General features: G+C 38.3%; 2 long non-coding RNA genes across 2 annotated transcripts; both read left to right on the plus strand.

The window, feature by feature from the left end:
• The first annotated feature begins 8318 nt into the window (after positions 1–8318).
• Positions 8319–25166, plus strand: LOC120724134. Its single transcript, XR_005693858.1, has 3 exons — positions 8319–8515; positions 16809–16813; positions 25154–25166. It is a non-coding gene; the product is annotated as an uncharacterized LOC120724134 (long non-coding RNA).
• A 6146-nt stretch (positions 25167–31312) lies between these two features.
• Positions 31313–49071, plus strand: LOC120724135. The gene is made up of 3 exons (XR_005693859.1): positions 31313–31429; positions 36857–36864; positions 49060–49071. It is a non-coding gene; the product is annotated as an uncharacterized LOC120724135 (long non-coding RNA).
• Positions 49072–72089: the final 23018 nt, after the last annotated feature.

Raw genomic sequence — 72089 nt, forward strand, 5'->3', positions numbered from 1 at the left:
AACACATAATTATCTTTTCTACAGCACAAATAAGGGGTGGAATTAATTAGGCGGCAGTCAAGTTTCCAAAATACTTCTGTGCATCATTTAGCCCTAAACTAATGAACGAGAGGATTGCATAAAGAGAAAGCCATCATTAATTGGCAGATTATTTTTTTGTAATAAGTGTGTGTATTAATTCTTTCTTATTAGAGAATGACTAGAAAAAAAATGTTACGGCTCAGTATGTCATGATCCTGGGTTTTGTACCCAGCGTTTTCTGTTTGAGGCTTTTCTATTTGACTTTGTTTTAGTTTTCAGTTTAAATATTCCCGTTGCTTAGGTTAGGTTTTCATTCTGATTTTGTATTCATTGTTTTCTTTGTTCTATGTTACCCATACCTAGTCTGTGTTTCTGTTATATCTTCCGTGTTTAGTCAGTTTTGTTTTTGTTTACTTTGGTTTTTCAACTTAATGTGGTTTAGCAGCAGTCTCAGTGTTAGTTTCCAGTTTTATTTTGACAGTCTCTCGTCCTGTGTGTGTTGTGTTCAGTTTTGCTTCCTTCTTGCTTGTTAATTGATTCTGTTCACCCTGTGCCTTATGTTCCCCAGCTGTGTCTTTTCCCCTGATTCTTTGTCTTGTCATTGCTGTACCCATTTTGTAAGCATGGGTGCCCAGTTTGCTCATGTAATCAGTAAGTTCTAGTTTTCTATAAAAGTAATAGTTTTCAGTAATTCAGCAATAGCCAATTTAGTAGCTTTTATGCTCTCTTTTTTATTTATTATACTTGCTTTTGTGAAAAAGGCTGCTGTTAAAGAGTTTTGCTGTTTTTATTGTAAAAAATGCACACTGACAACAAAGAATCAATGAATCAATCAAATTAATTTTCAGAGACTCAAGAAAATTTAGTAAATCGTCATATACAAGTTTGTAAACCATTAATATAGGTTTGAATGATAAAGAACCTTGAAACTGGCTGCTTTATGCTAAATTCTCTCACAGGCTTGGTTTAAAAAGTGTGAAAATATAGTCAGAACAAATGATCCCAATACTAGTTAATGTCTGGCAAAAGTCATATATACCATGAACACATCTGGCCCCACGTGTTTGAGAAGCACAGGACTCGTGGATGACTATATGGTCAAGAGAAGTCCCTTTGTAACTGCACAGGAAGTCAAGAACTCTCTTGAGTATGCGGTTCATGAGACATATCCAAAAAAAGAAACTGAGTTGGGGAAGAACAGTAATGAAAAACCACTCAAAATCCATCAAAAATGATGACAAGTGGACAGTGTGGAGAAATACAGAACAGCTTATGACCCAAAGGAAACCTTCTCATCTGCCAACAATGGTGGAGCTGCTGTTATGACCTGGACTCTCAGTAGAATAGTCACCCTGGCATTCAGTGAGCGCTGCAGTGCTGAAAGCAGAAACAGGAGAATGCACAGGAGGAGCCACTGTGTTCAGATTTCACAAAATGCATCACAACTCACTGGGCAAGATTTCATCATTTAGTAAGATAACAGCTACCAACGAGCTTTACTGCAACAAAATGTAATATAACCATTAGTGGCTTGAGTCAATGACCTGATCTTAGTCCAGTCCCAGTTAACCTGCATTATACCAGATAAAAGCAACAGCGAAGGTCTGAGAGAGCAAAACAGCAGACATAACTAATTAAACCTATGAGTTGTTTTTATATTTACATTGTAAAATTAATCAAATTAAAACTAAATCTAGACTATTCCATACAAAAAGGAGGATAGATGCATTAGCAGATTGTAATTGACTTTTTGAAATGAAATCACCAAATGACAAATCATTTAATACATAGAATAAAATACGTCCATTCCTTGAATTAGTGAAGTCTCACCAAAACCACCACAAAACAATACATAGATGGACCAGTGAACATTGACACATTTGTGGAAAATCATTTTTGTCATTCTTAAAATGTAGAGAACATCCTATCTAAAGAGAATCCATGTTCATGAACTAATACGATGAAAATCTAAAAAGATGAAATGATATTAATATGGATCAAACAACATGAATAGTTTATAAACCCCTTGGGAAAATTTGCTCATCATCTCTGCCTCACCCAGCATCTCAGAGGGAGGCAAAGGAGAGCAGCGCTGGGAAATATGTATCCTTTCATCCTCTGCTTTCCACTTTATCAAAAGTAATCAGTTATGCATCCACCAAATAAGATAATCTATCCCTGTCAGTGTGTAGGTAGCAATATTTACTTGTGATTGCAAATATCATGTTGAGGCTCATTTCCTTTTCTATCTATATCTACAGGGTGTTCCTTTCTTTTGTAGAAAATATCTGCTTTCGCCATTTTCCTCCCACATGAGCCAAACGTCAAACACACACAAGAATTCAAATAATATTAGGATACATGCCAGCACATATCACAGATACCACACAAGTGCGGGGTCATACACTCATGTATACACACACGCAGACAAAGACTGACAAAAGAACATTCAAGTCTGTTAACCCCCCACCATGTTTGAGAAACCATAACCATAATCATTCTTTCTTTCTGTGTATACTTTCTTTGAGATTGTATTTCTTTTCCAGAATCTCTCCATTAATCTGCCGAAACCTGATTTTCATGACAAACAATAAGACACGCAGACTCACTCCATCACTAGTGCCAGAGAGCCAGATGGAGGAGGAGAGGGGAGGAAGAGAAAGGCACAGGGTGGGGGATGTGACAAAAAGGATGGAAACCATTAGAATTTGAACGGTTACCAGAATCTGCAATTATGTTTGGTATTGTGTATCCTGCTTTCCAGTCTTTAGGCATGAAATATATAGGTGTTAAACATGCCACTCAGTGTTCAGTGAATGACAGTCATGAAAAAGGGTGATATTGATGGTGCAATTAAAAAAGAGTGCAGAAGGTAAGGTGCTAATAATTCCTTCATCCAGGCCTATTCAGATTTTTTATTTTTAAAAACAAGCCTGGTGATACATTTAACTATTATGCAGCCAACTCCCATTACATCTGCATGAAGAGAATCTAAACCACTTCAGTAAACTGCAACAGTCAGAAATAAAACCTGATCACAGATCATCCACTGCATAATGAAGATGGCAGCTTGTACTTGGGAAGGAAAATAGCTAGTTACAATTTCTTTGCAGGTCCATAGCTTTACACTTACAAATGGCCAAATGAAAACATTAAAGATGAATATTGATAATAATGTGAAAGGAACTGTTGTCACTATTTTTGCTTATCCATAGATAGAACAATAGGAATCATGAGGCACAGTTACCAGAATGTCCTCGCATGCAATATCAACTCTCTCTGTCTTTTTATGTCTGTATCTGTAAATGACACACTGCGCTTCAAGTGGCCAGATGTGAAGTGTTAAAAACAGCTGGGGGCTTCCAATCATTATTAGTGTATCAGATGTTGCGTGAATGTGTAGTGTAATGTGTTTATACAGTCTATTTTGTAAACTCCCACTTTGTTGTAGTGATTATTACGCAATACAAGACAAGATAATGCATTCAGTCAAATTATTATCCAGTTTGGCTTTGTGTGTTATTTGGTGTTATATGTACAGTGCTGTGCAAAAGTCTTGAGTCACTCCTAATTTCTTCATATTTTGCTTGCAAGGAGCCATGTTTGGCCTTGGAAACTAGTTCTTAAGGCTTTTTGGAGGTTTTTCAAAGCTGATCTTTGGACATTGGCTGCTTTTTTCCCTATTTTCAGTCCAAGCCTTGTACCTAACCATTTTTAGAGGAAGTCGTTTTTTTTTTTTCTTTTTAATAATCTGCTTGGCACCAATCTAAGACTCATTCAAGCATAAAAAGGCCGCTCACTCAAAGGGTGAATAGTGTTATGTCTACTTAGCAAAGAATCAATATATAATTCTGTCTTTAGGCATTTTATTACTGGCAGGTTGTCGCAAACACATCATTTGTTTCCATCTCTTTAGTTAAATCTAGGAAGGCCATAAAACATGTTTGCACCAACAACATGATTCTCAAAGAGCTATTAGCCTAAAACTTGGCATATCTGAACATCTTTGAAATATTTTAAATTCTGTCAGCAATAACGCCACTTTTGAGTTTTATGTTTGGTTTTCTAAGTCCTGTATTTGAGTCCAACCCTGCCTGCTAGACAGCTGTCCTTGACACTTTTTGTATTACACAGTGTTTCCATTGAAGTTTGCATGTTTCAATAAATTGCTGCACTTACTTCTTCTATGTCTATTGTCCTAGCAAAATATAAAAGGACCAAGGGTGTGAATAAGTAAACTGTTACCAAATCACATTTTGGAATGGAAAGGGACTTTAGTCTGGGCTCTTTCTCTTTCAGACATAACAAAGTTTATTATTTATCTCTTTTCACTTTCAGAAAAATTTGCAGCATGATATCAGTGTTGAAGAGAGTGTGCAAAAAGCTAAGTTTTCTAAAGCTATCTTTTCTCCTCCCTCTTCTGATTATATTTGCCAGTTGACTAAAAAAACAAAAAAACAAAAGGAAAATAAAATGCAAATCCCACAACTGAACCATGACTGAAACCCAAGCCACTGTTAAATAAAGGTGGGTAAGGCTAGCAACTTCACTCACAGTACCGACCATTGTTGCATAACAGAACAATGAGCAATGCCCCCCGAGTCTCCTGACTGGGGGGAGGTGAGGGACTCAATGGGAAAACTACAATGGTAACATTATAACAGTAACAGCTACAGGAAGTACACTGACCCAAACCACACTAACCAGGGGACTGCTGGATGTTAAGCACCACTGCGGAAAGATAAGATACATCAATCCAAGATCACCTGTAAAAGAAGCGAGAAACAGTTGGCACGCATGGTGGAAACATGCAGTAAAATGCTCGAAGATTCTTGTCAGGAAGCACCCCTCAGTATCGGAGACCCCTAGCAATTGCTCCACCCCTCAGCTATGCGGTACCCACAGCACTACCCCAGACACCCAACCTACAAGAAAGAGAGGGACAGACACACACACACACACACAATTATAGTGGAACCATACCACTTGGGTGTTAGTGTTAGAGGCCATGTTGGCAGGACCAGTTGAGCAGAAAATAGACAGCATGGCAGAAACTGTCAACTGCCCAACAGGAGAGTAAAACAGATCTTGCAGCTAAGAATGGAAATCAGGACCCTCGACAAGAAGTGCAAACAGGGTGGCACCAACGAGAAGGAGGGGATAAAAAACCTGACGACTGAACTATGGGGACAACTGTGCAGACTGAGGGCTCAGAGGTCTCAAAGGCTAAAAAAGGAGGAGGCTCAGTGAACTCAGTTGATCAACGACTCATACAGGTTTACCAAGATCGATGGCTCAGGCCTACCAGGCAAATTCAACGTGCAGGATTGTGATGCTGTTTAGAGGCTCCAATGACAAAAAGATGAGAGATGCAGGAGTCACCACATGAGCTGGAAGCAAATGGGCTGAAGACGCATCAGTGAAGCAAGCAGAAAGCATGCTCAAGTTGCGAGACATTATTGGCAATCCTTGCATGGAGCGTCAGGGATATGGATCCACCCACTTTTGACAATTGGAAAAAGCTTATCCAAGACAGAGGAGAGAAATGGTCCAAGCTGAAATCCAGGAGTTTGAGGAGGAAGGTAGAGTGTTCAGAGCCACGGAACTGGGTTCACAAAGAACTTGGACAAAATGGGACCTGCGGGAGCAAACGATTACTTTGCCTTACTTTGGAGATCGGAGCCTTTCTGCATCTCATTCTTGCTCTGCCCAGATTATGACACACTTCCATCACAAACAAACTTGTATAGGTGGGGAATGAGTGAGGATATACAGGTTATGTGGGGAGACAGGGACAATGGCGCACATTCTAGCAGGATGCAAGACTACTCTCAGCCAGGGAAATTACAGGTGCCAAGATAAGGTCCTTAGGGTACTGACCGACATTTTGAAGCAGAAGAGGCAGAGAAGACATCAAGTTTGAGGAAGACCAATGCTATGCATCTAGCTTTGGAGTAGGAGGGAGCAGAGTAGCTGGGGATGAGGAGAAGATGGGCAGTGACTGGCCATCATTGCCAACCCGCCAACATGAGGGTGTTGTGATTCAGCGCTGAAAATGCCCAATGATAGTTGGACACCACCTGATGACATCTTCTCCTGGTTAAAAGCTTCAATCGCCTACAAAGTGACTTGAGGTGGATGCATTTTAGGGTGCATTTTATAAAATAAAATATAGGTTAGTTTATAGTAATGGACTTCAGCACTGTTCAACATGCTACATGTATCTGTCCCACTGTTTTCCTTCAGCCACAGTCTATTTAATGGAATAAGAACTATATTTTAGCATTGCTCTGTAATCTCACCAAGTGATAATTTGGCAAATGTTACAGCAAATTACACACACAAATATGTGAGAATGGAAAGTAATACCAAAATGTCTCCCTTTTTTAGTAATAACATTATCAGGACAGAAAATTTGCAAACCACACCCAGCTTTACTTTAAAAGACAGAAAGATTCCTTTTATTTTCTGATAAATGTGGTCTAAGAAATTTTGTGGGAAAAAAATCCAATTACAGAATCCTTCCTAGAGAAATAATGAAAATTCAAATGGGTTATGTAAATTTTGACTGTTAAGTAGCAGGGGACAAGTGTGGCAAGCAAGAGATTGTGCACTCACCCACACATACATTAGCCATTTTGCTTTTCCAACACTTTCCATATTTTCATTTGAATCCATCATTTCCTCCGTGTCAGTTCTTTGATAGTGCTGCTAATGTTGCTTAATGAAATATGTTGACAAAGGAACTACGCTCTGTCCTGCATTCAGCGTCGCTGTCTTGAGTCGGAGGAGCAGAGAGAAAAAACCCAGGAGATAGATGATCCTCCCCAGTCACTGTTAGCACACAGAGAATGCAGGAGAATCCCCTGCCTCCCCCACCATCAGGTTAAATGGCTTCAATACACTCCTCACTGACTTAATGTCGCATAAAAATAGGAGTGGAAAAAAAGAGAAGGAAGAGAAAGAATGTGGGGGAAGATTAAGGAAAAGAATTGCACTGTGGATAAGCGGTAGATGAAGAGTGGAAAAAAGCAGAGGATGAGGAGCAGGGAAGAGTAAGAAAGGTGGGCTAAAGGAAAACAAAGACAGTTGGAGGGATAAGAGAGATATAGGAGCTAATGAGTGGCAGAATCAGAATGAAATATGAGGGGAGGATGTGAGTGATAGCAACCACAAAAAGGGGAGAACGAGGCATGGAGTTTAGGGGAAAGTGCCAGGGAAAGACTTGGGGGTAAATGGTTTGGAAAAAGAGCCATGACTTGAAATAAAAAAGAACTATTGGGGGGGAAAAAGGCATGAGAAGAGGAGAAGAATGATGGGTAACGAGGAGAAGGAATTCATTGGAGTGGGTGTGTGAACACTCTTGAGATTAAAGCATTTTCTTATTAACAGGATCTGGGTATGAAGGGTCAAGCTTGCAGGTCTACATAATCAAACTGACAAAATAAATCTAAATCTGTCTGTGTCTTCTTCATGAAGAACAGCTCGCTAGTGAGCCCACTAGTGATTTTATCTAGGACCAGGGGGACTCGTTTGGCCAGTCATTGATGTGGACTGTCATCACTGATTCCACTGGAAGACTTTCTGACCTTGCCTTGATATTTATTCTCCTTTTTCTTTCCTAATCCCTCTATGGAGGAAGTTTAATATCACCATGATTCAGTCCTGCGCCTTGCTTTTTTTTAAACCACAATGGTCCTTAATACTTCCATGGTTTGCCTTTCCTTTCACTTTACAGAATGAATGAGGTCATGTGTTTGGATCTGTGTATTGTTGAGAAATCAGTTTTACCCCGGTTCTTTTATTCCTCGAGCATCCAGAGATGGCACCGGACTCAGTAGTCATTTTCACAAAATCTTTATTCATCTTTACTCATCTTCATTTACTCATCTTTTACTCATCTTCATTTAAGCATGCACTTCTAGAAGGGAAGACGAGGCCGGTGTCCCTCTGCAAAAATCTTCACCCCTTTGTCTGTGAAACACCGTTTTATAGACGGGACCCCATCATAAAACCCCCTACGGTGTGCTGCAAACTCTGTCTGTGTCTATGTGCACGAGCACATGAATGCCTACATGTGCACGTTCCCTCGTGTCTATGTGAGTGCTCGTGTGTGACTGTGTGCGCATACCTGTGTGTATGTGTGTGCACATGAGTGAGTGTGCGTGTGGATGTGTGTGCGTGACAGTTAAAACACTGTGGGTATAGGTAACTCCCTAGAGGTCATAAAACCCCTCTCCCTTCCAGACCACAGGTATCCAGTTACAATGTTGAGACCCCCACCCATACATCCTCTGGGGAATTTCCACTCAGCATTAACTCTTCTCTGTTTTACTTTCACAGCTCAAGTGGGGGAGGGGTCTCCTACAATCTACTCCTAAGTTCACGACACAATCAGCCTTTATTATATTGAGGGCAGTGTCAGTGTCTCTACAACAGTTCTACATTCTATGATAACACATTTCTAAACTCTAAATCAGCTAAATATTCTACAGTATAAAGGATTTATTTTTAATAGCCAAACTGATATTCATTTCTCACCTTAACACAATGGCAGTAGCAGACAGTAATGGCACGAACTGGTGACAACATACAACTTATTTTTTTAATTTCTTTTTTTAAAAAGAGAGAAATGAAAAGCAGTTACTTGGAGAGGCTGGCTAGAGCAGGTTGTGCCTAAATACCAGAAATTTGTTGTTCTTTCTATTACCACTGATTCTCAGTACCAACTCTGATGCCTTCCAACCTTTTTAAACTTCTGTAATGCTTCTCTAATGTTTTTTATGCTCTTTAGTCAAAGTGAGATTTTTAATGTTAAAATATAATTAGAGTTTTAAATGAATTTTTAAATTTGCTCTTTTACAAAAAAGCAGAAAAAATAGTGAAGCACATTATTACCTTTTCATTAAGATGCCAGATTACAGTTATTTACTTGCATTACTGAACAGAAAAAATAATTTCAGTGGCTAATGAATTTTGATTAATGTTTAATTTGTCAGAGAAGTCCAGTGTGTCAGTTTTAAACAAGCTCTTGGTAGATTTTTAAAATATCTTTTTTCTTTTTCTTTTTTAATGACATTTTGGTCTAATACCTTTGTTAAGCACCCCAACCCGTCATAGCAGCCGCCCTCTCCTGAGCCTGGTTCTTCCCGAGGTTTCTTCCATTAAAAGGGAGTTTTTCTTTGACACTGTTACCAAGCACTTGCTCAAAGGGAGTCATGTGATTGTTGGGGTTTTCTCTGTTGTATTATTATAGAGCCAACCTTACAATGTAAAGCACATTGAGGCGACTGTTCTTGCAATTTGGTTCTATATAAATATCACTGCATTGAATTGAAGTGAATTCAGCACTGTATAATTTTATTGTAAGCCCTCTCAAACTAGTTAAATGATACAGGATAATATATGCTCAATAAGATAATCTTAGCCACTGCATCATGTGACTCTTCTTATTTTTTAACACTTTTCCTCCAATCTTTGTTAAAATATTAAAAGTTTCAGTGGAGGAAATGAAATACATGATAACTAAGTGGTTGATAAAAGATCAGAGCATTAAAAGCAAAATAATTAAAGGTAATGGAGTGATAGAGAATCAGGATAAAAATTAAAAGGATTAGTAAAAGTCAACACAGAAAGTATGATTCTACTGTGTATTGTGTTTCAAATGTAGAAGTGCAAGTAAAAATGAAGAAAAAAAAGACAAAATAAGGACGCAAGTTGAGTACAGAATTTGTTCATACCTCTTCCAATATCCATTTTTTTTTTTTTAATCTTTGTTGTAATTAAATCATATGATTCAAAAAACCAAAACCCAACAAACCCTTTATAGTTTTGGTTGGTGACAGGTGCAGAAACCTGGAAAGGATGCAATTTCAAAACAGAACTCTAAAAATGTCCAAGGGTTAGACCTTGGACGTTACATTAAAAGGAAGTGATAAACCTCAGCTACTGCCTTTGCAAACCAGTACACATGCTCTAACAGAATTACCAAAGCCGATATGTGTCGCAGCATAACCCAATATTTATGTGACTGTTCTGTGCTGACTGCTAAATTTAAATAAATTAAGAAAATTGCCACCTACAAAGATTTAAAGTAAATAAATCCTTAAAGTCTAAATCTTTTAATATCTGAGTCCTTGCCTATTTGTGGCCTTTCACTTCTGATTCTGCTAAAGATTATACAACCGAGAGAAGCAATATTGTATGCTGCGAGGTAAAGGTGCTGGAAGAAAGAACAACACTGCATTAGGAGTCAGGAGGGGTAGCTTTTGCATAAATGACATTAACATGCTTTTAATGTTGCGTTTACTCATGGTTTCCTTAAGTTTCCCTTCAGGTTTTAAACACAAAAACTCTTTGTGTTACTTTAGAAGTATATCATTTTACCTTGCACAAATGACAGTTGATGAACACAATGTGTTTACATGTAACACAAAGAGATCCTGAATGTGAAAGTAAGACCAGTTCCATCTGTAACACCAACTGTAAACGACACCTGGCCAGTTTTTTTCTAACAAAACTTCAGTACTGCATACAGTGCTACTACATTTATACTATATTTATACTGGTAATTACACAAATAGTGGGTTTCACTCCACTGTGCTGGGAGAGTACATGTGCATCTTCGTGTACTTTAAACAGTGGGGACCAAAACTGAGCACATTACAGTTGAAGCTAATAAATATTTAACAGTAGGTACTTTTATTGAAATGACTGCAACATAGACGTGAGGAATGCCGGAACCAATGGCGCCAATACGCAGCTGGAGCCATAAAAATGAGAAAATGGCACAGGATTGCATTGAAAGAATATTTACTACTGTGTTTGCATTAAGCCAGATGCAATTACAGGCTTTTACACATTACATTTTGTTTCACAGAACCATGATCTATGTGCAAACAGGGCATATTGCTATCAAGTGGACATATTATGGGTGTCGAGGTGTGTAAGTAATCACATTTCTGGGCAGGTACAAATCAAGCTAAACAGAAGAATAAATCACAGTTAATCTGGATACCAAACAATGTGGTTCTTAGCCAAACAACCCGAGATTCATCACGTTTCCTGTCTTCTTCCCCTCTCTTTGACTTATTCTGTCTTGTTTCACTTTTCTGACTTCAATCTCTCTCCTCGTTCAAAGTCATTAGCCTTTAAAATCTTGAGTCGGCTATGAACTGCATAGTGCCAGTCAAATTAAGATGTGTTTTCACATTTTTCAATACAGCTCTGCCTTTACACCCTTTTTATACTCCTTCTTTACTATATCTGTCTCTTTTTAATTGACTTCCTCTCTTCTCAGCTTCTGCCCTGTTTTTTTTTGTCAAAAATGCTTCACTGAAATCTGAAAATCAGCATCTGTACTAGTCTGCTCAAAAAGTTGACTTCAGTCAGAATAGCAGACTATAAACTTTGAGGGAGGCAGCAAAAAACAAGGGGAACAGTAAAAGGGATTAACAAAAAAAAGAAAGACAGACTGAAAGCAGAAGCAGTAAAAGTTTGGAGTTGCACAACTGACCAAGTTTCTTGAGTGAAAGTTCTTCTTCATCAGTAATCTTGTAGACCGTCTTTAGTAGTTAATCACCTTGCAAAGCTGAGCTCCAAATGCTGGAGAGGCCTTGTGAAGTCATTCTTTCCAGTCAGCATGTGATACATTGTAGCTCATTTCTTTCTGTTTGGAATACCAGAACAACTGGATGTGTATGGCCCACTTTTCCAAGGAGCATCAGTACTGATCATAAGCTATACGCTGCAACACAGGAAATCACCAAAAGCACCACTCTATTTAAGGGCAGAAATACAGTTTTGAACAAAAACAGATTAAACATTTGATCTTCCATTCACCCCCCCCCCCCCCAAAAAAAACCCCCACACACTCTTGAATAAATATAAAATTATATATATTCATATTTATATATTCATCAACTCTGCTTTTTACACTCTCTGCTTTCCTTGATCACCTGAAAGAAAGCATGGACAGCTAAGTTGACAGGGTGGGCTTTACCTCTGCTGTCATTCAACAGCAATTACTTATTCGGTTTGTGATGTTAATAGTGGGATGGGGCTGTCCAATAATAAATAAACTGGTAATTGAATCCATACATTTGCATTGATTAGCCTGGTAGCACTAATGGAAATTTCAGAATATAGAGATAAATGAATGTGTTGCCATCCAGTTTGTGGAAGAGTGATTCCTGTGGTTGGTTACTTGTTGTTCCTAGAGTATTTGAAAGAGGAATGGGAGGCAGAGCATTCCGTTTTAAGGCCTGTCAGCAGACAGATGTTGTCTCCACTTTTAAAATTAGGTTTAAAACTTTCTATTTTGCTAAAGAATATAGTTAAGGCTGGATCAGGTGACCCTGAATTCTCCCTTAATTATGCTGCAATAGGTGTAGGCTGTTGGGGATTCCCATGATGCACTGAGTATTTCTTCTTCACTCACCTTTTTCACTCACTATGTGTTAATAGACCTCTCTGGATTGAATCTTTACTTATTATTAATCTCTGCCTCTCTTCCACAGCATGTCTTTTGTTTTGTCTTTTCCCCTTCAACCCAACTGGTGGTGGCAGATGGCCGCCCCTCCCTGAGCCTGGTTCTGTCCAAGGTTTCTTCCTGTTATAAGGGAGTTTTTCCTTCCCATTGTCGAGAAAGTGCTTGATCATAGGGGGTCATATAATTGTTGGGGTATTGTAGGATCTACCTTACAATATAAAGCACCTTGATGTGACTGTTGTTGTGATTTGGCACAATAGATAAAATGGAATTGAATTGAATTGATTTTAACTGAGTTCCCTTTATGAAGCCACATTTAGTTGATTTAATTGATTGGTGGACTGCAGTGATGTATCACAACGATCATCCTTGTTTGAGTTTGTTTTTAAACCAACAAGCAGAGTTTTAAAAAGAATTAAATAGTTGAACTAGTCTGCACCCATGCTGGGACTAAAATGTAAATGAGCTGCTGATTTTGCACCATTGGCTGCCAAAGTTAGTAAAACTAGATAGATAGATAGATAGATAGATAGATAGATAGATAGATAGATAGATAGATAGATAGATAGATCTTCTTTCCCTTGACACGTTGCCCTTACATTTTTTTTAAATCTTTCAATTTCTGGCCAATCTGCTCATTAAAGCTTCTGTTCAATCCACCACTCTTTTTTTCTTTCTGACTTTCTGAGAGCAAATGTCAGACATAGAACATTCAAAGCTGTCAGTAGGGATGAGTGTGTGTGTGTGTGTGTGTGTGTGTGTGTGTGTGTGTGTGTGTGTGTGTATGTGCACATGCATCAGATATATTTTATGTCAATCTGTCAGCCTCTCACTTTATCAAGTAAAAATTTAATAAATAAAGAACATTTTTCCCAGCCAAGATGTCGGTACATTGAAGAAAAAAACATGTATTTACATAGTTAGAAATTGATGTTAATTCACTGTCTTGGTGGCACTAAGATAGAGGATTGTTGGTAAAAAGAGGTGTTGCATCTTTCTACCAAAAGAAGTGCAGTTATATTTTTTTAAATAATAACTGGGATGGTTTTTGTTTTGTTTGCAGTATTTAACTTAATTTGACACCTTATAAATGACATTCAAGAATCGAATTCATTGTCTTTGAAATTCATAACTATTCAGTTCTCCTTCAGCTCCTGGCATATTTCTATGAACACATAAGATCCCAAAACACAGACAGCCATAGCTCACGACTGAAAATCTCATGTTATGATCTCCCACTCTTATAGACAGTGCTAGTGGGCGTACTTCAGTGTCATCTAATAGGCTTAATTTGCTGTTAACACCTCATTATGTAGAGGATTTGCCATGCTGCTTAAAAGACATACATAAGGAATTAAAGTCTGCATAAGTAAGCATGTGTGATAAGATCACTTTTTACCAAGAAATTACATTACTCGTATTTAAGTGCATGTTTCACTCACTGTTTATTTTCACTTGCTATTCAGTTAAGTTTAGGCAAAGTCAATAATTGGTCAGGTGGCGAGGTTTGTGTGTCCCAGGGACCACAGAGGCTATGTTGTTGGGAACTTTTTGTCTCCTGGTAGGGTCTCCCATGGTAAATTTGTCCTGGTTGAGTGACCAGACAATGAGCAATTCAAAAATCCCCATGAGCAGAAGATCCAGGGAATAGTTCACCCTGCCTGAGATGGGGTTACTGGGGACATGTCCTGAAGCCAGGCCTGAGCAGGGTGCCCAAAGGTGGGCATCTGGTGGCCGGACCTGAGTCCACGGGCAGGTACAGCCCGAAAAAGGGACATGGGCCCACCCCTCCTGTAGGCCCACCACACTCAGGCGCCATGGGGGTTGTGTGCAATGTGTGCTGGGATCTCAGGCGACTGAGACTAGTGATTGGGACATGGAATGTCACCTGTCTGGTGGAGAAGGAGCCTTGGTGTGTGCGGTACTGGCTAGATATAGTCTGACTCACCTCACTACACGGCTTGGGCTCTGGAACCAGTCTCCTGGCGAGGGGCTGGAGTTGCCCTTCTTATTGTCCCCTCGGCTTGCTGCCTGTACGTTGGGGTTTTTACCAGTGGATAAGAGGGTTTGTTCCCTGCACCTTGGGGTCGGGAAATTGGTGGCTGTTCTAAAGTGGCTGTTGGTGTGGCGGTAAAAGATTATCTGTCTCTGCCTGTTAGCCTGTTTAAAAAAGCTAGAGGTTAAAAAATATATGACAGGGTCTATCGCATAAGACAGCTAAAAGCTGCATGTATTGAATACATGAAATTCATTGAATTGCACGGGAATAGATTGGTACTAGGTGAACGTTAAATGTCAAAACCAAGCTGCGTGTAAGAAGTAAGAGGGCAAACACTTGAACTAGAATTGTTGTTGGATCATTGGAGCAAGATGTAATATATATGTCATTGCATTTTCTTTATTTCTAACCTTGGAACAAAGAAGCTTTGAATAAAATTTTAAGGTATAAATCTGACTTAAATCCAAAGGCATAAAAGTTTATATTAAAACCTCTATTTAACCAGTGGTTGAAAACCTGTAGCAAAACAGATGTTTCTTGAGGTGGAAATTATGTCCAAACTACAAAATTCTGAATTTTTAAAAAGAATTCAAGCAGCTAGAGGGACTTTTTAAATTAATAGTTCCAGGGAGACATGGAAATTATGACACATTTATTCAATTTTTAATTTTTTTTGTTATCTGCTATATTAATTTAACAGACTGCATGTTAATAGAAAAATGTTCATTCGTGCATGCATGCTTTATTTTTCCACAGATATGGCCCCAAAATCACACCAGCTTGACTCATATCTAATGTCTATCATTTAATATACAAACTGATCCAATGCTAACCTGGATTTTTTCTTTCCTTCTAGGGCATCGAGCAGATTTGAATCATTGTCAGAGTGAAATGTGAAACTATCTAAACACTTTGACTCATTTTGGTAACCTGATTCTCTCTTTCACATTGGTTGTGGTTTAAAATTAGTAACAACACTCACTCACTCACTCACTCACTCATATACTTGTGTTAAGGATGTTGTACTTTTTTTTTTTATCAGCCTTTCTCTTGAGCATATCAAGACAATCAATACTGTTTAGCTAGATCCCCAAGCCCTACCCATTAGCCACAAGTATGGTAGTTATTACAAATGATAGTGCTCCAAGTGCTAGCTTGCATGTCATCTGCTAAAAAATCAATGATAGAATTGTAGCTGTTGCTGCACTTTCCACTCTCAGAAAAAAAGGAAGAAAAAACAAAACAAATTTTCAACAGCTTCTTTCTTTAAAGAAGCTCACCAGCATGTAGTGAGCTAATAAGGTAATAAGGTAATGTAAAGGTAAGCTTTTTGAACAGATAAAACTCAGGTGTGGGTACTTTCTTTTTAATTTGCTTGCCTAATGTAATACACAAACAGGCATGTCTAATTATCATCCCTGCTGATAAAAAAAAACCCAAAACATGGTCATTAATACTAAGAGTGACTTGATTCTGTTTGATCTGGAAATCTGGACCACACACACACACACACACTTATCTACATAGCCAAAAATCCATACAGTGATCAATTAATTAATCTCTGACTGACAGCCTTGATTGGAACCTTAATGTAATCAATAAGAGCTGGAGAAATATGGGATGCACACATACTCGTGCACACTGGAGGACAGATAAAGGATAATATATCATGTAACCACTCCAGGTTTTATCTTTTAAAATTATAACACTTGCAAATGTTTGGCAGTCGTTAGCTTAGGACAAAGTAGTTTTCTAAGCATGATGTTGTACAACAGTACTTTACTAGGATATTTATTGATTGTATTTTGGCAGAGATATGTTCGCATGTAAGTACTTACCTTAGCCTGTAAAATTGAGAGCCATTAGGTTAGTAGTAACGTTTGAACAGAGTGTGTGTTTGACCTCATAGTATTTCAGGTCTTTTCAGCTAATCCCTTCTGAAAACAGTGCACCACAAAGTGTTTTATAGATCACCACAGCCCCAAGCTTTAAAGAGAAGCAGCAGTGATTCTACTTTAAAAGGAAAGTAAAATACATGAGAGGATGACATATGCTAAGCTTTCCCTGTTCACTTCTTTCTTTCTTTACTTTACTGTCACTTTCAGCTTATCCTCTCTAATTGCATACCTTTGTATAATACGGTGGTCTGCAGATAGTGTGTCATAGATAAGGGAAATTTAGCAAGAAAACGAACCAGCTTCAGATAGGCTGCTATAGAAGAGCTGACTAACTCACTCCAGGCTGATCGAATTATCCACAAAACCAGACTTCACAGGTGATCCAGAGGCACTGTCCTAGATACAGTAAATAGAACACAGAGATGAAAATACAGACAGTAATGTCAGGTCATAGCAGTTTAACTGAAGAACATGTTGTAGTGCCCTATCTATGATAAAAGAAGAAAAAGAAAAGTTAAGGTAAAAAAACCCAACATGGTTTTAGTTTTCAAATTATTGTCTAAAGGTAAAAAAAAATGTCCATTGTTATCTGACTGTCTCCAATCAGCTGTACCTCTGACATACATATTAATAATAATATTATTAATAATATTATAATATTAAAAATAATAATATTAAACCTGTGTTATCACACATATGACTTTTTGCTTTGCTTGCATTATTTTCTATTGACATGCAATTTATTTTCTTTTTACTCTAAAAATAAGCATTGGCAAGAAAAAAGCCATTCCTCACACCAATTTCTGTCCACCACATTATCCAGAGATAATTTCACACTTGCAAATTCTTATTTGTTGTGGGTTACAACCCCAATTTGATCAAGGGAGGGTAGGGAGAATATCAGGGGTTAAGCAGGTCAGTCTTCTTTGTTATGACTTCAAACCTATGCGCATGTGTTTAGGACTAATGACTAAAATGTGGCTTTACACTGCCAAGAATACAATAGGGATTTAAACTAAATAGCATACAAAAAGGATTATTCTGAGTGTAAATAGGTAGCAAGACTAGCCAAAGGATCCAGAAGTGCAGCTCTTCAGCTTTTATCTATCATGAGTAGATGGCAATTGACTGCAGGTGCCCTGCTTCAGCCAAGAGCATGAGGGAACGAAGGGCTACAGCTGAGGCCCACAAAGCCCATGCAGCGTTACTAGCAGCAGGTAGAAATTTAATCAAACAAACTCTGACACAATGCCCTGAGGCAAATGCTAGACAAAGTTGGTGAAGGTGGTATTTAATTTATTTATTTTTTGGCTTCCATGTCTCGTGTGGATTCAGAAATTTAAAGTTATAAATGTGCATCCAATTTAAATTTCTGAACAGTGTGATAGGATTCCCAAGCAATGATTCTCCAAAAGGCCACAAGGAATGAATCATGGTAAATCAATGCTTGCAGCCCTTTTGACACTCTTTGGATTTCTGTGTTGAAAACTTTTCTACAAGGATCCAGTTTGGGTCACAGAAGCACATTCTTCACTAGCGTTTTGCAAAGGCTCTTTGTTTTGCTTGCAGCTCAGTGAAAAATCAATAATATCTACAGCACACTTAGACAAACTCATATATATAAGATGAGCACTCCTTGATGTTTTTGTAAGTATTTTATCTACCATCCCAACCTATGATTGTGCGCCTGGTGGTATATTATTGTCCCCAGAGTTTGTGGTTTCATGTGATGCCCATGCAGGACACCAGATCTCTACCAGCTTCAGGTTAATAACTTTTTCTCAACCATCTGGAAAGCCTCAGGAGGAACAGTTTTCCCTCTTTTCTCTTGTCATAACAGAAGTCATTGTATCAGGGTGACAGCCATGCTGTCGTTTTGACAAGCGTCACAGGCAACAATGTAATGAGACGTGAAGGGAGAGCAGAAATGTTTGGCACAAATGTTTGGAACTCAAACAATATCAATCACAGTCAGCTTCTCATGTCTGCCCGTGTTTCTCTTTGTGCGGGGATTTGTGTGTCTGTTACACAGCTGCTACATCTCCCAGGGATAAATCCCAGGATGGCTAATCAGATGCAATGCTGAGGAGGAAAGAGGAATGCACAGCGGAAATGATTTCTCTATCCCTTGCTGGTCAAGGAGTGTTTGGGTAAATTCATACAGTGTGCACAGGGATTGCTCTGCAACAATTTCCTCAGATGAGGTGACAAGAAACAATTGTTTATAACAAAACTATTTATTAGATTCTTCAAATTTATTTATAAAGTAGCAAACCTAGTCTGTTAAGCACATTTATAGGCACCACTGTGGTTTTTAAAGTTGACACTAGTTTTAAAAGGTTATATCAGATGTTATGTTCTTTGGTTTGTGGCCAAGCAGATATAAACGATTAATAAAATGAAAGCCAGGCACAACCTCGCAGAAAACAAAATCTCAGCTCACATTCTGATCTACAGTTGCACTACTCCTATAGGCATCCCCACACAGTGTGATATGTATATTCTCTTTTTTTTGTTACTTCTTGAAAAGTGGAGAAAAACACATTTATTTCCAAATACATTAAAATAATATTCATTTTCCTGTTGCCTGGATACATACTCAACATAAAAGTCCATGTAACTATTGTTGCATTAATTAACAACACTACATTTATATAACCTGCAAAAGTGATGGCAAATTCACTGAAATTCTAAAATTCTATTCTAAAATGGTTATTTTACCGCAGGTTTGTTAATCTATGCAATACAACCTCAATGTTAATAGTTTGTGCGTGTGTGTGTGTGTGTGTTGGGGTGGGGGGTAGCTTCAGTTAATCAATCTTACAATCATATTCCAACACGACAGACATACAATTGTCATTTAACCTTCATGATGTTTTTGATCCCATAAATCTCAGTTTATGTGTCTGTCATATTCAAAATCACATATACTAACATGTAACTAAAAGTGGGAAATCATCTTGAAACAAGATGATTTTTTGCTAAATCATAAATAATCTTAGCTTTGTATACCAGCTTTGTCTGTCTTATAAAGATGTGTATCCAAACGAATAGTGATCATTTTATTTATTTATAGTTTATAATTTACACACTGTTATATTTCCACAGTGTTGGGAAGGTTACTTTTAAAATGTATTCCATTACAGAATACAGAATACATGCCCCAAAATGTATTCTGTAACGTATTCCGTTACGTTACTCAATGACAGTAACGTATTCTGAATACTTTGGATTACTTAATATATTATCATGCTTTTTACAACAACGTGAATGTACTATTGCTGTGTGATTTATTACTATTACTGAAGGTCCGCGACTCCGAACTGTAGTAAAGGGACCTCTGCTCGTAGCCGAAAAATAGCTTTACTTTGTTGTGTGGGTCAACTTTTCTTGCGAGAGACAGAGAGAGGCGTTGAAAGGCTGCTCCAACGGAACTTATTGTTTTCGGAGGAAAACACGAACACGGTGTACAGTCGAGTCTTAATAGCTTACTTACAACTGGGCTCGTCAGGCACTCTTCTTGGCTGAAGTGGTTATTATTATATTTACATGCTTCCAGCTCCCGTTTTTCCTCGATGACAACTCGTACCTTTCCACTCCCCTTTCTCTCCCTCCTCGCGCTCACAGACCCATAACGTGTATGGCAGTCCATTCTCCCTGCAGCACGGACTACACTGCCCATGATGCTACATTCTTTAGAGCTATGCTTGTAGCATTCTGCCTGTTAGCTTAGCACAACAACAACAACAACGAAAAGGCGCTCTCTCACCCAGGAAACACACAGTCGCAGAGAGAGAGAGAGCGTCGCCCTGTAACCATGGCAACCATAACGCTGCCGCCTGGAACAACAGAACGTAGCTGTCAAACAAAACCCAAACAGTCCTGACCCGCGACAATATGAAACAGGAAAGTACCGCAGTGTAATCCATTTATTTCAACAAAGTAACTGTATTCTGAATACCACCTTTTTAAACGGTAACTGTAACGGAATACAGTTACTCATATTTTGTATTTTAAATACGTAACGGCGGTACATGTATTCCGTTACTCCCCAACACTGTATTTCCATGATGCATGCAACACACAATAAACAATGATGAAGCTGACTGCATTTTTAAAATATCTTCTAAAGACATTGCAACAGTGCTGCTTTTGGCTGCAACAATCTGATACTGTTACAGCCCTAGTGCTTGCATGGTCGGGTACATGCACATCCATTCATCTCCATGCAAATATGCCTCACAACTGAATTCATTAAACAGCACCAGGCTGAACGAACCTCTGGCAGCAATAAAGGCCGTATCTTTCAAAGAAATCCATGTCTACAAGCAATAGTCCAAGATGGCCCACTGCCAAATTGATGGGCACGTCAAGAAAAAAATCAAAGATCCACATCAGTTTGAGTTTCATTGTGCTCCAAGTATTGATCAGCGATAACCCTGTTCACCTTAATGCTCATGGTCTTTAGGAAAGTCACAGTCTGTGTCTCTGTAGAGGACTGATCGAATCCAGTGCACAGGACAGCCATAAACACCCAGATTCACTACATTCATACTGGAAAACTCTGAATTTTCACTGGAATAACAGCACAAAGCCATTTGTTGCATTTAGATAATGTTACAACTAGTGTTGACTATGTTTTTTCCCCATTTACTCATCTGACCACCAGCTACAGTTCCCTTGTGTTGAATAGTTGAGAAGGCGTGCTTAAAGAAGACAAGATGTTGATTGGTGAAAGGTGTTGTTGATCTGAGAAGAAACACAATCTCTTTTAACAATGCTCTGCTCTGTGCCCCAGGTTTTCACTTTTGCTTGTCTGCTTTTTAAAATAGTGATGCTGAATCTCCCTCTGCATTTCAATTGAAAGCCTCTACAATTTCCACAACAACAACAACAACAACAACCCCTTGTTGGCTTTTATGTATTGCAAATAGTTGTTATAATGCACATCTCCACTCTACTGGAGTGAAACACACAACAGAAGTAACCGGTGCTGCTACAATTATGTTTGGAATGGAAAAACATCACCAAATGCGAAATGGATGTTTGAGAGGTATTTATTATGCCTTATTATGCAGGGCCATGCAATGAACGTTTATTAACTCATGGAGTATTGAGCCAGCTGAAGTGGAAAGAGCAGAGCAGCGTGGTGCTGGGGTCACATGTGTGTCCAACAATTACACACGAAATGGTTCAGCTGTCTCTAACACACACGGGTGATAAAATGCCCTGAGAAATGATGTCAGAAAAACGTAGCATGGAAACAGTGGCAGCTCTGACTTTACTGTAGATACAGTGGCTTGCAAAAGTATTCGGCCCCCTTGAAGTTTTCCACATTTTGTCACATTACAGCCACAAACATGAATCAATTTTATTGGAATTCCACGTGAAAGACCAATACAAATTGGTGTACACGTGAGAAGCGGAACGAAAATCATACATGATTCCAAACATTTTTTACAAATAAACAACTGAAAAGTGGGGTGTGCATAATTATTCAGCCCCCTGAGTCAATACTTTGTAGAACCACCTTTTGCTGCAATTACAGCTGCCAGTCTGTTAGGGTCTGTCTCTACCAGCTTTGCACATCTAGAGACTGAAATTCTTGCCCATTCTTCTTTGCAAAACAGCTCCAGCTCAGTCAGATTAGATGGACAGCGTTTGTGAACAGCAGTTTTCAGATCTTGCCACAGATTCTCGATTGGATTTAGATCTGGACTTTGACTGGGCCATTCTAACACATGGATGTGTTTTGTTTTAAACCATCCCATTGTTGCCCTGGCTTTATGTTTAGGGTCGTTGTCCTGCTGGAAGGTGAACCTCTGCCCCAGTCTCAAGTCTTTTTCAGACTCCAAGAGGTTTTCTTCCATCTTCCCATCAACTCTGACCAGCTTCCCTGTCCCTGCTGAAGAGAAGCACCCCCAGAGCATGATGCTGCCACCACCATATTTGACAGTGGGGATGGTGCGTTCAGAGTGATGTGCAGTGTTAGTTTTCTGCCACACATAGCGTTTTGCATTTTGGCCAAAAAGTTCCATTTTGGTCTCATCTGACCAGAGCACCTTCTTCCACATGTTTGCTGTGTCCCCCACATGGCTTGTGGCAAACTGCAAACGGGACTTCTTATGGTTTTCTGTTAACAATGGCTGTCTTCTTGCCACTCTTCCATAAAGGCCAACTCTGTGCAGTGCACGACTAATAGTTGTCCTATGGACAGATTCCCCCACCTGAGCTGTAGATCTCTGCAGCTCGTCCAGAGTCACCACGGGCCTCTTGGCTGCATTTCTGATCAGCGCTCTCCTTGTGCGGCCTGTGAGTTTAGGTGGACAGCCTTGTCTTGGTAGGTTTACAGTTGTGCCATACTCCTTCCATTTGTGAATGATCGCTTGAACAGTGCTCCCTGGGATGTTCAAGGCCTGGGAAATCTTTTTGTAGCCTAAGCCTGCTTTAAATTTCTCAATAACTTTATCCCTGACCTGTCTGGTGTCTAAATCCAATCGAGAATCTGTGGCAAGATCTGAAAACTGCTGTTCACAAACGCTGTCCATCTAATCTGAATGAGCTGGAGCTGTTTTGCAAAGAAGAATGGGCAAGAATTTCAGTCTCTAGATGTGCAAAGCTGGTAGAGACAGACCCTAAAAGACTGGCAGCTGTAATTGCAGCAAAAGGTGGTTCTACAAAGTATTGACTCAGGGGGCTGAATAATTACGCACACCCCACTTTTCAGTTGTTTATTTGTAAAAAAATGTTTGGAATCATGTATAATTTTCATTCCGCTTCTCACGTGCACACCACTTTGTATTGGTCTTTCACGTGGAATTCCAATAAAATTGATTCATGTTTGTGGCTGTAATGTGACAAAATGTGGGAAAGTTCAAGGGGGCCGAATACTCTTTCTTAGAGAACATCCTGTTTGATGTTGTAAGCAGACTTGTTTCACTGAGGGTTTTTTTTTTTGTTTTGTTTTGTTCTTTTGGTCACTGTTACACACAGCTATAGACATTCACACCTGGAGGCAGCTTAGTACAACCACAGTGTGATCTGTCATCTGAGTAGCTCCACTGGAGCAGTAGGGGATTAAGGACCTTGCTTAAGAACAACACAGTGGTTGACCTCGAGGAAGGGAGGAGGCTTTTATTAACTGTTCTCACCCAGTTTTTTCTTGCTGGTCCAGGGGTTATAGCAATACATCTAACATCTGTATAATATGAGAACATCTGGTCCTTGAAGAATTAAAGTGAGATCTGTGTGTACAGTCTATCAAAACCCATTATTTTGTGGGTGTTGGGGCGTGTTGCTTCAGGGTGTGATCTGTCACTTTCTAGTGTGTGACCTTCACTTACAGACACAGTCATTGATTGCAGGGTTTCTACTCAGATGACCTAAGCAGCTTCTTTTTGATGATGGTGTAGTTTTGCTGGTTTAATGAGACAATAACCTCCAACACGTGCAAGCCTGATTTGCAGTCAAGTTAATATTTGTCTAGTTAAGATTGTGATCGCATCTGATCCTTTTCTCTTCACCACCTATTGCTTCTCCAACTCTTCATTGTCTCTTGGTAGAACTTTGTTTATGAAACCAAAGACAGAAAGCCTGCTATTGCTCAACACACCTACTTTAATCCTAAAGAAATTTAAAAAAAATCTCTGTCTGTCTCTCAGCTCAGTGTTTGTTTGTCCTCCAAGTCATTTTTCTCCTCACTTTCTCTGCTCCTTCCCTCTCCAGTCTTGATGATTCTTCCTTGTTCATGAAGTGCTGACTGGTACTGATTAAATGCTGCCAAGTAAAGTAGGTGCCTTTATTAGTAATATTTCTGGATCTACCTCTCTAACTGTGTGTGTGAGATTCTCTTTCTAACAACCATATGTCTGATCGCCTGCTGTGGCAGTCACTAGCTCTAAAGCCGTGTCTGCTCTCTGTATGTATAAAAGAGACAGCGAGCATGTCTCAACTGAGTCACTTGACGAGGATTAGATATTGTCATCTTTTATCAGCAGTGATTTCTTTGCCAAGCTCTGACAGTCTCTAAGGGGTTGCCATTTTGCAACTCCTTTTCTCTTGAGTGTGTATTTAGAGAGAGAACACACACAAACTGGATTCTGCATAGTTTTATCTCCGATCTTGAATTTTCAGGTATTAAATCCAAAGCAGATTTTGATCAGCTTGTAGATAACCTTTCCGTAAGTAGTAGTAAATTGATCTGTCTCATTCGTCAGGGGAACCCAGGATTGCACTGAGAAAAACAAACTATGACAGATATAAGAGATGCATATTAATTAACCATGTCAAAAAGATGCAGTTGAGGGATAATCATTTTACTGTACACTAAGTCACCTTGTGTATAAATGTCTTGTTCCATTAGAAGCATATAGACGTTGATTATTGTGCTAATACACTTTTGCAGGGAATTTGCATTTTAGTTGTTGAGCTGTAACATAAAGAAACAGATTAGATGAGATGATGCCGAGCAACGGGGGAAACGAGGTCTGCAGCAGAGGTAATCTAATTCCCAGAGGCTTCACTGGGAGGGCGAACAGTCAGGCATGGGATGGGGGAAAGAAAACATTTGATAGCGCATCACTAAGCCAAAAGTATTAGAGTGACAGTCTCGAACAACAGAATATAAATATACAGTGCAATTTAAAGTACATCCACATTTAGTTTGTATGTGATAAATTCAGACAACGGCATGAGACATTTTCACATAAAGACACAATGACATATTCAAATGGATTGAAGAAGCAGTACCAACAACCTGGGGCCTTCTTAGAAATTGACTTTGCATATTATCCTCGTGCTTATGTGGATTTTCTCTAGGTGCTTTCGCTCCTTTCCACAGATTAATGACTCAGACGTTTTGCAGGCTGGATTAATTTGTGACTACCAGTAGGTGGGATTGTTATTGTGAATGGATGTCTTTCTTATTGTGTCAACCACATGGACGTAGGTGGTAATGTTATTGTGAATGCATGTCTTTTTCTTCATGTAAGCCCTGTGACTGATTGGCAACCTATCCAAGGTCTACCCTGCCTCTGCCAACTGTCACCTTGGATAAACTCTCTTCCTTTGCAATAGACGACTATAGCTAATAAATATATGATAAATTATGCCCCCCAAAAACCCATAGCTGCTGTAGCTTTTCCGTAATGCAATTTTCCAACATCGTCTGCTCTTTTATGAACTAGCACTATAAGAAAAAAGCTAATAAAGCATGGTTCCCTGAACCATATATCATCATAACTGTTAAAATAGTACCAACAGTACCTATAATGTGCACTTTATAGCTGACCCTACTGTATTTCTCTTCTAATACATTGTATTTTATGAGGATAGCTAAAAGTTCAAGAAAAGTCCAATTTATTACTGACGATTCGACTTTGCATTATCTTTAGATCGGCTCAGCATTGTAATCAAACATCCATCCATCCATCCATCCATCCATTTTCTTCTACTTATTCAAAGTCAGCTCTGTGCAGCAGGCTAAGCATGGTAATCTAGACTTTCCATCCCTGGAAATACTTTTCATTTTCTCCCTTAGGGTATCCCGAGGCATTGCCTGGCCAGACAAGATATGTTTATATTTATGTATTGCTGCCATATTTGATCCCAAAAAGCATTCTAAATCATACTCTTCTTATTTCGGTGTGTGTGTGTATTTCTTTTTTTACAAATTTATTTGTGCAGTTTTACATTCTTGGATGAAAGCTTAAAGCATGTTTTGTGTGCGTGGTCATTTTGTGTGCATCCTAAAAACAATCTCAGATCCAGTATGTATAGTGGAATCACAACTGCTCAAAAAGTTTTTGCTATATGTTAAAACCAAAGATAGTGACAAAATACATGTATGTGCACAACTTACTATTATTATTATTATTATAAAGTTATTAAAGTCAGTACATGAAATTTAATTCCTTGAAGATATCCGCTGCTCTGCTAGCCTGAAGTTACCCCACAACATGTACATCCACATTGTTTTTCATGTTTCCACATTTTTGTCCATGTGTCGATATACATACTTGGCAGTGTCTGCAGTCGTGTGTGCACAGTGTCTATTGTTTTAAAAAACTAGCCTTCAAAAGAATCGGAAAATTTTGAGAAAAAAGCAGCTAAGCTTGAATAACATTATGACCATATTGTCTGAAGGTAAATATGAGTGCATTACCTGAGAATTATGTGACATCTGACAGTTTTCACATATTTACACTTAATGATTGGGGGTATGTTATATTTCTGCATGTAGAACAATTTTTGAATATTGCTGAAATTATGAATGACTCTAAATATTTTAATAGTGCATTTCAATAAATGATTTTATTTGATTTGTTGTTTTATTTTTTCAGCAGTACATTTAAAGTAGTAAAATAAAAAATACTATGCACAAATGCTGCAATTATTAACTTTACTTTTAGGATTTTCTTTTTTTTTTTCTATATTAAAAATATCAAAACCAGAGCCTGGTTATTTTTCAATTTTAACTATGTAATTTTTTCCAAGTTTTTTGTTGTTTTTTTTGTTGATAAGGTTACAGAGAATACAGAGAAATTCATTAATAATCCTTCTTATGCATAATCTAAAAATAGCCTGATCTAGTTAATTCTCAGTTTTACTCTTTCAGTCTCAGTTCCTTTTTTTTCTTTCTTTTCCCTGCTTTTATTACAAACGTTTCATTCTCGGTCACCTCCTACTGAGTTTTTTTTTCTTTTTGTCTGTCTTTTCACCTTTGCCTCCTGTCTGTCTCTTTCTCCATCTGACGTGTATGTTCTTGAGAACCATGTCAGCTTGAATTGGTCATTATCTGCTTTTATCCCTCAAGGGCAGGTATTCAGGTTTCCTGTAGTTATGTCAGTGTGTGGTTGTGTGTGTGTGTTGTGATAAAGAGAATGAGCGCGAGAGAGGGAGACATGTCTGCTTCAATAATTCAAGGGATTGTTGTTCTGTGTTGTGAGTGTCTATGGGAAGAGAGAAGGAGAAGGGGGATTGAGAGCAAGAGAGAGGTTGGGAGGGGCAAAAAAGAGCAGCACAAAAAGATGAGTTTGACAGAAAGACATGCCAAATATGATCACTGTAATCTTTAGTTCTAAATTACCCCAAGGTTTGTTACTACCTAATGGAGTGTTAATAGTGGGGTAAAAGTGTGATGATGACAGTTTTGTGTATGTTTTACTGTTACAGCCTGTCAAATTTTTATTCTTGTAATCTCTCCTAAATTGCGTTAACCAGGCACAAAGATTTTGACCACAGAGCACAGAGTTATGAATGTGTGTCACAATTGAATGTAGCAATGTCTGTTGGGCTGCACTAATCATACTGTAGCTAGAGACAAACGTAACAAGCTGGGCGCCAAAAGGTTTGCTGCTCCAATCCCCAGCAAACTGAGCCCTAGACTACAGCACATAGACACAAACAACAGCAAAAAGACTCTCAGTTCCATCTTATACTCAATGGATATCTAGCCAGCCAAAAAAAAATTGTGTCCTTGATGAAAAGGCTTTTGTTCAGCAAGGAGAATCTTTCATTTTTAGGCCAACACAAGGATTTCAGCTGCACTCATCTCCAGTTACTCCAACTCAGAAAAGAAATCTCATGGTCTTAGCTTCTCCACTGTGTCCTGCTCTTCACTCTGGTTGTTTCCATCTTCAGTAACACCATTCCATGACTGAGCAGTAGGTCCCACTTTTGCATCACACTTACCTGCTGTGCTGTTTTCCAGCTATTGTGACATTTTTAAATATTTCTAGAAGCATAGGCAGTTTTACAAAAGGGATGATCTCCTAATTGAGCACACTTGTACTCAATTATCAGTCAATCTAACACTTCCCACTGTGCAAAGTTGGAGGGATGTCTTTTATATGCTTGTCTTTAAGTAACAAATGATTTTATATAAATTCTCTTAACTCTAAAGCATAGTGATGAAAAAAATTAATCCTTTACTTCTTTTAAGTACAGTGCTGTACAGTTATAGCACTCGATGCAAAAACTCATATTTCCACAGCTTTGAAGACTGTGCTGGCTTTAAAGCGCCTGTTAAAGACAAAGGAATCCAATGATTCTATCAATACAACGATATAACAGAAGAATATATATTATGCCATTTTTAGTAAGATTTTTGTAGGTGCACATTCAGCTCATCAGTTAATTCATAATGTTTAAGTCTGGTTTTTGGGACAATCACAACATCAGCACAGTATCATAGGAATCATTCACTCAGTCATCATGAGTCAGTAATCCATCACTACTGGTTCTGTTTTTCATAAAGTTCTATTTAAACAGAGTGATGGATCATATCATCCAGTTATGTTATGATGTTATGAATCCCATAAAATCATTTATGGCATGCCTTATGGATAAGCTTTGTATACACACACACACACACACACACACACACATATGTGTGTGTGTGTGTGTGTGTGTGTGTGTGCTGTCAGCTTTAACCGCATTAACGCCGCAAATCTTTGTTAGTGAGTTAGCGTGGATCACCTCGTGCGTGGGGTCAAGGCATTAGTGCCATCCAGCCCCACACATGCGGCAATCTGCGCTAAATCTCTTGGTGATAAAGACCCCTGCATTTTTTTTCAAAACGTGTTTTAGATATTTTAGATATTATATGGAAGTGGAAAAAACTTCTTGCTGCTTGACCAATATAAAACTGAATTTTTAGTAAAAGAAGTAATAGGGTGTAAAGCATAGGGTTAGATATTGATCATAAAATTGAATTCTCTTGGGCATATTCCAAGGCATCAAGCGAGAAACCTAGGAGGGATCTTTGGCTCAGATTTTAACTTTAGCGCTCATGTGGGGTCTGTAACTAAATCCACCTTTTATCACTTTAAAAATACAAAAAACTGGCATATACTTTTATATCTAGTGCTTTTATATCTAGTGCTTTTATATCTAGTAGGCTCAACTACTGCAGTGCTCCACTATGTGGTCTACCACTTCAATTGATTCAAAATGCTACAGAATGTGACTAGAGCCAGAAGAAGAAAATACATTACAATTGTTTTAAAGCCACCACGCTGAATTCCTGTCAGCTTACATATAGAATTTATAATAATTTGACTTGTTTTAAAAGCACTTTGTAGTGTTGCTCCACTATGCCTCCCATGCTTACAGTGTAGCAATCAGCACAGCCCCTGAGGTCATCTGGACAAAAGCCTATGGCGAGATCATTTTTAGCTTTTATAATGCCTTCGGCCACTGGACCAGTGTGGTGACAGACTAAAGAACTGCTGGAAGTGAAGTACCTTAACAACCTGGTTTTTGATGGAGTGTGCCAAAGACATTGCACACTTTATTTTTATTTACTTTTTTCATTCTATCCAAGTTTGTCTATTCATTTTTTTCTAATTTGCGTCATGTATTATTTTAATGTCATTGTAATTTTAATTTAGATTTTGTTAATGATTATTGTTGATATTAATTACTTCTAATTATTGGCTATGGCCAATAGAGCATATGGGCCTATGGGCTGTATTTTTTTTTCATTTGTTTAGTCTTATAACATTTTCCTCTGCATTTTAATTATCTTTGCTTCCCTTTCTGTAAAAGTCACCACACACCAGTGTTGGTGTACTCCCAGTGCTGGTACCAAGCCTGGATAAGAAGGAAGTTTGCATCAGGATGGGCATATGATGTAATATCTGTGCCAAATCAAACATGTTGATCCATTCTCTGTGGTGACTCCTTGGGAAATAAGGGAGCTGCTGAAAATACCTTCGAAGTATTGTTGATCAGTATATCTAAAATACCATCCTCAAGCCAGTTCCTGCATGTCCTTGTCCATGTACCCTGAAGTGTTTCTTACCCAGTGTTTCTTGAAAAATTACACACTGTAAACCTTTCACAGTTCTCTGACTCCTTACACACAGTGGTAATGGAAATTATGCCATTTTTTACATGACTATATCCAGGTGTCTTGGCTATAGTAACTAATTGGCAGCTAAACATTAAAACGTTAAACTATTCTTAGCTACACAAAAAGCCTGGAAACTACACCATATATCTACAACAATTCTCATCTCAGGGCACACCTGGATATTTTCTGTGCTTGAAATGTCTGCCTCCTTGGATTGCTATGATTTTCACTTTTAAATTCTTTCACTGTGGGATAATTGAGACAGTGATAGATAAATAGTACATGATTTCAGATGAGTTAAGATTCTGACTTAACTGAAAAAGGTGTCAAACAAAGATTATACAGCAATTTATTGCTACTATTTTTCCCAAAATACTTTACAACATGCTTCAGAAGATTCCCTATACAGTACATGTATTTTTGCTGCAATTTATGAATGTGTCACTTTAACCCTCTCCAGGCAGACATTGCAGTTTTGCAACAGTTAAGAACTAACAACCTGATTACCCCACATACATATTTTATAAGGTTTTTATTTACTCAGAAGTACCACTGCAGGACTTGGTTGTGCATTAGCAACAAAAAGCTTAATTTGGGCCTGAGAGGGTTAATATGTGTGTGTGGAATACTGCATGGTTTTATTGGACCTTTAAGAAAATGTATTATCAGTGGCTTCTCAGCTAGTCAAATGCATTTTCGTCGATCATTGCTTTGTAATGTTGTTGCTTTTCTTTAAAGTATTTGTGAAATATTAAAAATATTTGAAATTCAGTTCAATCCATCCTTTGATCTTCTGCTGCTTGTCCAGGTTGAGAGTTGCTGGTGTAGCAGTCTAAGCAGAGATGCCCATGCTGCTCTCCCTCACCTCTGTCAGCTCTTCATGGGGAAAACACTGAGGCATTCCCAAGCCATCTGAGGCTACATCCACACGTACACGGGTATTTTTGAAAACTGAGATTTTCCGTTTTCGTTTTTAAAAAAAAATCCCACCCACAAGTCAAAAACGAAGGAAAACGCTGCTAGGAACATGCCAAAGCAGCAGGTGGCACTATATTCCTATCCGTGTAGAAATGTTGGCCAATCAGAAGTCAGCCTGGGTGGGAAAGAGTAAACAAAGATGGCACATAGAAGCAGAAGTGAGTCCTATGTGTGGAGGGGCAGTAACAGTAATGGTATTTTGTGTAAGTCCGCCATTGTAGAAATTCAATTGACTGAAACAATAACCTGGCGCACAGTGTGACATCAAAAAATGCGCACACCTTTGATGCTGCGTTTTCTCCGTTTTTCTCGTCTACACGTAAACGCAAAAACTGAGTTTTCAAAAATATCCACCCTGGCAGGAGTTTTTAAAAATCTCCGTTTTCAGTGACCGAAAACGGCGTTTACGTGTGGACGAAAAGTGCAAACGCATAGAAAAATCTGCGTTTTCAAAAATACCCGGGTATGTGTGGACGTAGCCTGAGAAACATAATCTGCCCACTTGACTGGTTTACAGTTATATTTCAGCACCATGGACAGCTGCCCAAACTACCTGAACTGGCCCCTTTCAATGTGGAACAGTAGCAGCTCTTTTCTGAGTTTGTCTTGACTGACCAAACCCTTCACCTTGCTTCTAAGAAGGAGGCCAGGCATCCGTTGCAGGAAGCTCTTTTCCAAAACTTTTATCTGTACTTCTGTCTTATACCACCTCCAGTATTTCTTTCTTATTTCTTTCTGTATTAGTGAGGATGCAGCATCAAACCATCTGTCAGTCTTTCACTCCCATCTTCTCTCACAAAACAAAACCCCAAAATGCTTAAACTGCTCGTCCAGTTGGGGCATCCCACCCAGAGCAGACACTGAGAACCATGGCCTCGGCCTTGAGATACTAATTCTCATTCCCCCCACTTCACACTTGGCTGCAAACTATGCCAGTGTAAACTGGAGGTCATTACTGGCACTTAAATGAGAATGCCTTATACAATTTGAAAATGAAATGCTTATTTGATCATGTAATTTTCAGGATGTTATCAAAATTGCAAAAGTACAACAGTTAATGTTGCATTATGTTGTAGTCACAATCATCTTGGCTAATTTAATTTGTTTTGTTGAAAATGTTGCCTTCAGTGTGTTGTATGAGATTTATAATTGTAATTCTGAGGCTTACTAAAGTTTAGAAGCTGAAATATTCCAACACCATGGACAGCTGCTTGGTGTTGGAATGTTGTTTTTTGGCTGCTCCGACCGAAGAAATAGAATAGAATAGAATAGAATAGAATTCAACTTTATTGTCATTGCACATGCACAGGTACAGGGCAACGAAATGCAGTTTGCATCCATCCAGAAGTGCTTTAGTGATATAGATATATTACAATATATATTAGCAAAAAAAAAAAGCTAATGATGTTTCCCTTGCACTGCACATGCACAAGACCACCTTTCCCCCCTGAGGTGATGTGGTTAAATAAAAAAAACACAAACAAAAAACTGACTGATTTGAATTTAAAAAGATATTGTGTGATAAATTGTAAACTTATTGTTAAAAACCATTTAATTCCATTTAATCTTGTTATTTAAGCAATCGAGGTATTATTTGTATAATTTATAGAAATGTGTGGTGTGCTTCAATTAAATGCTTCTGTCACTTTACCGTGTCTCATTCTACCTTTCTAACGGTGCTGGAGAACTTGGACTTTAAATAATGTGCTGTGTGCTCATGTGAGTGTTGCTGACTCTGCAAAGTGTGTTTGTGTCAGAGGTAAATTGCCGTAGCCCCTTTGATGTGGAAAGCAGCAAAAAGAAGATAAAATATTCAAAGATGCTGTCCCGTGTGTGTATGTGCCTGTGTGCATTGTGTGTTACTGCATTTGTTGCTGAGCGGCTGCTTGGAGCAACACTATAGTAAAGCCTCTGATTTTAGTCTCGAAGCATCAATGTGTGCACACACACGAGCACAGTGGCCAGTTGTCTCCTGGTTGTGCCTGACTTGTAAATCTCTTCATTAGTGGAAGTCCAATAGAGAAATCAAGGGCTCTGATTGGAGTGTTGAATCTATCATCACGACCCCCAACATGACTCACTTGAGCCTCTAATTAAAGCTCTAAATCACAAATTCCCATAAGCCTCTCCTCTCTTCTCTTCTGCTCAACATACCATCAAAATTTTAGGGATTGTTTGAGGTCAGAAATTTCACATATCACATTGTTGTTTGACATGTGGTTTTAATGGGTTTGCCACCATATCTCTGTCCACTGCAGCACTCAGCCCGCCTTACTAGGATATATTTCACTTTATGCTAACCAAATCACCATTATTGTTTAATGGGTTGATTTGACGGCTGAATAATTTGAAGCCCAATCAACGCTTTTTTTCCTTCACTGACCTTAAACTTAAAATTAAAAATAAAATTACCTGCTGGTCAAAATTAGTACAGTTAGTTCATCAAATTGTTTTGGAGATAGTTTAATGTCAACCTGATGGTGGTACTTGAGGAAAGGAGGACCACAGTTAGATCAATAGAAAAAAAATGACACGAGAAGACATTTTTTTTCACATTTGTTTAAATATATTTTTGTTTAAACAACTTTATGGTGTTTCTTTGTTTTCTGTGTGTAGGGAAGCACACATATCTGTCAGCAGCAGTGAATTGTTTTGTCATCAGCTTACACTGCTGCATGACCGACAATTTCATTTACCTAATAATAGAGATAATGACACCACTCATGCAGTATATGGAGGGTTAAATAACCTTGTTAAGAAGCGCCAAGTGGAGCTGTCAGCATGCCAAGCTGTACAATAAAGCTGTCACCCCACTCTGTGATAAATCAAACTGGTTCAGCACAAAATGTGTCAGCTCTGTGTTGATATGAGGTAAATAACCAATATATCCCATGATTAAGCTATAGGAACTTTTTTTTAAATTAACTCTAAGTGATTTTAATACCCTATGCATTCAGTGTCTACTTTTTTTTTTTCATGAAACACTGATTCATATTTGTATTTGCCATACAACATTTGCACAGATGTTGTCAATACACACAGTAGTAATCAGAAAGTGTTTGGGATATTTGCAGCACGCAGATCCAAATCACTGAGAAAACATCTAACATCAAACACTCGGGGATGTACTCTGTGAGACAGATCATTCGGTGACTTTTAGGTTTCTGTTTTACATTACTTTTTGCAATTTTGCCTCCAGATGCCGGATATTGTAGCATCCTAAAAATGTGATTTATAAACCATGTAAAATTGCTATAAACCTGTGGCCTTTTGATGTCACTGGATTTACATGCATGCGTCTCTAAGCTTTAACATACAACAGCAAAAAGCTGCAGTGCAGCACAGAAAATATTCATTTTCTATTCTTTCACTGTAACTTGTTAACTGCCACTTTCACTCTGCTTGTTCTATCAGGTACATTGCTTTGTGTCACAAGAGAGTGTGTAGTTGGCACTGCAGGATATAATCATTTTTTCTAGTGTTAAAAAACAAAGCAAACAAACAAAACTTTTTTAGTTCCTGAAATTACATTTTTCAAAAATATGATAAAACTCAGCATGGGTTTGCCAAGTTATCTGGCAAGTCAAAAGAGAGAAAAGAAACAGAGAAGAAGTGTAATAGCTTGTTAGCTACACTTGTTATTTACTTATCTAGCTATCTGTCTATATGTCTATCCATCCATCCATTGTTACTGAGTTCGTCTGAGTGTTGAATCTTTGGGGGTGTTTTTCTTGTATGTTTTTCTTTGGGTTTCTTATTGTTCTTAAGCCCTGAGCTTTTGAAAAACTCCCTCCAGGGTGAAGATTTTCAGAAACTCGAAGAAGATTTCTTGACTGCACCTTTTTCTCCTTGTTTTATGTCAGACTGTGTGCCATGCTGTTGTTTGTAGGCTTCTGACTGGCTAACATTTCTGTGTAGTTATGGTTATATTGCAGCATGCTCTTGACAGTGCTTGATATCAGTTTGGCATTTTCACATAGATGGGAGATCTTCAAAGCAAAAATGGAAAAAAAATACCTGCTTGAATAAAATACCTATATACACATGGACGTAACCCCAGATTTTTATTTTGAACGGTTACGCTGATTTTTTGGTTTAGCTATTCTAGCTCCTCCAGTATCCCTTGTTTCTTCTCAGTTGTGAGTCTTTGTCTCAAATGTTGTCTCAAATTGTGTCTTGTTGCCTCCTTAATTCCTTAATTTTTACTTTGTTTGCATCTCTTTCGTCTTGTGTGAGTTTTACACTTTGTTCTTGACTGCCTTAATTCTGTTTAGCTGTTTGTTGTTTCCCTGTTGTTTCCACCTGCCCAATTAACCTCAAGTGTATTTCTACTCCTGTGTTCCTTTTAGTCCTTGTTAGACTCTACTTACCTACCTTGGGAGGTCCCTGGTTAATGTCTTGAATATTTGAATGATTTCTGATAGTTTCCTGCTTTTCTCTTTTCCTTATTACCCTGGATTTTTCTGCAGCAACCTAAATAATAGGTTTGTTTTCAGTAACTTTTTGCCTGTTTTTGGAGTCCTGCATTGCAGCCCATTTTCGCTGAACGGGATGTGCTGAATAAAAATAAAACTATAAACTTTACCATTGTGCATTGAGACACTTTACTAACTGTGTTATCATTAAACACTGAGATTAAACATTGACTTCTGTTGCCATTTCTTTACATTTTTATGCAAATACATTTGTCCTAGTAAATCTTCTGTTTTTCTTCACACTGAGTCTAAAGCAGTCTTTCTATTACAGTACAATATGCTTTACGTGCGCTTTTGGCCAGATTTGTGAACTGGAACAGAAATAATTAACTATGAATCATTGCTGACAGATTGGAGTCATGTAAGCTATGATTCATGGTTAACTGGGAGATTGAAAGCAGCTAGGTGTTCCTAATCAAAAAATCTAATCTTATGTACAATGAGGAGGATGGAAGGCAAAAGTCACAGTGAGGACAAGCAGCTGCTAAAATGTGGGAAAGTGTGGCAGGGAGTTCTGGAAGATTGTCATAAATCCAATCACCTGACCAGACACCTTTTTCTTTTGTTACTGTTGTCTTTGATCCTGGTACCCTGTGTTCTTTTACCAAAGGATACCCCCTCCACTGATTCATGTCATCCCTGCCTTTTTTTTCTTTATAAATGGTATGCTTGTAGATTGTCCATAGTCAGCTTACCTGCCCTTCACTCTCTGGGTTGGTAAGCTCACTGTATACTAGAATACTTAATAACACACCACCACAGCCAACCCTGGAAAAACAGGACATGGAGTCATTTGTTTGACAGAGCAAACAAGGGTGAGAGAATATGGAAGGGAAAAAGACACACAGGAATGTTTGTAGTTCATCCTGCTGGTTTTTCTGTTCTCTGTTTACCACCCTCCCATTTCCCTGCCTTTTCTGCTACCTCTTTTTGTTTCATGAATATTTTCCTGAAGGCATGTTTTTTATTATTCTCTGCTTTCTCCCATACCCTCACAGTATCGACTCTTTGACCTATTGTCATCAATCCTCTCTTTTCTTCTGAAACTGTGACAGATACAGTAGCATGAAGTGATTACTTTGAATAACTTTAAAGCAGCGTTAGAGTAATATTTATCAAGTCAAGAAAAGTATCACCCAGGTGTTTGTGTAGTTTGTGAAATTTAAATGTATTTAAGGTCAAGGAAAAAGGAAGGGGGAAAAACAGAAACTTTTTTTTTACTATTTATATATAATATTTGTAAATTTTTTTACAGATATTCTGCCCAGAGACGATAAAACTGCATTCATAACCATGACCATGGCATTATAAATTCACTTCTGTGTCTTTTTTTTTTCTTGAGTGTCTCAGTGTTCATTCTGGTGGGTGTGTCTTCTGGGCTGGCAGACAGTGCAGCATATTGATAAGCAGAGTAGAGCCTATTATCTTGTTTGGCCCGCAGCCTGAATGCCACTGGTGATTTTCTGTTTCTGGTCATAAACCACATTCACAGTTATCACAGAGCCAGCGGGGCACAGGGCGGTTTACATCACGTGATGTCTGCAATTTCTTTATTCATTAACTCCAATCTTCACAGCCACAAGTCTGGTTTGTTGTCATTGTTTCTTTTCATTCAGTCATTTCTTGCTCGTGTGTTTGCTGTGTGCCTCTAGCAGGCTTCCTCCGGGACAAAATTTGTCATTTGGAGAGGAAATTAAACATTCTTTCTTTTATCTGCATTTGGAAAAGAGAAGTCCCAATATTTTAGCTTTTTGTACCCTCCTCGTCTTGCCACAGCAGCAGCAGCAGCTCAGATTTCTTGCTCTGTTGTCAATGTGTTTGGTTCCATTGTATTAAAGGCACAGTAATTCAAAATCCCATTTTGTGCCATTTTGTGTCGAATCACCATGGCAACAGTCACAATTATTGACATAATCTTCCATATTTTTTCTGTTTTTAGATGTGTCACAAGAGTCTTTGGTTTAAGAGTTTAAGTATGAGGACTGGCAACATATTTGAGTTCATCCAATAATAAACGGGTGAGGACGCTAAGCAGTAATGTGTTTATGCTCCATCTAGCCCCTTTATTGTTCATCACACAGCAGTCTGTCTTTATCCACTATTTCATAAGCTTTTAATACTTAAAAGAAAAGCTGAGATGTAGGAGATTTGTTTGGATCTCAGCATAACTCCACCCTGAATTCTTCTTCATCTAGATCTACAGCCTTCGTTTCACTCGCTCTGTTGGTGAATTTATCATCGTGGAAACAGACTGAAGAGTAAAACAGGTGGACTACCTATAACTGAGGCATTCAAAATAATATAATCTTATGGAGTCCCTGTTGTTTGTTTAGCAGGTGGTCATTATCAGTTCCTGTGCCAAAGACAATCCAAACCAGCAGCTGGTGTTAGCTGAATAGTAATTTGGGACTCTGATGTATCCATTTTAGAAACATGTTATTAACTGAAGTTTGTTGTTTGTTATCTGTAAAATGCAGCCAGCGTTGTAGTAAACAGCTATTTATTTATTTGTATAGAAAATTCCAATAGAGTAAAGAAAAGAGTAAAATACAAAATCATGTCAAATTCAATTTTAATGTGTAATGTGTAATCTCTGTAATTATGGTGATCATAAATGCTGTGATAATGATGGTTGTGGTTTTGATTACTTTGCTTACTGGCTGAAGCTGTGCTTGTGATTCAGTCAGACAACTCCGCCAGCTTTTGACTCATTCAACAAATAACAGCATCGTGCAGAGGGAGAGATGAGCTTAATGAGATTGTGCTAATCTTAAAAAAAATGTGTTTTTATCTCTGTGTGTTGCACAATGCAAAATAAGCAATATATTATAGTATACATACATATCTATCTATCTATCTATCTATCTATCTATCTCCCCTACTGAATAAAAATCAGAAATGCCATAATTTGTAAGTAATTTGTTATTTTGAAATTACTCTCCAAGTTATGGAAAAAGAATGGAATTATGTATATTCCTCAAAATGAGGATGTCTTATCTTAGGAATATCTAATAAAAAAAAAAAACCCAGCAATAATGTTTATATTGTCTATTCCAATGAACTATTTTACAATTCCAAAAATGTCTTTACATAATATAAGGTGGATGATTTTAGCATGAAAGTCACTGAAAGGCGACCAGCAAAAAAGAAAAAAAGGTGTTATTTTCCCTCCTAATTAACAAGTTCAGTCACCAAAGACTGGCGACTGAGAATATGAGGCAGGTGAGACTCGGGAAACCCTCATGTGACATAAGATTAAAAGACAAAATGTTCATCATGCAGCAGCTCTAACAAAAGTCACTGGATTAATTCAAGGAGAGAAAATCAGTTTGGTTGATGCTATGTAGCCTCACTCTCAACCAAAACTGAACCCAAAAACACTGATTTTGAAGCGATTCATAGTAAGTTAAACTTTGGCGTGTGCTCTATTCTATTTTCAGCACACTACAACAGAACAAGCATAATTTAAAAGGATAATAAATTAATTTTTTCATAATGAGGTACTAAATGAAAAGGGCATGGTTATTTTTCCAGCACCAAGCTCTGCCAGGCAATACATATTCAGGATTTTACATACACCTCTGTGTAATCTGAAGAAAACAAGTGACTAGCCTTGTTTATTTATTATTGATCAGGGAAAAACACCAGAGGTGCTCTTGCTGCCTGTTAAGTCAGAACACGATAGATATGGCTAAAGGGAGCATTGATTTTTTTTTTCTTCTGCCTGGAAAGCTTCTTATAATCATTAAAGTGCAATGAGACCTCAATTTGTTTTGGTGACATTAATATTTGTAAGTGGTGGCTCTTTGTATTTTCCTCTGCCCTCTCCTCATTGTATTTATGTTCAAATGGTTTAAGCAGCGTATACAAAGTTATATCTGTATACATAAGCGCACGTAAAATATCAGATAGTGTTGAGAAGAATTTTGAAAAAAAAAGAAGAAAGAAATACTGTGTATGTTGTGAGTTTCTTGGTGCTGAAGTAAATGCAAACAGGCTGTTTGGTGAATTTAATTTAATGTTTTCTTAATTTAAGCAACTACTACTACACTGACACAGTCGGTACAAAGGTGCCAAACCAATTAGTGGTTTAATTGATTAATTTCAAATTCTTACATGTTCCAGGTTCTCACAGGATCTGATTTATATATGCTCTACCCTACAAATATGTCCAACCTGTCATCAGATACCCTTCTGGAATAATAGGCTGCCTACATGAGGGGATAGATGCCACTGATATCAAGATATGAGTACTCCTCACAATGCACACAGCTTTCCACCCAAAGTCCAGCACCCTGAGGCTGTATGAGCAACAGAAGGGGGAGGGCAAGGATTAGTGAGTGTCAAAGACACAATACAGGATGAAATGAGAATCGTCTATGAATACATCAGGTAGATGGCCCTGTGAGATGAGCTGTTACACGAGTGCCTCAGGCAGTGGAGGGCTGATAAGGCACAGCAGAAGAAAATACTGTAGATCAAGAAGACGACCAAGCTGCTCCATGGAATGCACCATCAACAGATAAAGGAACTGGTTGGCATTTGTGGCTAGAAAAGTCTGACCTAAAGGACTTGTGTTGCCATGATCAGAGCCCCTTTCTTGTCCATGGCGGCACAAGAAAAGATCTGAAGCACCAGATTAATAGGGGCAGGAGTCCCACAGCTGAGACAAGCCAAGTTGCAGGATGTGTAAAGGTGCCTTGGAGATTCATTAGCTTGAAGTACCACATTTAGCAACAATGACTAAAAGTAATGGTTTAATGTATGACTTTGTCGCAGTTTCTCACGTGATGTGGAGCAATTAAGGCCCACTCTTGTTCAGAATGTTTCTTCAATTCAAAGAGTTCACTTCATGTTTTTGTTTATTCACAGAGGTCTGGCCACAGCATTTGTTTAACGCTCCAGATCAAGAAATGAACAAAACTTCTGCTTTTATACAGGTTCTCAAACTTGCTGATGATCAATTAATCAAGAGCATTTGATTAGCAGAACCTACTTTTCTTTTATTCTTGTAGGTTGTAATTAGTTTTCGTATCACTGAGTGCTTTCTTTTTCATATGACTGCATATTTGTATGTGCGTCTCTGTGTGCATTTGGGATAAAAATTAACAAATTAAAAGAGCATTTACCCTGCATTTTGAAAAATTACTTAAGCAGTGTGTAACCAAGGGATCATTTACATGTGTGCACATGTAAAACATTGGGAGTGACAGACCTGTGCAAAATGAGTGTGCCACTTCCTTTCAAAAACTTTTTGCTTTTGTAGGAGGAGAGGCATGCCATGCACATTTTTAGCATTATTCTGATTTTAGATCAGTTAACTGGGTTCAGTAATCTGCAAAAGAGGTTCACAGTTTATATCCAACATTAAAAAAAAACCCTGAAAGCAGTGCTATTCTATTCAGTTTGGCTATTTATGTTTCTCAGCTTTTCTGTAGAACACAATTCACATAAAAGTCCTGCTTACTGTACATGGGCAGGCAGTACACAGGCACAGTGGGGGTGGTTTAGTTAGTTAAGATGCCTCTGGATTTACTTGCTAGCATTTAACACAAAGTGTCTTTTTTAAATGATCCCACTGACTGTTTAAGCGGCTATTAGTCTGTTTTTCTATTCACATCAGGGCTCTAAAACTCTAGAGTACCTTCAGCAGCAAGCTGTGCTTCACAAAGCTTCATCCAAGATAAATCAGCATTTGCAGCAAGCTTTCTGGACATGTTTCTAAGTTTGTCTGTTAACTTGGGTAACAGGAAAGTAGAAAATTAGTTATTCCAGTGGTCCTCAGCACTTGATATATAAAGCTATTAATAAAGCTTTTTAATAGTTAGGTTATTTTGGGTTTACACATAGATTGTTTCAAAATCTATATCACATGTATCCAAATGTAATGTGAGTATTGAAAAGCAAACTTCAACAAATTTACTTCTGCTGAATGTATTAAATAAGACACTCGACTCTGCTTTCCAGTGAGGATCTGACGGAGTGCCGACTTGATGATGTAATAAAAAACTAAAATAGCCTCCCTGGTGCCTGTCTGAAAGGCAGAACTGAGTGATGCTGACAATGAAAATGTATTTTCACTTCCAGTGTCATCAATACTTGTTTTTTGCAAAATGACATCACAACTATTCGGTACATTTATGTGTGTGTGATGTCACATTTACTTCTCCTACAGAGCTCTTGCTGTGAAGCTGCAGAAATGCACTAAATAGACGACTGGCTCTCCATGACCAGGCCGATCAGACTGAAGATAATGCAATAGGAAGACAGGGAGTTGTATTCTCATGAGGACTCATTAGATTCCTTGTAGCACTGGTTGAGAGACACTGGGAAAGATTTTGAAATACTGTGGGATTGCTATTAAGAAGATTTGATTATAAGAAGCAACACCACTCACTGAAATGCAATGATATAACTGGGAAAATTGCGAATAAAACTAGGAAATAATTATGTGATTTCCTTCTTTGTTTCTGAAGTAAGACATTCAGCTTCCTCTAAGATGATGTGAAACGAGATCACAGTTGCTGTGTTCCTGAGAGTCGAGCATGTGCACGTGTTGAGCAGGAATTAATCTTTGAAATCTTGACTCTTTGATCAGTGATAATGCGGGTGCTGCACACGTTCTCCTCCTCATGTTTCCGACAATATACAGTCGACAACAAAACCACGTCTTTGGTGTTCTTTGGCTGAAGAAACTGAAGCTTAAAGTTGAAATATGGACTTTTGTGACAAAGATGAAACAGATAATGATAAGACTGATAAATTAAATCCCAATAGTTGTTCAATTCTTACTCTCATGATAGGATTAAATGTGCTAAATGTGTTGTCTTCTTTTTGGGGGGAAGGAGGATGGATTGCTACTTTTTTTGGTGAAGCACTGAATATTAGGGCCAGTGGCGTGTCTAGAAAATTTTTGTTGGGGGGGCCAAGTAGGGGCACAGATTTGGAGAAGGGTGGGAGATGTAATTGGCAGATAATGTTTAAAAAAAAATTCTACCAACCGTTAACCATAATTCAATAACCCTATAAACCTAATAACCGAATGCGCTTTTAACTCTTATTAGAATGAGATTTTAACCACTACGGTGCAAAGTTTTTAGATACTGCAGTTGATAAAGTACAAGAGATACAATCAGTCAGTGTTTATTCAACAGTCAAGGCCAGCAATATTTGCATAGTATTTTACTGACATATAGTGCACATATGTTTTGGGCAAAAACATTTTTGAATATTAAAATACGAACATCTGTAACAAACAATTGACAAATTAGCCAATGCCAATGCAAAACTTCATATGCCTATTAAAAAAAGAAGATAATCTTCTCACAAACTGGTGTTTGATTTTGAAACAGGAAAAAAGTGGGGAAACAACTGAAAAGACTAACATTTGAATAAAACCTGAAAGCAAGTAAATACTTTCTATGCTGCCTTATGGTAAACTTTGGTAATATTGATAAAGAACAACACTGGCTGATGATGAAATACAGTCAGCTGGCATGGTGACACTGCCAGTATTAACCTGCAGGGCTGGACTGGGACAGAAAATCGGGCATTTTGACTAGAGACCGGCCCACCAGGTATTAAAGCCATAAAGCCTTTGAATGAAAACAAACGCTGTTGTGACAGTGATGTACACTGTCTTGTTGGTATATGTATGATTTCTATACATTTTACGTCAGATAAAAACTTTGGTTGTAAGATTTAGATAATTATTTAATAAAAGCGAGACATTTTAAATGAGAATAAGAAAGAAAAATATTTCTTTGTGCCCCCCTTTCCCTGTTAATGTCTACCTGGCCCCCCTGGCAAAACTTTCCTAGACCCGCCCCTGCACAGTTACCAGCTGTCAGCTGCTTAGAAAATGATCCTGGTGTTATTTGTCTCTCAGAAACAGTTCATAACTTCCCTTCAACTCATTCATGTCACCTCAAAGGTAAACCTGTTTCTCCATCACCTGTTCAGCTCTGATGATTCAGTAAGGACATCTCCTGGTTTCATCTTCATGTTTCCCTCTCACCACATATCCAAACCGACATCATGACCAGCAGTTTTATAGCTGTGGCTCCAGCAAACATCAGCTGATACTAGAAATTAATATTAAATAAATTCTAACAACAGCTGATCAAGCTTAAACGTGCTGCTGTTGTTTAGCGCGACATCTGCTGGTTTCTTCTTTCTGGCGCAAAGTGGGCGATAAACAAACAAGAGAGAAAAGCCGATCAGCTGATCATTGATCAGTTTCATGATTGAAGTAGAAACAGGAGAGGCAGGGGGAGAGAATGAGAGAAGAAGAAGGCAGCTGCAGCGTAACGACAGAATAAATCCAGCTTTGTGTCTTTTTTTCATTATAGCGAAAGTACGGGAGAAACTGCGTCTCTTCTCAGCTCAATACGAAACGTGTAATATTTTCTCTGAATGAGGAACCATTCCATTTTTTTAAGGAGCCGTTGGCAACTCTACAAACTAAACTTATGAATAAAATAAAGTTTACTATCAGTAACATCATAGCACCCACCCAGCTGTATAAAAACTCCGTCATGCTAGCTAGTAGCAGTACGAGTTATTGTAACTGACTGTAAAAAGTCAGCACAACGAAAATAAACTCCACCTAAACTTGGTTTATATCTGACCCAGATAGACTGCAGGTCATAACTTCTTACCTGAAGTTCAGTTCACCTGACGCTCGGACTGGCGGCTGCCTCGGGGCTCTCCTCCTGCCTCCCCTTCCCTCATCCACCTGCTGACCTCTGTGGAAGCCCCGCCATAGCCACCACCAAACAACTGAGTTATTTTTACACATCGACCTGCATCTGGCCAATCCACCACCTCTCATTGTTCATGCCATTACAAAAAAAAAATATATATATGTCACCGGGCATATGCCCGGTATGCCCGATGGCCAGTCCAGCTATGTTAACCTGCAACCAAATCTGCAGCTCCATACAGCAATGTTACGACTTAGATTACATCTTATAACTCATAACTCTTATGTTAGCTCCCCTCAGTAGCCTACTGTCTGAAATATTCCACGGCTGCAATAATTCTTTAGTGTTATTTTTTCCTTGGTATTCTAATTTCACCGAAGTTTACTAAACTCAACAAACTTAATATTACTTACCGGGACATTTATTCTGTCCTCATTTTCTTTCACCGAAAAATTGTTTCCTGCGGTGCCGTCTTTCGTGCTTGGCTCTCCTACCTTTGCTAGCACATAGTGCAGAAGCCGATGCTGCATTCACTTACACTCGGATATCTGAGCTTCACCGTGAAAACATAATCGTACATTTGATATTTGATTAAATTTTATTGTTTTACCTTTGGGGTGGCACCTGGGGTGGCCAGTCTGGTTGGGGGGGTGGCCTGTGCCCCCCCAGGCCACCCCGCTGGACACGCCACTGATTAGGGCCAGCCTTGATGAAACTGTAAAGGAGAGATGATGCAGCTTCTTAGCTGCTGACCTGGGGGCCTGCATCATTCATGGTTAATATGGTTCACACAGTGTGGTTGTTGTTGTTTTCTTGTATTCAGCTTATTCCTGTGCAGTATGACTCTCCCTCTTCCCTTGGGTTTACTCAGGACAAGAAAGTGAGTAGAATCCTTGATTTGTTTGTGCAGGCTTTGGCAATGAACCACACTACTGATGCATATACACATGCACAGGATGTGGCATGGAAACTAATATGTTTATTGAGGTGACATCATGACATGATTGTATTTTATATTAAAAAATCAAAGGTCAACTTCAATGTAACATGAGTCTATTCATCTGGAGAGTTGTGGCTCAGGAAGCTGTGTGGGATGTTGCCTGCTGGGCATAGCAGCTATGTGTATGGCAGCTCAGTTGTAAATTACTTTTTGTATATGCACATTTTATGGCTCCAAAACAACTTCTCATTATTTAAATAAATAATAGAGTAAGAAAAGAATGAAATCATAGCCTGTCTGCGTTTTGGTAACCACACAGTTCCTGTCTTTAGAACTACTTCCACTCACAATAATAAAGAGACATGAGAATGACCTCTGACACTGCATTGTAAAACACAGATACGAGGCCTGTGTGCTCAGCTGCAGGGAAACTTTTTAAACTTTTCTCCACTAAAGTATCCACATTCTTCAGCTAAAAGGTCAGTGACAAAAAAGAGAAAAACACTGGCACTGCCATGTCTTCCCTGAGGTGGAGGCCTCTGGGAACTACTAAAGAACATCATGGTGATTATGGTTTTTTTTTTAACTGATTTTGTCTCTGCATGTGAGAACAAACTGGTCAGCATCCCATACGTGCAGCATAAAGCCTCTGCTAGTGGAGCACAGATGACCACAGAGAAAAATATATAGTGAAAGTGGTTGAACTATGACTATGATTAATGTATTTAGAATTCAACTTGAATCCTGTTTTTGTTTGTTAATGAAAGCAAATTTACAGGAGCGTGGCTGTAAACTTTTCCCAGCTACTGAAGCCGGGCATGCAAGGGAAAGTTTGAGAACCTACTAGAGGAACGTCCCCTGGCTCAGTTATACTGTTACACTGCACTTTTAAGGTTAAAAAAAGTGTTATGCAATTCGAGTCAATTTGCCATTTTCCATAGGTATTGATTTGAACTTGCATCTGCTTTTCAAAACAAGTGCACTTGGCTGTGTTTATTATAACTGTGCATTTGTGTGTATATTACACTATCTACTAATTAAGTATTGATTACTGCAGCAGTTTGCCTCTCTTCAAAACCAGATGCAAAGCCGTGTGGCTGTGAGTGAAGCTTCATCATCTTCTTGGCATCACATCTAATATTTAGCACTATACCTGCCTGTTCATATAAATGAGACACTGCCTGTCAAAGCTGTAGACATGAATATGGGATTGAATCCAGATGAGCTCTACTCCAGGAAAGCAAACACCATTTTATATTAACTTTCTCTTCTTTCCTCCTCTCCCATCTCAACACATTCCCTTAATATCTTCTCACCTCTGTCAGTTCATATTTCTTCTCTGCAGTGTATTTGTTCTCTTTTTTTCCCTCTTTCTCAGAAATCCTTGAAACTGACGTACTTGCCATTCATTCTGATTCCAGTCATCATCCACCCTGTCATCTACACATCCCTCTTTCCATTAACATTGTTTTCACCTGCCTGTTTTTCTATCTCTCCTCTAGGCCTATTATTGGATAACTGCAATCCCACTGACAAGCTTGGAGGGTGAAAATTCACTTGTTGCATTGAAATGCAGTTTTAGAGGCAAACTTTGTTCAGCCAAGTTCAGAGAGTGAGAGCCTTTGCACATCCAGTGATAAATAATATTCATTGTCTCTTTCTGCAGAAATACTTTGTTTAGTGCTTTACATGTACTCAAAATATGAGTTGATTCATGTGTATATGGCAATGGTAAGCCAGGCAACAGCATTTCATAGAATGTTGTATTCAATATTAGAGGAGTGAAGCTGTGATTTTTTTTTTAGATGTTAAGAGTGCTCTCTAAGCCAGGGGTGGCTCTAGTGTGCTATTCATTTCAAACTTAGAAAATGTTACATCCCAGTAGAGCCAGTGTTTGTCTGCTTATATAGTATACAGATATTAAATATTAATACGACATAGTTCGCTATGTTATTTTTCAGGCTGTGTGCAATACATCTTAAAGATTAGTTGCAAATGATGCTTGCGTAATATGTGGTTAAAGACACTGTAAAACATACATATAAGTGATATATATATATATTTTTATAACCTTGTTTACTTTTGTCAAACCAAACAAGCAACAAGTGCATAAATTTTTTAGTGATGTAATACATCTTCGGTTTAGTAACTATCATTCATGTAATTAGGTAATGCACCCCCCCCAGAAAATAAAAAAAATGTAAAAATGTGGCAATATATTGCAATATATAAGTGTTACATTTTTAAAAGTAAACCATAATAGTACTTAATTACTTCCTGGAGCAAGAAATTCCTTAAACTACTTTTACTTTACATGTCATGAAATGCACACATAATTATCATTTAACAATATAAAGGCTACAGCACCACATACTGAGCCAAATCCCTATAATAATGAGGACATAGGGTCTTTATTTGTATGACTTTGAACACAAAAGAAAGCTGAAAACCAGCCCAAAGAGACTTTAAATAATCACTACTGCTATGCTACTGTGGAAGCATTGCCCTAAGAGGTCAAACACACTGCTACTTCAAAAACAACAGCAAATAGAAAAATGGTGCAAAAGAACACAAAACACATGTACGCTGAATCAATTAAACACAACAGAAACAGAAAAAGTACCACAAAGAGATGTTTTGTAGGAGGCAATAACATGACTGTCCAGCAACAGAGGTAACAAGCTAACAATAAACTGCTACTAGCAAGCATTTACAGTATTGTATGAATCACATGATTAAAACACATATTACCTTGTGTCGTTTTCTCCCTCACAGCACCAATGAATCCTTTGTTTCTTTTAAGCCTGTCTCTGTGCAATCCTTTGCATGTTTTAGTTTCTGTCACTTCCTCAGGTCTTCTGCCATGTTATTGTCCAAAAACATTTCCATTGTGTTTTGTGAGCTTTTGCATCCTTTTACTATTTGCGGGTGTTTTTAAAAAAAAATTTGCAGTGCATTTGACCTCATAGGGCCACCACACTATAATGCAACGAGCCTTACTTCTCATACTTTTTGGCTCTGGCTTCTGGGCTTTGGTCATACTGAGGTTTGTCATCGCCCAGAGTTCTTTGCTAGTTTTGTGTTAGCATGCTGCCTGTGAAGATGCTTACAAAGAACCAGTATAAGTAGAACCAATTGTTTCTGTACTGGACACAGTTTGCACTTTACCATCACACTCTTGTTGTTCTTTTGCAATAAAAATAAAAGTCATGTCTGCACTGCTCAAAATTTGTAGACACTACCAATTTCTTCCTCACTGTACATGAAGTGGATTTAGCAGATTGTTGCGCTAGTGTGTCAGAAGAAAGGTATGTTTAATGTTTTTGTTTTCCTTTTCAACCTCCATTAGTCCAGATAATTGAAGAACATTTTTTAATGTAACTAAAAACACAACTGCAACTGTAATGCAATTACTGAATTTAGTACACTGATTTGTTAGCTTACTGCTGAAAAATATAATGTAATTTTGTAACACTGAAGTACACCTGCATTTGTCTGATTACGGCTTGAGTGCCAGCAGTTCAGTTGCAGACTTGGTGAATTCTGTTAGCAAAAGAAACATATGGATTTTTAATCAGTCTCCATTCTGAGTCTCTGTGACAACATGAACGCCACTGATGTAATCCCAACAGAAGTTGTTATGTGGTTTGATTGTCATCATGTATGCACAGGAACATGTATATACATGTTCCTGTCAGATATGTACGCATATCATTAGGAATAAAGGCTATTAAGGTTTTGTTTATCCAAATGATTAAGGAGAGTCATATTAACCTAACAGATATTCTATGCAAACAGCTTACTTGGTTGCTTTTTGAATTATTTTCAAGCCTTTGATCCTGCACTGCAGAGGCACCATCCCACTCAGGTTAATATTTAATATTTACTCATTTATTTTATTTTTCTCAAAATAAGGACTATTGTAGTTACTCTGGTATTTCATCAACAACTTTCACTGAGACCTAAACAGAGATATGGCTTGTTAAATATCTAACAGTTAACAGAAAAGAGAGCTATATGCACAGGAAATGACACAAATAAAAACTCTAATACAGTTTAGTACAGTTTTTATTTAATTTTATATGCCAAAAAATGCAAAACAGTCACTCAAGACTTAAAGAATTATAGAATGCTGATAGTGATATTTGATCTGTTTGGCATTTGGAAAGGCTTGTTAATGTAAATGAAGAAAAGAAAAACATTATACAAAATGTAAAACTTTATCTACATTTGTACTATGTCTCTCGTTGTTGATTTGCATTAAATACGTAACCAAACCTCTAACCAAACCCAAACCTCTTATTTTTCATAAAACTTCATGCTACAGTCATACTGAGAAATGTATTAAAATGATCCACTCCTGTCTGCATGTGCTGTGTATGATACCTTTGTTTTGGGTCCTTCATATGGATGGTTCAGATTCCTCTTCTCTATTCATTTATCTGTTGCTTTTGTACATAGACAAATAGAACAACAAAAACTTGTACATAATCTTTCCCGTTAAACTTGTCCTTTCCTTGCTCCCCAACATCTTGAGATAAAATATCACTTTATTCTTGCGTGTGTCACACAGCACTGAAACAGCTGTTACATGACTCCCTTGCCTTAATTCTGGATTCAGAAGAAAAAGTTCAGCACCTTAATCAGATCTGATGTACATAGCATACACCATTGCCAATGACCTTTACTTATTTCCTCCTCTTTATTCCCTCCAGCTCTCTCATCTGTCCTTAACAATTATTTAAAGTATGTGCAGTTAAGTTATTAATTCACTGTTGTTATGCTTTGATAAGTATGTTAAAATTCACTGCAGGATCCTGCCAAACCTAATTCTTCTCTCCAGTGGGGATGTTGTCACAAGAGATTTGTGCAGAGCTTCAGACCTGTGGCTGATTTGAATTCACAGCAGGTGTTGGTGGGTAGCCAGATATTATCATTTTAAACAGCTTGCTACACATTATCAAAATATCAAATGGCCAAAGAAAAAATAATCCTGTCAATAATCGTGTATGTGTTCAGCAGCACTCACATTATTACTGTGAAGTATTACAATTCTGACTTACATCATAAAATGTATCAGATAAAACATAAAACGTTTAACGATTGCTTATAATTAAATGCTCCCTTGCCAACATGCTGCAAAATGGCCAATTTTGTAACTAACTGAATGTCTATAATTATTCTATGCCCCTTAAAATAATGAATCCCCAGTTTGGGAGATAATAGCTTTTCATTTGCCTCAAGACATGTTAGTGGATAGAGAACTTATACCGTTACTTGAAATTTACTCTACTGACTGTCAATGTTTTACAGCAGGTTTTGCTTCATATCCCAATAGAAAAGTCTGGATCCATCCATTATTTGTTTGTCTTTTACTACAAAAATGGGAAATTTTAGATGTTTTTAGGTGCAATATTTATTAAAACTTCTAAAAGCATACATAAAAATACAGTATATAAGGCAAACACAGAGGTTTTACATTTCTTACAAGCTTAAAAGTCAATCTCTGGTATGAGCACCTTTATTCTTCAATACAACTTGAGCTCTCTTAGGTAACCTTTATGTAAAACCTTCAAGTATTCTTGAAGAATAGCTCTCTTGAAGGACATTCTTTAAATGTTGATTGGTGAGATCTGGGCTGTGGTGGGGCCAATCCATGACTGAGAGTAATCCTGACTGACCAGGTATGTTTTACTGCAAGGACACTCACTGTTGCACCTCTCACCTGACCTCCTCAGTACACACTGATGATAATTTGAACCAGAAATGTCAAATTTGGATTCATCAGTCCATAACCTGATGAGGCTTCAGTGAACAGCAGATGTGTCAACTGAAAGGGCCAGATCCATCTTTCAGCTCCTGTATCAGGGCTTTCCTCCTATTTCTTAAGGGCATGACTCATATACTGTTCCTCTGCTTTTGCTACAGGCTGCTAGCAACAAAGTGGCACTTTATTAATAACTGTGAGTTTACTTTGTCTGCCACTTTTGAGATAATGCAGGTCATAAGAAAATGTGCATTATTTTTCAATCAAGAAATATTTTCCCCACCAGACTAGCAAAGTAGACCAACTCCCAAAATGCTCAAAAGTTCAAATAGGCTCCTGGAATAATTGGCTTTCTTTTAGTGAAACTTCAGCAAGTACTCTAATTGAATCAGACTATAACATCTTGATAATATTGCACTTCACATTTCCATAAAGGTTAATTAAGTCTAGCTCAGTCAGAGGAGAGTTAAATGAGACAGAGAAAATCAGAGTGAAAATAATAGCTGAAGTCAAAGATGTAAAGCCAGTAAGAAGAAAAAGAAAGAGTAATGTAAGATCTTCATAAAGTCTGAAGTTTGTGCGTATATGCACAAGGTAGAGTTTAGTCTGTTTCTTTTGGTTCGTTTTGTAAAAAGTTGCGCTGCTTAGTCAAAGTTGACCTTCGGGTACAATATCCTTCCCCTTATTACCAGTGTTGGGAAGCTTACTTTTAAAATGTATTCCACTACAGATTACAGAATAGAGGCCCCAAAATGTATTTTGTAGCGTATTCCATTACGTTACTCAGTGAGAGTAATGTATTCTGAATACTTTGGATTACTTAATATATTATCATGCTTGTTACAACTACATGTGTTATTGCTGTGTGATTTATTACTATTACTGAAGGTTATTCGCCATACCAATACCAACTAGGTTTTTAAGTCTTTTTTTTTTTTTCTTTTTTTTTTTGCCTGTCCCGTTTGGCTCTTTTGCCATCAGAATTGTTGTCTAAAGGCAAAGAAAGATGCCCAACGGATTTACTTTACCAAATTGACCATCCTAGCCTTGCCGTAATGGTCCATTTGATTCACCTTTTATTGTTTATTTTATTTTCACTTACTGAATACGGGACAGACTTGACTCTTTTTTAAGTCTTAATATAAAATGAGTAACAGTAGGGTGGACATTAGCTAAGGCTGCACTTTTTGCAGCGATCTCATATAGAAAACAATATATAAAACAGGTCCGCGGCTCCAAACTGTAAAGGCATAAAACCGTAAAGGGACCTCTGGCTAATACGTCGGGTTCCGTGATATTCGGCTCGTAGCCGAAAACTAGCTTTACTTTGTTGTCTGGGTCAACTTTGCTTGCGAGAGACAGAGAGAGGCGTTGACAGGCTGCTCCAACGGAACTTATTGTTTCGGAGGAAAACACAAACACAGTGTACAGTCAAGTCTCAATAGCTTACGACTGGGCTCGTCCGGCACTCTTTTTGGCTGTAGTGGTTATTATTATATTTACATGCTTCCATCTCCCATTTCTGCTCGGTGACAACTCGTACTTTTCAACTCGTTGTGTCGTGTCTTTCCCTGAAAAGTTTGTGTCTTTGTGCTCTCTGCTCCCGTGTCTCAGCACTCCTCATGCTGGCTGCTGTCTGGCGCTCCACACTTCTCCTGGGGAAACAACAGAAGCAGCCGTCAGGACACTTTATAACTGCGGGCATACACACACTAACTTTACTAAGCTAAAGACTAATGTGGAGTCTCATGCAACGATCCCGCGTCGGTGGAGGCTTCACCACACCATTAAGTAGCTCCCTCTGCCGACGCTGATCCGCTGCAGGTGTGTGGCATCCTCCTTGGGCGTGGCCAGTCATTCACAGGCCTGACGGTGCCTGTAGCCCGGCCTCCTGGCTACCGCCACAACCATGCACACACACACCTCATTATACATAGACACATGGAACAAAACCCCCAGACAGCGGAACAGTGCACACACATACACCAAATAATAATAATAATAATATTAACAACAACAACAACAGTCCACACTGCTCCCAGACCCCGAGTCCTCCAGAGCTGGGTCTGTGACAGTAACTGTATTCTGAATACCACCTTTTTTAAACGGCAACTGTAACAGAATACATTTACTCATATTTTTGTATTTTAAATACGTAACGGCACTACATGTATCCCTGCTTAATACATGTATCTAACCATTCCATCAGCATTAGACTGAAAGCATTTCTTTTATACTTTATATCGCTCATAATTAGACAGATAGAAAACGAAATGGGGACATTTTACTGATTCCCTTGTGGTCTATTTTGTTTGGTACAAAGAAGAGACAGGCTCTGATTTCATGAAATTTAGGGAAAACATTACTGCAAGCACAAGACATAAAGAGAGAGTGCAGTAACAATGAAAAAAGTATAAAACATTTAACATCTAAAGAGGAAAAACGATAAAGAGTCGCAGTTAGAAGAGCATTTTTGTATTCTTCTTCTTTAAATATGAAGGGTTTTTTTGCTTTTTTGCTGTATGTGGGAGAATGGATTTTTGTAATAAGTTATCAGGGTTCGTTATAGCACACAGAGGCATTTCTTTGAATAAATGTGGAGATGCCTTTAAATACAGAGGGTTTGCTGATATACAGAAATACAGAGATTTGTGTAGACTTAAAACAAAAACTGATGCCAAAACCATGAAACTTGTGTGATCCTCTGCTCAGAGGCTTAATAAGTAGACTGTGGATTACTGTGCAACTGTATTTAATTAGGGATACTTTCCTTCTACTGCTCACACCACTCAGCGGTACACAGAACTAAACTCATCTCTAGACTAATGAAAAAGAACAGATCTGCATAATAGCATTCATTTACGGTACAGAGAGTTAGATGGCATCCATCTGCAACACTTTCCTAGAAACTGTGTTTGTATTCAGCTAATTTATTTTGCCAGTTACATTTTGATAAGTAATGTAGTGGCTGAGCTGAATATATTTACTTGCTTTTCGGGGAAGGGATCAGAACAATATGCAACTGCAAATGAAGGAAGGTGGTCAGGATCAACACTTTCTCCTAGAAATGTTCCTTATATTCAGCTAATTTTCAGCATGAAATACATTCCGAAGAATGGATAATGCTGGTCAAAATACATTTTCCATTAACACTATGAGAAAATCGTAATAGTTAGGAGGGGGGGTATATGTTTTCCTTTGTTTTTTCTTTCCTTTCAACGTGGCCTGCTCAGCCTTTTTTAGTTTCACCTCTATCTTCTTCCTAATGAGTTCTTTGTGTATTTATAGCCCTTCCCCTTTCTTTGTCTTTATGCATCCCAGTATACATGTCACAAAGTTTATCTATGAGTTTGGCATGCTTTCTTTGATGTCATTTTTCATTTCTCATTCTTCTTCACAATTGTTTGCTTTGCTAGGCTATTTCTGTGTCTGCATATGAATGCTACCCCCCCCCCCCCCCCACACACACCCTTTAATATAAGAGAAATATAATTAACAAGCTGCAAAGCTGTTTGTATTAACTGTAGCGGAGCAGCAACATATCCACATAACTATTTCGTCTATAGTCTACCAGAATATCTAAGTGGGTGATGTCAAGGTGCCGATCAGTATGACTTTGTTGCTTAAGTACCTACAGATAGGATTAAGTGTTTTAGTGTGTCGCTGGTGATTTGAACATAAACCATAGATCTTTTGAAACTAATTTAGCATCCAGTAAGTAGATATGACTTGTTGGGCTGTCATATTGTTATGACCATTATTACAAGACAAGGAAGAAAATGAGTTTTCCCATCCATGCATTGGCTGTTCTTTTTTTTTTTTTTTCTGTGTCCATGTTATCACATATATTTGTGATCAGGATACATACTTTAGTAATAATAAATGTGCTTTAAATATGCTTTTAATTGCCTTTATCCTACTTTACATTTCACATCTAGATTGACTTTGAATGTGCAAACCTGTATTACTTTTATTTAGTTAGAGCGCGTTAAGATTATTTCAATTATGTGAACTCCGGCTATCATGCTAGAGTATCATGCATGTAAATATCAAATGGCTGTACATGGGTGGGTGGTTGGGTTGCTGAGAGCTCAGTTGTTCTGTAACAGATGCTCGCTATGGCAACAGTGAAAGGTTCTTTATGTTAATTACATATACATAACCTCCCTTTACGCATTTGCAGACTTTAAAAGGATAATTGCTAGATTGCTATGCAATATCTTCATGAGTGCAATAACCATCATTAATACTGTTGCTTTTTAAAAATAACCATTTTCCACTGAGACAAAGCGAAAGTTGCCATTCCTAGTTGAGCTTGACACATATTGTGAGTAAAAGTTCCAATAATATATGTCTTCTGATATTTTTTAAAACAAACAGTCTGTTAAATCATGGGATAATTTTCTTTAAATTTCACACAAACACAAACAGAGCATACTGGGAAGACAGAACTTAACTTTACTAGACAGCGCTGGGAGCATTGTAAATAATAGAGTCAGAGCTGCTTTGCTCTGACTCTATTTGACACTATTCCAAAATTAACTCTCGCATATTTTTCTGTAAACCATTATACTGCTATAAATGTTTTTTTTCCTCCTTTTTTCATTATGCTGAGTTCCTTTGATTTTATATTTACTTTGGTTTGTAAGGAGTGTTTCAGAATATAACAGATTTTTAAATGGGAAAAGTCTTTACATGGGTGCCTGTTTATTTTATAAAAGAATCGGTCTCTGTCTTGTTGTGTAGCTTTTTTAATTACTTTACTCACAGCCAATGTTTTTTTAATGTGAACTGCCTTGCAAGCACTGCATTGTGTTCTTTTCATGGTGGGCAATTTATTAAATGGGCGCTACCTTGGTTACAAGAGCTTATTTGTGTAGTTTGCTTTGTTATATAAAGGGGACACTACATTAGACCTGTGGCCACACTCATCTGTTCTTTCCGCTCATAGTCACTCTTCTTTTGTACCCTCATATAACACCATGCCCTTCACACACATACTTTTCCAGCTTCCATTTCTTAATTTTTTACAATTGCTTTCTTTCTACTTGTGGCTGTCCCTGCCCTACACAACCCAATTTTTTTCTTTTTTTATATATATATCTGTACAGCTTTAGATTTAGAAGTTTTGAAAAAATTTAAAGGTATTATTTAATGCGTTTTGCAGGGAGTGATAATCATACAACAGAGATGCTGTAACAGGCTGTGTTAACTGTCCGTGTCAAATACTGTCATGTTGTTATGTCATCATATTCTTAATGAAGAACTTCATAACTTCTTATATGTCTGTTACAGTTTAAGTCTATTCATCAATATGATTTATAGCCCTGCAGCAAATACTAGCATTTCTAGCTAGTATTTGCAGTACTAGCGGAAAGTGGCACTGCAGGTACGGGATATTTAAGGTAGAGTAAGGGACAAACCAAGTCCATGAAATAATTTGTTTTGTTTTACTTATAACAAAAACAAACAAAAAAAACCCCGTTTTGAACTAATTTTTGAGGGAGCTATTGTTTTATCATCTGTTTGAACAAATGTATTATAAATGTAGGTCCAATGCCATAGTTCTAGTGTGTGCTGCAGTCCTTTTGATCAGTAAGACAGTTTACTCCCAGGTACATTAAGAGTAAAGCAAGTTTCAGATTTTTTTTTTGCCCAGCAACCCTGCAGGCTACTGCACAAGTGTCACTGAAATTGCCATAGTCATCCCCTAGTTGACTTATGATATAGCTTCTACAGCTCACCTGCAATGCAGTCTTCTTTTCTGTCTTCACTCTGTTTCCATTCTTTCCTTTGGTATATTCTTCTAAACTAAAATAGTCTAAAACTATACAAATTATGAAGGCTTAAATAATGCAACGTTAGTCTACCTCACAAAGGTGAACTCTTATTTTTTTAAAGAACAAATATATTGTGAAATCAAGATGTCCTATTTGATTAATGTCTTTTCTTTTTTATTTCTGCCTCCTTTTGGTCTTATGTGTCGAGTTATTTCTTTAGTCTCGTTTAGTGCTTTTATTGGTTGTTTGAGATGTTTTTGATCTAGTAGGTGAAGGTCAGACCAGTGCTATACTTTCAACAGCTGGATACAAAGATCATAGACATAAAGCCGAAATGGGGTTACTCGTTGTAAAAGCACAAATGGAAATAAGCTGTGTGTGTGTGTTCCTGTGGAGAGAGATAAGGTGACAGGCAGAGGTCATTCTGGCCATATCTTGCAGACAGCCTTGCTTTCCCTGTAGGTGGTTTAACCAGACATCTGCTGAACTCACATCAGATCCTGCAGGGCGTCATGTCTGCCACCACTCCCCTCAGCTGACCTCGATCAGTATGCCAAGATTTTCATGACATACGACAGAATAAGAGACGTAGCTTTTGTGCCAGAGGCTGATATCAGATCAGGTCTTAAAGGTTTGGTGATTATATTGTTTCCCTCACCATGAGCCTTTCCTTTTAAACTATGATTGGAAATTAGAGTTAAGGGAATTTACAAGCTACAGCATACCAAACAGTTTTGTGGGTCAGTGAGAGGATTAAAGGGGAGTTGTAGCCTCTGGTTTTCTACTTATATATTCCATGGATGTTTCATGTTGATATTGAAATGTTAAGTGAAATTAAATTTCTGTCTGGATCCAAGGGGCTATGTAGTTATAATTTTAACTTAGGGCTGGGCAAAATGGAAAAATAATCTTGCTACAATACAGTTGTTTTTTTAATATCAGTTGATATTGACATATAATATCACAATATAAATCAAATCACTATCTCCATCAAGCTTAAAGGTTCCTCTGTACTCCTAAGAGAAGATATAAGGTTAACAAGGGTTACATACTTCAGTCAGCTGCTTCTGACATGTCTGACTGTGGTTACTACTGCCATATCTTTTACAATAAAATAAGCATTCATGATATCACTGTGTCTCTTCGTTTTCTTTCATGATGCATAGCACTAGAGAAACTAGTCTTGGATTGTGCACAGTCTAAAGATGAGACTACTTCAGATAGTAAAAATGATTTATGGTGTCTTTGGGGAAACATGCTTTTGACACAATTTGAAGTACATGTTACACTGCTTCTTTAAATATTATTTATTTTCTTTAAAAACTGAACATGGTAAAAGTACTGTAGAAGATTATACACCTGTCTTCTAAATAAACATATATACCTGTTACACTAGCTTCTGTTTAAGATTCATTAATTGGAAAGTAACATCTAACATCATGACATCATCTGGAGAAAGGAATTATCACTGGTTATACCTTATCAGTAGTGTTGTTTAATCTATCAGTGGCAGGCTATAGTTGGCTCCTTCATGGACTGGAGAGACTCTGACTTAAGCAAGCATATCCTTTAAGTTGGCTAAGACCAGATCCCTGTTGCTAAAGAAAGGGAAGGTGGAGGACAAGCACAAGGTTCCTGGAGTAGTCTCTGCACTACAGACGTAGGCTTCTTGGCATTAGAGGGTTACTGGAGAGAAAGCCACCAAAAACATCAGTGAAGGTTTAAAGGGAGCTTCCAAGTGGCTGTGAATAAAGAGAGGGGAACCGCTCTTGAGAGGCACAAGCCTGGGCCTGATCACCCAGGTGAGGGTGTCTGAAGACTAAAGACCCAAAACACCCGATGACCCTGAGCTCTTCACTAATGATGCCTCCAAGCTGGCTATCTGTGCAGATCTTTAACCATGAAAAACTGACATCTTAATCCTGAAAAGTCAAAAGCTTTAAGTGGTACAAAAGAACAAACAAACTGAAAAACTACAGTGCTGTAAGAAAGTATTTGTCCCCTTTCTGGTGTCTTATTCTCATGTTTTGCATATTTATCATATGATCTTTCAGATTATCAATTCGCATGAGACAACAAAACCCTGAGTAAATGCAAACAGAAGTTTTAAAATCATGATTTCATTTATTAATGGACGAAGCCATCCAAATCTACCTGGCTCAATGTAGAAAACAAATTGCACCTTAAACCTAGTAACTGGTTGCGCCATTATTGGCAGTAAGAGCTACAATCAAGCATTTGTCATAACTGGCAATAAGTCTTTCACAACACTGTGGAGAGATTTTGGCGTATGCTTCTTTGCAAAATTGTTTTAATTCATGAACACCGACCTTACTGAGGCAAGTGAAGCCTGCAGTTATTCAAATGTTCTGGGCTCTTTATAAATAAAAATATAAAAAAAGACATGGGCAGTGAGCCTCATATATGGATCAGATGTGTGACTTAAACAAAAATCTAATCTGGTAGAAAAGTATGACACAACTGTCCAAGTGCTGTCTGAGGAAAATGTTTATGAGTAGGGAGCTGGTAATGAAGGTCCCTACTTAAAAACCTACAAATATGTTTAACCTTTTATGACTGCTCAGTGATTGGCTCAGTGATCTGGACGCCACTAAATATGACATTTTTTGCATCCTTACTGGCATTGTGACTTTTTTTTGTCTTTTTTCAGCCCTCACACATCTGGACAGTAGAGACTCATATATTAGAATGCTGTTCATAGACTTCAGTTCAGCATTCAACATGATCATTCCCCAGCAAGTCAATCACAAACTGGATCTGCTTGGAATCAGCACCTCGCTGTGTAACTGGCTGCTGGATTTCCTAACAGGAGGACAGCAGACAGTACGGGTCGGCAGCAACACCTCCAGAATACAGGGGCTCCCCGTATTCAGGATGTGTGTTGACCCCCCTGCTCTTCACTCTGCTGACCCACGACTGCACACCATCACACAACTCCAACCTTTTCATCAAGTTTGCAAATGACACACCTGTGGTAGGTCACATCAGCGACAATGATGAGACCTACTACAGGATTGAAGTTAGCCATCTGGCCGAGTGGTGCAGCAACAACAACCTGTCCCTGAATGTGGAGAAGACTAAGGAGATCAGGATCCAGGATATCTACTGCACCCGCCTCATCTGGAAATCCCTCTGCATTACAGGTGACTCCACTCATCCGTCCAACAGCTTCTTCAGTTTGCTGCCATCAGGAAGGAGACCGACGAGCCTCCGGGCCAGAACCAGCAGACTGAGAGATAGCTTCGTCTATCAGGCTGTGGGGATGCTGAATTCACTCCCTGCTCTCACACACACAAACTCCAGACCTGCATTCACTGTATGACTGTGCATATGGTCTTTGACAATAAAGCTGGCTTTGACTTTGACCTTGATAGCTTTTGTTGTAAACCTCTTCATCCATTAAAATATAAAAATTTAAAGTTAAGTTTTAAAAAAGTAAAATAAATGGATAAAACTTTACACTCAGTTTGGCCATTCAGACTGCAACTCACCAAAACTATTTCCATTAAAAGGTTTTTCATTAATCCTTTTTTAAAAAAATCTAATCTAATAAGTAGATACAAATTAAAAGAAAATTAAATGGAGAAAAATAATATTCTTCCACACAAGCTTCCTCATAGATTGAGAACTAATTTTTAATTTAGCCTAATGTTTGCTGGGTTGGTACTTCTTCAGACCTCTATTTGAATTCTGAGCATGTCCTTCATTTTTCTGTTAGGCTACAGCTTAAGATTTTGATTTATTCTTTACATTTCTTTATACTCTTAAAATGTTAAAATTAAGTCTTGAGCAACCCCTAATTTCTTTATATTTTGCTTAAGACAGGCCAGACTTTCACCTAGTTTTTCTTTTTTCAGTGGTCTCCAGGTTTTAAGAAGGTAAATCAAGGTTGTTCTTTGGACATTGGGTGCTTTTAAAATCATTTTCCATCCTGTCCTCATACCTTAGAAGAGAATGTTTTTCATGCTCTGTTTTAACCTTCCAACCATGCAAATTAAAGTGTCTTCTACCAGCATTAACTTGATGAATGTGTGTGGGTGTGTAACTATCAGCAGTTTGGGCTGAGTTTTATGGGGGCTGGGATGATGTTTTTGGATTGAACAAACAGAACCAAACTCATGGTGCTTTTCCAAAAACGGGATATTAGAAGACTTCCCCAAAAAAGTTTCTCTGACTGAGTAGACCTACATAAACTAGTAACAGGATCAGGACCACTGGAAAAAGAAAAAGTGGGGACATTTTTTTTTCTCAGTTTTGAGAAAAAACTCATTAAGACCAGGTTGAACATTAATAGCTGTTAATTCTCTCCTACCTGTCATCACATGGACTTTTTCCACTTATAAATCAATAAATGAATACTGTAGGTTAAACACTTACTCGCAGGACATGCACCAGTTGTTGAATTTGGAGTGTCCCTTTCACAGTGCCAAATTTTTAAACCCGAGTATTAAAATAAATGGCGAAGTTGATGGGCTAAAATTAGTGGCAGACAGCTTGAGTAAGGTATTGATATCTATATCAATATTTTGATCTATCAGGGTCCTGTCATTAATGAAGCCATTTTAAGTGGCTGTATCTACTGTATACTACTCTGCTTCATTGTAAGATTTCAAAAAGTGAAAATATCCCCACATTACTGAAGTCCTCTGACCCTTCTTTTCATCAATATCTTTTTGAGTTTTTACCCTCAGGCTTTGTCTGTTGAAGTGCCGTGTTCAGTAACCCTATTGTTCAAGCTTTGCTTAACATTTTCTGTTGTCAATTTGTCTTTTATCTTGTCCACACTCCTGATGTACTGGTGTGTACTGATGCAGTAACCCTAACATTAGCACACGTGCTGCTGTGGTGGCTGTTCCTCTGATGCTGTGTGCATCAAAATAACTTAAAGTGGCGTTAACCCTATTTCAACCATGCGATTTGTTAGGTGGCACTCCTCTCATTGTCTTTGGCCTTTTGTGTTGTCTCTGAAAACATGGATGGAATGAATTCTGGCAACTTTAGATCTCACTTTAGATCTCACATTTCTATCAAGGAAAACATATATTACAGTAATTGTCTTTTTTTTTTTATCACCCAGCTCTATTTTAACCATAAGCATTCCATTTGCAATGACTGACTTTTTAGTAATATGTACCGTATATGAGCAGTAAAGTTTTCTTGTTAAGCTTGTTCTGTATTATCTTCAACTACTCCCACACACTGATGATGACCTCCAGTACCTGATGTGCTGTTGTTGCCAAAACTACTCCACCTCACTGAGAAATGGACTCTGAAAGCGTCTAAAGGGGCCCTATAGTATATGGCACAAAGTAAGCTGGTGGATACAGCCACACTTTAAGCAGTGGCAGCAGTTGATTAAATTAATATTCACTTTATGACAAGTCTTACTAAAATCTTGAAGTAATCCCGAAGGAAGAGAATCATTCATCTAACGGTGGAAAAGACACTTGATTAAGTGTAGGCAGACATCCCTACCCAGCAAACTGAAAGCTTTAACAGGAATTTTGAAATAAAGGTATTTATATATATAAATTTTCTTGATCTAAAAAGTATGATAATACCTGTTATATAATTTTTAGTTCATGAACCTTTCAAAGCTTGTTAGAGTTCTGTCTTATGGTTTATGTCTCTGTGTATTCCTTAGTTGCTGTCTCCTCTGTCTGCTACATCCCCGTGTCCAGTCAGTGTCTGTGTCTGTCCTGGTCCCATGTCTCTGTTCCCTCTGTTGTAGTGCCTGCCTGTGAGTTTGTGTCTGTAAGTTCAGTCTGTGTTATGTTTCCTGTTTTACTTTGAAAGTCCGTGTCTCATGTAAATGTGTCTGGTTGTGCTTCCTTTGTCTCGTTAGGCCTGATTTGCCCCAGCTGTGTTTCCCTCCTGTTGCCCATTCCCTGATTGCTCCCTCTGGTCGTGTCCAAATTCATGGGCTGCATCCTCCTGAGGACCCGGCCTTCGCGGTCTACGTGGGCCGGGTCCTCAGAAGGTCGGGTAGGCCGGAAGTAAACGGCTGTGAAATTGGACAGTCTAGCCTTCTGATTAGCGTCACTGCTGTCTCGGTGGAGTTTAATAAACTCAGCCGTCTGCTCCTTGCTATCTAAAATATAATAGGACACTGGCGTAAATTCTCGACTGTCTCATACTTCTGTTTAATCAGTTTTCTGTTTGACGTTTAGTCAGCTGTGTAAAAACCAAGGAGGAACCCACCCGGGGGATTAATAAAGTTTTATTTTATCTAATCTAATCTAATAACTTTAATCTCAGCCAAACCGATTTACTCACGAACAAACAAAACACTGAAAAAAGCCCAACAATAACATTTTTAGGTTGTCTAAGTGACTTATATATTACGTTTAATCCGAGCAGCGAAAGTCCGCGGTGATCTGAAAATGATGTGCCGGGAGTTGTGCCATTCTCCACATCAGTAACCCTCGAGCTCCCGGCTAGCTATCGAGCTGGTGGGTAGCAGACGTTTCCGAAAACGTCGAAGCGCTTTTGCAAATATGCGATATCTTGATAAACCGAGCAGATATTTGATGTTTACACAGCTACTTTCTCGCCTGAAAATATGTTAAAAGTTTATTTTGTGACCCAGAAAGATTAGTATGAGTAATTTTAAAACTTAGTAGCGGCCGCCATTGTTGGAAACTGGAGTTTGGCTGGGCTGCGCTATGAATTCTGGGATATGGTAGGCCACGAAGGACACACCCGACCCATCCTTCAAATTCAGGGAAAAGGAGGACGCATTTGTCGGCTGCATTCGGAGGAGTCTACGAATTTGCACAGCCTTCGGCGCGTCGCTGTGACGTAATCGGTCTACAAATGCGGCCTCAGGAGGATGCAGCCCATGAATTTGGACACGACCTCTATGTATTTAAGCCCTGTGTTTCAGTTTGTTGCTGTTGTGATCTACTCTCATCTTGCTGTGTGTTCTGTCTGCGTAAGCTTATTTTGTATTCCTAGTTTTGTTACCCTTTTGAGTTTAGCAATAAAGCTGTTTTGGCTTCACGTTTTGCCTCCGAGTGTCTGCACTTTGGGTCCTCCTACTACCATTCCTGCCTGCACACAGCCTTCACATGACAGGTTTTTTTTGCAAATATTGTATAAATAGAATGTTTTGCTGGGGTTTTTTTTTCTTTTTTTTTTCTTTTTTTTTTTTTAAATGTGATTTGCTGTTTAGAATTGTATAACTGCAGATTACATGACACTGTAAATCTCTCTTTGACATCCCACTCTTTAGACAATACCTAGAACTACTTTCAACATGCACTTTACAGCTGCATATTTCAGAAAATTACTTGCATAATTATTATTACAAGCAGAGCACACAGCCTCCACACTTCATGAGTTTCGTGACCCTAACATAAAAAAAGTAAGTATTGTATTAAGAAGAGAAAGAACAAATTTAATTGCTATATGTAATTGTAATAATCCACAAGTTTGCAGCTTTCTCCGTGGGTGTCCTCTACTTATTGTTTGCAATGACTTGTTGGGCACATTTAAAAAAAAAAGTGACTAAGGAGACTAAAAGACTTGTTTTTATATGCATATGAAACATGCACAATTTTTTTTTCTTTTCTTGGGAGGATGGCTAAGGACTTCATAATGGGACACGGATTACGTTTTGTTTAGTTTTTTTCCATTAAGGCTTTTTGTCTCATGCACATGTATGGTGATGCAGATAAAATTGTACAATGCATACTCAAAGGGTGTCACATTATTTCAGTGATGAACATGTGGGAATGATGGATCAAGAAACAGAGCAACTGGCTAGCAAGGGCAGAAGAAATTGCTTTAAAAAAAACATGCAAACTTTAGATATAGACAATGAACTGCAAAGCAAGACTCTTAGTTTTTAATAAAAATTCTACATGGTTTCTCAACTCTTGTGTTGTTTCTAGTGGTATAGTGGGTAACACATCTGCTTGGCAAGCTGAAGGTTGCTAGTTTGATTCCAGCTAGAGACACCAATCCTCTTTGGGCTGTTTTCTGAAGGACATCTGGGTTAAAACTCTTGTATCTAAATGTTAACAAACTGTTTGGATGGAATATCTAAACTTGGCTCTAGAAAAAAGGGATCAACAGGTGTTTTGTATTTTTAATTCACTTAAACATGTGTGGACACGTGATTCGTGGCCCCTGATACTTAATATTGGCAAGTAGAAAGTTGGAAATGAAATATGACAGCAGCCTTTAGTCCAAATACTGGGAAGTTGACCAACCCATGGATAAGAAAAAAAGAGATGCCCAGGGATATGAACAGGCTTGTAAAAGTCATCTAGTGACGGGTTACTCGAGCGGAGGATTTCTCTGATATAAGAAAGAAACACTCGCACATGATGAGAAAAGGGTTTTTGGAGAATGGACACAGAAAGATCCTCAGAACAAGAAAGAAACTGTGGCCTTTTGAAAAATAAAATGTATTATCCCACATGTCTTACCAACAAAAAACATGACCCCGTCACATTTCTCTAGCACTGTTTTGTTACTCTCTTTTCTCAGCCCCTTTTTTCTTCCACATCAGTTTTTTATGCCCCTACCAAGTCCTCGGGGTGGAGACCAAAGAGTAAAAGAGATCCATCAGTGTTTGCTAAAAAGCCTTTGCTGCCTCATAAATAAAGAAGGTGGATGAATTAGGAAGTTAAATCATGTTGGGTTGTTAATGTCATTGCCTACAGACAAACATGAAATACTCGGAGTGTTTGGCTGCTTTGCTCCCTCCCTTAGGCTCTGCCACCACCTTATTATATGATGAGACGTCATAGCACATGTGTGTGTGAAAAAATGGTGCTGAAACATCATACCTTATATTTTGGAGAAAGCAGAAATATATTTTTTATACTGAAATATAATAACTGCCCTTGATATTTTGGAGTAGCTCTGTGTTGTGGCTCAAATAACAAAACTTTTTTGTTAACAAAACTTATTTTATTTATTTATTTTTAATGTTTTAGAAGTTGTACCGCATGTAATTGATAATACAATATCACAGGGATGAAATGCATCTGTTCTAGAGCAGCCGTTGACCATATAACAGGAACAAACCTGTTGATTTTACTTATACTCTATCAAGTACTATGCTTTTTTTTTTCCTTTTTATTTATTTTCAAGTCTGTTTAACAAACAAATTGTAAGGAAATGCGCAGTAATCAGCATTTTATGCATTTGTTTTTCTCAGTTAGGTAAAACTTTGCTCACTTCAAAATGGGAACGCAGAAAATCAAACACTGCTATGAACTGGAAATGCCGGCAATCACAACACTCACTATAGCATAGCAATAGTCTAACTTTTCTTTTAAATTCTGCCTGGTTTTGAGTTTTCTTTTGATTTTATTAACTTTAGTCCAAACACACTTAGACATAGTAGTGCACAGTAGTCATCTCAACCAAATATCACAAAATTATTTTACTTTAAACTGAAAAAATAAACTTGCATGGACCAACCACCACCAGCACTTTAATCACCACCCACCACGATAACGTCAAGCTGGACTTTAAACAGTTTGAATTCTATGCCTCTCTACTCTTCCTCCAGACTCTATGATCTTGATTTGCAAATGAAATACAAAAATGACTTTAACTGAAAAGAGGAAGTCCATTTCTTTTCCTTAGCTCATGTAAGATTCTTCTGAGACTGGTTTAGGACTGGCCTAATATCAGGAATGCAACATCTGCTGCCCCTTTCCTGAAGACAACTGCTTGTGGTGGCTCTTGATGCACTGACATCTGCCTCTGTCCACTCATGAAACTCTCCCTCTCAGATTTCTTGACAGTCCTCTCAAGGCTGGGAGGACCCCTGCTGCTTGTGCACCTTTATTATGCTTTTCCCTCTCAGTGGTTGAAGGCAACAAGGTGGGGTGGATGTAGCATCTACTAAACTGAATGTTGGCAGTTCTGTTGCTGCTCGGGTCTGCATAACAAATATCCTGGATATTTGCAAAATACCAAGTTGCTCTCCAAAGCATCCATCAGAGTGTCAGTGTTAGCTATAAAGCACTTAAGGATAAGAAAAGAAAAAAGGACGTGAATGGGTGAATGAGGCATACTGTATAAAGTGCGTTGAGCGTTCAGGTACAGTAGAAAAGCACTACCAGTCCATTCCAGTCCACTTTTTATTGACATGCTTTTATAAAACACCCAGTGAACAGAGCAATGACCTTTCTCTGACTCACCCTTCTTGTGGAGTGTGTCAGTGATTTTCATCTGGACAACTGTCAAGGCAGCAGTCTTCATCAAATCAAAAAACTTCATGATACTCACAATTAAAATAGGAAATTCACTATTAAATAGATTTGAGGGATTAAAACATTTTGCTTAAATTTTGAATGCTTGGTTGACAGCAGCTACATAACGTTAGGAGGCCCAATATATTCTTCTGTGTTAGTCTCCAAAAGTTGATTCTATTCATCTGGACGTGGCTTTTCCAGTGTTTCCACTAAAAACGTTGCGTCCAGATGAACAGAATCAACTTTTGGAGATTCATTTACCTGGATGATTGAGCATGCATCAAGACATCTTCTGTGTAAGCACTTTTTTATATGTCTGCAGTAGAGAAAGCAATAACAGACGTCTATACTCTGAAGTTGTCTTACCATGTACATCTGCCAACTGTTTTCTTGTGCAAGCTTAAACACGGTAATTTCATTTCTTCAAGTATATGTCATTAGGAAGTATGAACAAACTAGCGCTAACAGAATTATCAAAAAGGGTAAAATGTGTGCATTAAATATAAGCATCATTTCAAATGTGTCAGAAACGTTCAGAGTTGCCAGGATGAAGAAAAAAAGAAAACCAAACCTACAGCTTGTCATTTAAACCAGATAAAGATACCATAGCTAATGCACACAGAAGGATCAAAGCTCAGCCCTATGGTAACATTGAGCTATTTCTAGAGTTAGGTTCAAATCTAACATCATGGTCTGTTAGTGTATGCTAACATGAAAGCTTTAGCAAGGGACTTTGCAGCACTGTAAATGTATAGGCAGCATATTAATGATCAGTCTCTTAAAAAAAAAAGCATAAGAATATTTATAGTTGCATCAAATTATTATTATTCCTTCTTGTGTGTCATGTGATTATAGTTTATAGAGTCTTGGGGATATTTGTGCACTTTCTATTTCTTGTTTGAACCTGCAGTAATATACGATCCATACAACAGAATAAATACCTCAGTATACCCACTGAAATTCCCGCAGTTATGTAAGTAATAAGTAACATCCCATTAACAAGGGATTTCAAAACAAATTTGTTTTGCTTAGACTTTTCAAAATAAAATCTCAAAATCGTTTTTACATTGTACATTGATGACTCGTTTGTTCAACAAATAAGCATTCTGGGTGCTGTGCCAGGAGCAAAAAAAGATTGCTAGGAAGGAAAAACTGCTCTTTTCTGAATTTTGTGTTCACCTTATTTAATTTGACCAAATGGATCAGTTGCTTTTTCCGTTTGTTTTCCTGCTATGCCTCTGTTTCTCACCATTATTATGATTTGGTAGCATAGATGAGATACAAATGAGATGAGAGAGACAGAGAAAACCACTGAAATTAACTATCTGCCGGTTGCTTGTGTGTATCTGTTTGATGAATGTGTGATTATCAGAGAACCGCAGCACTGGGGTGTTTTCTGAGCTGCAAAAACACAAAGCGCACGGCCATTTACTTAGATACATCTCGCTGGACTGGATTCCCTTTCACCTTCAGAACTGTTAGTTCTTCATAGCTTAAATTCAGCAAGGTGCTGGAAACATTCCTCATAGATTTTGGTCCAAATTTACATGGTAGCATCACACAGCTGCTGCTGATTTCTCAGCTGCACATCCATAAAACAAATTTCTCATTCCACCACATCCCAAAGGTGGTCTATTGAATTGAGACCTGATGATTGTGGAGGCCATTTGAGTACAGTGAAACAGTTTGACATGATTTGAGCTTTGCAACATGGTATGTTAGCCTGGTGGAAGCAGTCATCAGAAGATTGGTACAATGTGGTCATAAACAGATCGAAACAATGAGCAACCTTTAAACATTTATAGAATATATAAATATAGAATACATTTAATGGGAAAGGATAAAACAATTACATAAAGTATATCACTGAATGTATTTCTGTATATACTGTACAGTAACATTACCTGTTCTCCTGCTGAAAAATTCTGACAGCGGATGCAACAGTGTTTCTGTTTAGAACAAGTTGTACTCCTTGCCCAGTCTCTCTAAGTGAAAGACCACCACTGATAACGTCATCAATAATAGTTGCCTGAATTTCTTCTGAAACTTGAGCCCTTCCAACTACGCCTCCACCTCTCACACGGATTCCTCTTCCTTGTACCCCTCTACCTCTTATTCTCACTCTCATCTGCCTTAGACCTCCTCCATCCATGCTGGTAAAGAACGACATAGACACCTTTTAAGACATGCAGACTGACTGCTGGTTGAAGATTTGTGTGAAGGAGTGTCAATCAGCTGTCAGTGTACATGCGTATGTGTGCGTGTGACTGTGTGTGTGTGTTCCGTGTTCAGCCGGGAGAAAGTGTCCCTTCACACGCAAAAGACAACAATCTTCGGTCAAGACAGGTGGCCTTGAATGAGGAGGGAGAAAGTCACAACACAGTCTTGTTATCTAAGGGAGAATTGTTATTCCCATCAGCTTTTGCCTTGAGCATCCAGCTGGCGCCAGGGGGGCCACATGAGATGAAGATGGTAGTTGTTTTGGTTAGTGCGAACAAACTGCATCCAATTTTACAGTAGGTCTAATGTCCGTCACTGGTCACCAGGTCTCTCAATTCCCGTTGTTCTTCTCCAAGATCTTATCCATATTGCATTCAAAAAAACACAGTCTGAGTACACACAGCCCTGCCCATCGTCTATCATGTCGGCCAGCCTTGTGGGATTTCGAACAGCTGTAGCCGCTTCTTATTCTTCGAAATGCCAGGTCCAAGCCAGATCCAGTCAGCCAGAACTCTGTTATCGTGGTTCCGAATTGGTAGATGTCGTTCAATGTCCTCCATCGAGAGTGTCGCCAGACACACAACACAACCGACCATCGAGTATCCGGCAGCAAACGTCTCCGCAGGACAATCAGGCTCTCCCAAGCCCAGGAGTTGTCAGTTTCGTTAAGGGACCAGTTGATCAAATCCATAATTCTTCTTTAGGTTTTTAGAGAACAAGTCTGGGACACTCTCTTAGGGTTAGAGAATAAGTGAGACTATACAAAAGACATGAGAAGCCAAGCAGGAAAGGTAAGGGAGAGGGAGAAGGAGAAAGTGCGACCGCCTCCGTCAAGAGCCAAAAGTTTGGTTTGTTTGGTTACCATACAACAGTGAGGTTTGGACTGCTTGAATGGCCTTTGTGTTAACTGTGTTGCAAAAGGGTGGGGAAAATGTGTCAATCCAATAAGAAATGGTTAACATATTTCCAAGAGGTGTCTTCCATAATACTGATACAATGATGACGAAAACTGAGTGGATCCTGTTTTTTTAGGTCGGTCAAAGCAATCAAGAAAAACTGTAATCTAGGCCTTAACTTTATAAAACAAAACATTTTATGTCAGCCACTATCTGAACACTAGCCAGACAAAATAATTGCATGCCTCAATGATGTTTTACATTTAAATAGACAATCCTACACAAGTGTGTTGGTTTATGTGATGGTTGATCACATGATCTACATAAAAATGAATAATTTAAATAGCTTGTGTAAAGTCACAATAATTGCTTCTAACAGTGAATTCAGTCATTTAAACACTGTCACCAAGCTCCAGTTTTTATTTCAATTTTATTTTTTTTATGTCTCTACTGGATGTAATTGTTCACAATCTGCAGTGGCATTATGTAGCCTTGAGGCAGAGTGGTCACACATTCACTCTGCTGTTCCTTCATTAACACCAGAGCATAGGAGACAGAGCCCCACTGTGACACCAATAGACCATTTATTGGCTATACTCAGCTGGCCCCCTTTGGCATCAGTCCACTGACCCTCTGGTATTATGTTTTTCTGCAGCTTATTAGCATTTCAGTACTTCAGGAGGACGCACTGCAGAGGGGCAAGGTTTGGGTGAGACACACAGAAAGCTCAGGGCAAGGGAGGAGTGTCATGATGACTTAAGCTAAAACAAAGTCCAATGAAGTCCAATTGAAAACAACATTTAGTTCTAGGCAGTCATAATTATGAAACTTACCAATTAAATTTGTCTATCTAGTTCATTTTGTGCTGTGGGTCACAAGCTGTTGGCAGACAAGCTGTTTGATAGTGAAGAGTAAAGACCACAGTAACGTCTAAATAGACCAAAATTAAATTTGCAGGATTATTGTTAAAGTTTTAAAGTTTGCTTGTTGGCAAACTATCTTAACAATGCCTTTATTTCCTGCTGGATGTTTATTAGGTTTCCCATTGATCTGTGTTAACGTGTGTAACAGAACCTGTATCCTTTTTCAGGAAACAGTAGCAGAAAACCTAACTGTTGTTAGAGTTGGTGGCTCTTGTGCAACATGGTGCTGTCTCATTGTTAATGTCACTATTTTTGTTTGTTTTTTTGTCAAAAATGAGGCAAAATGCAGAAGCAGTCCTGTGAACAATTAGAAACACCCCACGATTCAGTAACTTGTAGACCACCAAGGTACACTGATGGAGCTGAGGCCTTGTACTTCCACTGTAGTCAATGAATGTGTGTAGATCAGGGACATATAGTAAAATGAAAAGGTTTTCACAAGACTCTGTGCAGTAGACTCCATGATTTGGAAGTTTTAAGGAACTTGAAGTAAATGTTTTCTGTATGACTTTAACAGTCTCTTAAATCTTTCTGTAAGGATTTTGGCTCACTCTTCTTTACAACATTGCTCCAGTTCATTGAGGTTGGTGAGCATTCATTTCTGTACAACACTCTTAAGGTCCGTTTCTTTCAACTTGAGGTCTGGACTATGACTGGCCATTGCAGCCCCTTTATTCTTTCCCTTTTTATACTCTGTTGTTGAATTGAGGGTGAGCTTGGGGTCATTGCCTATTTGCTTGACCCAATATGGACCCAACCTTATACATCATATAAATGGCCTCAGATTTGACTCAAGAATATTTTTGTATGCATAGGAGTTCATGGTCAACTTAGTGACTGCAAGGTGCTGTGGCTGTAAAACAAACCCAAATCATCACTATGCTTGACAGCTGTTATGAAA

Source organism: Simochromis diagramma, unplaced genomic scaffold (genome assembly GCF_900408965.1).
Source record: "Simochromis diagramma unplaced genomic scaffold, fSimDia1.1 OVJJ01000685.1, whole genome shotgun sequence".
NCBI classification, from domain to species: domain Eukaryota; kingdom Metazoa; phylum Chordata; class Actinopteri; order Cichliformes; family Cichlidae; genus Simochromis; species Simochromis diagramma.